The sequence below is a fragment of the Diabrotica virgifera genome, chromosome 7 (genome assembly GCF_917563875.1).
Source record: "Diabrotica virgifera virgifera chromosome 7, PGI_DIABVI_V3a".
In the NCBI taxonomy this organism is placed as follows: domain Eukaryota; kingdom Metazoa; phylum Arthropoda; class Insecta; order Coleoptera; family Chrysomelidae; genus Diabrotica; species Diabrotica virgifera.
In genome coordinates this window covers 59,745,176-59,817,264 of record NC_065449.1, presented here as the reverse complement: position 1 = coordinate 59,817,264, position 72,089 = coordinate 59,745,176, and the positions used below count along the sequence as shown (strand labels likewise).

The 72,089-nt window shown below is 32.9% G+C and overlaps 2 long non-coding RNA genes across 2 annotated transcripts; both read left to right on the top strand.

Moving 5' to 3' along the window:
* The first annotated feature begins 35,432 nt into the window (after positions 1–35,432).
* LOC126888013 (uncharacterized) lies at positions 35,433–37,284 on the top strand. The gene is made up of 2 exons (XR_007699344.1): positions 35,433–35,667; positions 36,203–37,284. It is a non-coding gene; the product is annotated as an uncharacterized LOC126888013 (long non-coding RNA).
* A 6,287-nt stretch (positions 37,285–43,571) lies between these two features.
* On the top strand, positions 43,572–47,451 carry LOC126888014 (uncharacterized). The gene is made up of 2 exons (XR_007699345.1): positions 43,572–45,837; positions 46,373–47,451. It is a non-coding gene; the product is annotated as an uncharacterized LOC126888014 (long non-coding RNA).
* Positions 47,452–72,089: the final 24,638 nt, after the last annotated feature.

The following is a 72,089-nucleotide window of genomic DNA, read 5'->3' as shown; positions in this document are numbered from 1 at the left end:
TACCCTGTTTAAACAATTTTTGTGGCTGCAGGTCAGAGAATTCTTTAACTAAATTTTATGTGTCCTCGCTCATCTGAAAACGATTACCACATTTTTATTTTCCAAAGGTGTGAAAATCCTAGAGCGAGAAATCGCAACTATAACGTGGATACTCTAATATCCTCTATTTTTTCGTTGTAGATTTTTTCACGTCTTTGGCGATACAAAGCAGGGAATTGTCATGTAGAAGGATGACAAGCTTTTCTGGATGTTTTGGTCATCTTCTTCTTCTTCTTTAAGTACCGTGCCCATATTTTTAGACGTGGGTAGCTTCCATAACAATTTGCCGATATCGTTCTCGATCTTGTGCGGCATGTAACAATTGATCTGCTGATAAGCCAATCCATTGACGAAGGTTTCGGAGCCATGAATATTTCTTCCGACCAATTCCTCTTTTTCCGTCGATCTTTCCATTGAGTATTAACTGCATCATCCTGTATCTGCTACCTCTCATTATATGCCCTAGATATTCAAGTTTTTCTCTTTCTTATCATCTTGGTTAAATCACCTTCGCCTGGACCTACTCTGTTTAGGACTTCTCTGTTTGAAATGCGTTGAACCCAAGATATTCTGAGCATTCTACGATATGACCACATCTCAAACGCTTCTAATGTGTTCATCAAGTTAATCTTCATGATCCAGGTTTCACATCCATATAGTAATACAGGATACACATAACATTTTAGGAACTTGATTCCTAGTAGTAAGTTCAGCTGAGAGTTGCTCAGAATAGATCTAAGTTTCGTAAATGCTCCTCCTGCAATTTCTATACGAGTTTTGATTACTTCATCCGGATTTAGTGTCTCGTTTATCCAACAACCTAGGTATTTAAAATGGTTAACTTTTGTTATTGGTTCATCACTGACAATTAGTTGCATAGGCAACTAATCTAGTCTTGTTTACTAACCACAAGTAACTTTGTTGCAGTTATATTAAGTCCGTTATTGGAGCATTCTCTAGTGACTCGATCTATAAGGAATTGAAAATCTTCGATATTTTCAGCCATGATCGCGGTGTCCTCTGCATATCTGATGTTGTTAATAGTTTCTCCCCCGATTCGAACTCCACATTGTCCTTCCAAGGCTTTATTAAAAATTATTTCTGAGTGTACCTTAAAAAAAGTTTAGGATAACACACAACCCTGTCTGACACCTCTTTGAATGCAAATTTTGTCTGTTTCTTTGCCGTCTACCAGAAAAGAAGCTTCTTGATTCCAATATAGATGTTGTAAAAGTCTCAGATCTTTATCACCTATTCCAATCATTTCTAGACATTCAAACAACTTATCATGTTGAACTCTATCAAACGCCTTCTCAAAATCTATAAAGCAGACGTAAATGGGTTTCTGTACTTCCCATGATCGTTAAAGTAATGTTAACATAGAGAACAAAGCTTCCCTTTTTGCCAATCCTTCTCTGAAACCGAATTGTTTGTTTCCCATTGTCTCTTCACATTTTTGCTTGATTCTATTAAGAATTATCTTAAGAAGTAGCTTGAGAGAGTGGGTCATGAGACTAATTAGTCTAAAGTCTTTACATGATGATGTATTAGGTTTTATTGGGAGTGGAATAAATGTATAATCGAATCATATCTGTGACATCATTCCAGTCTCGTATATATGGTTATATATGTTTGTTAGTTGTGAGACATTGTCGTTATCCAGAATTTTGAGCCAGTCTGATGGTATTTGGTCAGGGCCTGGAGATTTCCCATTTTTGCTCTATTTGATTGCTTTCTCTACTTCCGTTTTTAAAATACTAGGACCAGTATTCGTGTACTTTGTGGTGTTAAGTGGTAGAGTCGTATCCAGGAAGAGTTTTTTTATATAGTTAGTCCATTCTTCCTTTTTTTCATCCAAGTCGAGGATTATTTTCTTTAAGCTTTTTATATATATTAAACTCGTCGTGTTTTCTTTGTAGTTCCTCCATTTCACGACATCTTTGTTCCATCCAGTCCTCTTTTGCTCGCTTAACCTCGTTTTGGTCATATTGATTGATAAACCTTGTTTCAAGTTTCCCTACAAAGGCGTTCGTTGATATGCATACTACATTCCGAAAACTCTACAAGCAAGGGTTCATAGTTAAAAAAGCATGTTAACATGACCTTGTCCGCAGAAGGTTGAAATTGGTATGACCGCACGCTGATTATATTTGGACGGATTGTTAACAACAAATGCCAATTTGAAGTCACTGGACTTTAAATAGTAGTCAAATACAAATGGTAGGAACTAATCAGTGTGACGGGTATAAACATAACTAACATTTTAGAACGCCAGTTGAGTGATTACAATTGTTTTCAAGGCTAATCTGGCCAAAGATATGTTTCAGTTGAACAAACATACCTATATTACCTATGAAAATAAAGGTACAACCTAAAACAGAAATAAACATGTTACTGATTTTACCGATATATTATAACGAGAGTATACTGAACTTGCTTGGATGAAATTGGCATTTATCTCAATTAAAATTATTTTCCACTAATCCTCATGTAGAAATTTATCATTGAACCGACGTTTACGTCTCTTGCTATATGTGGTAATCCTCCTATTAAATTCAGATTATATTTCAAACATACGTGGCTGCTTAATTAAATTGTATACGAGTAGATGTCTATCCTATTAGTATCTTGCACTCTCGGAGTGTGTTATGACGATCAAACATTTGAATGTTACTTCAGTAGCCTAATATAGTTTTTATTTAGATTTAACGTATTTATTTTTTACCCAAAGTAATCTTGTTTAGCAATCAAGTTCTGCCACCTTCATCTATATCTACATTTTTATACATTCACTTTTCTATATTACCTTTTTTTACTCTCGGGGGCCACGGCATATCCACGGCAATGAAAGTCAGTCGTACGTATATATCAAAAATGAGCGACGTGGCCCTTGGTAGAACATAAAATATGTGTCTCTTATGAGCGACGTGTCACGCAGTGTGTTAAAAGTTCATTTTTAAGGGTACAAACTTTCCTAATTGCTCAAATGTGCTCAACATTACTTAAAAATTCTTAAGCATTTGATTCGAATGATTTATGTAATAATGGTTAGATATTCTTAATATAATTTTCTGAGTATTTCTTACAAAAAGAATGAAATTTGTTCAGATGTGTACTCTAACTATATTTATTGACTTATTGACATTAGTTTCTTTTTGAACCTATTCTATCATACAATAGCTCAAACAAAAAAAAACCCTTTCTTTTTCACATCACCTATTATTTTTACAGTTTTTCAACCGACATTATTTTGACAATCTTTTTTATGTATCTTTTTATCTAATTAGTTTTCTTATAATCCTCTACATTTCATAGATTTCAAAGTGTCAGACACCAACAATTATATTAATTATATGACATCCCTTAGTCCTTTGACTGGGAACAATACTTTTTTAAAAGTTTTCCTACTTGTCATTTTCCATACTTTGACCTCTGCCCATATCTCAAAACATCTACGAGCAAAGACCTTCACATTAGTACAAGTGTCTACAATAAAGCTATTTTACTTAGCTACAATAAGAACATACCCACTCGAACGTTGTCTTTCTCATTTCTAACACAACATTCTCTGTTTCTCAACACACATCTTCCTTCGGGATTCATTCAAATTTCAAAAGATTTACTATGTATTGACCTACGATACATGTCTGATTGCCCTATACCTCACCTAGATATCCTATTAGCATAAGTTTGACGCATAAACATGTTATCAACGAACTGGCAACGCATCCCTTGTAACGGCATGAAAGTGGATCACAATAATATTACTATTTATTATTTTTTGAATTTGGAAGCATTTGTTTAATTTTTGATTTAATAAGTTTTTTAATAATGTTTGATGGTTTTTAAAAGTTTATACTCGTTCAGCAAATAGTCACTTTGACTTTTATAGACGTCAATTACTGTCATATAAAAACAGCTCCTGAAAATTACTATTTAAATAGTGAAATAATATATTTTGGGCTTGTAAAACTCGATCTATTACATCCTTAATAGTTTTTTATTCCCCGTGACCAAGAAAAACCTAGAAGTTAATTGTATTTGAATTTATTTTACCCCATTTGGGGTTTCCGTTTGGAGACGTCAATAATTGGAAGTGAAAAAGTGTTCAGTTATTAAAAACTTTAAAATTTAATATGGACTATGCAGGGAGACCTCCAGATAAACCTCCAGATATTAACAGGATGGATCAAGATGATAATATAGAGAAAAGTAACATCAATATTAATAACACATGGGACGGTAAATCAAAAAATAAAGGAGAAACTGTAAGTAATAAATCTGATATTTCTACAGACAATATAAGAGAACATTTCCTATATCAAAGCAGTGACGTAGGTCCTTTCCATTTATATATAGAAAACAATACTCCGAACTTTAAAAGTCAGCTTAATGCTATCAAAATTGGCGACATTATACTCTCTAATTTTTCGAATTTAGATAACAAAATTACTAGTATTGATTCAATAGGCAAGAATAGAATTAGAATTAAATTTAAAGATTATCAATCAGCCAATTTTTTAATCAATCAAAAAACTTGCTCATTGTTTACAAACAACAATTTAGACGTTTACGTTCCGAAATTTATACTCCATAGACAGGGTATAATTAGGGACATAGATATAGAATTTTCAGAAGAATACATCAAAAATAAAATTAAACAATACGATATGCACTGTAAGTTCGAAGTAGTTTCGGTTAGAAGAATAAATAGAAAGGTAGAGAAACATATCGAAGATAAAACAATAATAGACAAAGTTCCAACAAAATCATGTATTGTTAATTTTAAAGCACAAACTCTTCCTAAATATATCACAATTAATAAAGTGATCAAAGACGTTGAACCCTATGTTCAAAAAGTTCTATTATGTTTCTCTTGTCTACGTTTTGGACACCTTGGATTTAATTGTAAAGCACGTCCCAGGTGCAACAAATGTCATGATTTCCATAATACAAAAGATTGTACAGTAAATGAATATACTCCAACTTGTTTCAGCTGTCAAGGTAATCATTTGACTACACACCTAATTTCATGTCCTGAATTTTCTAGACAGAAACAAATTAAGAATACGATGTCATCATTAAATCTAAATTTCTTTGATGCATGTAAACAAATTCCGAAAGTTTCATATGCCAATATTGCTGCCAGAAATATTAGTTCTTCCTTGCCAACCAATTCTAATCAGAATGAGCAATCTTATCAAGTAATTCCAAATCAATCAGCTTCATCCGCAAAGAAATTCTCCTCACAAATGTTCTTCAGCAGTAATAACCCAGAAAAAATAAATTTTAAGCGACACCGGCCAAGTTCTCCCAATACTTTGGAATCAGCTAGAAAAGAAATACTTTCTCAAGAAAATATTCCTAGACAAAAAGGTGGTATTTATAATACGTCTAAATATACAGAGCATACACATACAACAAACTTGAAAACACAAGGAGTACCATCCCAATTAAATAATGTAATTTTAGAATTGGTTCTTAATATAATTAGTTCATTAAAACTCACTGAAAATTTAGACAAATCAAAAACAGAGATTATACAACAAATTAATAGATACTTAAGTACGGCAGCGATCTCACAAGAAGACTTACTATCTCAAACATCACGTCAGACACAACTAACCCTTTAAACTTTTTACAATGGAACTGTCGCTCAGCTGTTTCTAATAAACCAAATGTAGAAGCCTTACTTATTCAAAAAAATGTATATGTGGCCATGTTATCAGAAACATGGTTTAAACCAGAAAAATTTTATAACTTCTCAGGATATAATTGCTTTAGATCTGATCGCCCTGATGGGTACGGAGGCACAGCAATTTTAATTAAAAATAAAATAATTACAGAAGAGATAAATTTATTGGATAATTATAATTTTACTTATACTTGCATGGCTGTTAAAATTTCGTGTATCAAGAAACCAATACATATAATATCCGTATATAAAGAACCAGGTATTAGAGTAACGGTTGAAGAATGGGTCAATTTTTTTCAAAACATTCCTTCTCCAGTCATCATTGGAGGGGACTTCAACGCTCAAAACATGGCATGGGGTTGCGAAAATAATGATACTCACGCTAAAGTTTTATTAGAGGCGATAGAACAATGTAATCTATTATACTTAAATGATGGTTCTCCAACTCTTGCACTAATTTCCAGCCCATCAGCAATCGATATAACAATATGTACCCAGGACATTGTATCTAAATTAACTTGGTCTGTTATTCAAGATCCACATGGTTCTGATCATCTTCCATTGATCGTAGCCTTGGAAAACTCGGAACAAGCAATACAACCTGGTGACAATACACACAAAAGATGGAATTTACATAAAGTAGATTGGAATTTGTATTCATCGAACTTTTATTCGGGAAAACAACCACAAACTTATGAAGAATTAGTTACCGAAATAAACCGATGCGCAACCATTTCAATTCCAAAATCATACAACAATAACAAATATCCTACAAACAAGATACCAAAACCATGGTGGGATAATAACTGCGAATCAGCTGCAAATAACCGCAAAACAGCATATAGACATTATAAAACAAATCCTAATCTTCACAATCTAATTGAATACAAAAAAATAGATGCCTTAGCAAAGAAAACTTTTAAAATTAAAAAAAAACAAACTTGGATAAATTACTGCGAAAGCTTAAACTCCAACACTCCAATCAGCGACGTCTGGAAGAAAGTAAATCTCTACAAAAACCGAAAGCAGTCCAATCAACTTCCGATAAACACCGAAGCTGCATGGATAGAAGAGTTCCATTTCAAGATTTCACCTCCTTGGGTTCCAAGTCAGATAAATGAAGCTACAGTTACCGTACCCAGAGAAAACTTCAATCTAGAGAAACCATTTGAATTATGGGAATTAAATCATGGACTCAAGCAAAATAATAGTTCATCTCCAGGGATGGACTGTATATCATATTCTATGCTATATTTTCTACCTACAGAATATAAACTATTATTACTACACATTTTTAACACTATATGGCAAAACAAAAATTTAATTCCCAAAGCATGGAAGGACTATATTGTATTACCTATAAAAAAGCCAGGAAAGCCAGATAACAAAGTTGAATCTTACAGACCTATATCTTTAAGTTCCTGTATACTAAAAACTCTAGAGAGATTAATCAAAAATCGGCTTGAATACTGGCTTGAGTCCGAAGATATCCTTCCCAAATCTCAGTACAGCTTCCGAAAATCCAGGTCTACACAAGATGCTCTCACTTCCCTAGTCTCTTCTTTACAGGTCAATTTTACAAATCAGGCGTCGACAGCTGCAGCATTTATAGATGTAACTTCAGCGTTTGATAACATAAATTTAGATATTCTTTATAAAAAATTAGTTGATCTTGGAATGCCACTTAAAATTTCAAATTTCATTGTATCCTTGTACAAGAATAGATGGACTTACTTAAAAATAAACGAGAACCTTTTACCACCAAGGTTAACGAGTATAGGTATACCACAGGGTAGTATTTTAAGTCCACTTCTCTTTTCATTGTACAATATAGATTTAGAACATATAGTACCTCCACACTCTAATATTTTACAATTTGCAGATGATGTTGTGTTGTACACCTCCCATTCTTCCCTAGACATTTGTAGACGTCAACTTGAATTTACATTAGATTGTGTAAAAAATGATTACCATTCTCTAGGCTTATCCATATCAACCACAAAGACTGAAATTTGTTTTTCTCTAAAAAACGCCAAATTCCTCAAGGCACCTTCAAATTAGGTAGAATAGAATTTCCGATAAAAAATTGTGTTAAATATCTTGGGACGTATTTGGATCGTAAACTGTTATGGAAGGATCAAATTCATTTAATGGTTTTTCAATATATTTTTACTGACGGCTCCAAAATTCAAAATAAAACCGGATGTGCAATATATCACTGGAATTCTGAATACAAAGAATCATGCCGATTGCCTAATGAAGCTTCAATATATACTGCCGAATTATCAGCTTTATTACTTGCGTTAAAATATATAGCCTCTGTTGGTATGGACAATTATATCATTTTCACCGATTGTAGAAGTATTGTGGACAAACTCACTTCTATCCAATCGACAAAAAATCTAAACCACATTGAGATAGAAATTAAGAGTCTATATTATGATTTTACTTCCTCGGGCAGTTCAATTATTATTTGTTGGGTGAAAGGACATTCTGGAATATTAGGAAATGAAGAAGTCGACAAATTAGCTAAATCTGCAGCTTTAACCAAACAAAACATAAGCAACATACTTCTACCAGTAACCGATATAGATAATATCAGTAAAAACCATTGCAAACAAAATTGGCAACGTGTATATAACCAAAGTACAACGGGAATAAATTTTAGAAATTGCCAGCCACTAATTCCCAATGAGAGATGGTTTAAACAAGAATCAAATACGCTATTTATAAAAACAATAAACAGAATGAGGTCAAATCACGCACTAACCCCAGCATACAAACACAGCATAGGTATCAGTGATAACCCATATTGCGCCTGTGGTGGAATGGGAGATCTACAGCACCTCATATTGGAGTGTGGACTGTACAGACAAAATATTAAAGTAATGTATGAAAAGTTAATTGATCTAAATTGTCCTTTACCTGTCAATTTAAACGAAATTCTTTTTCCAAAAAATAAGCAGACGTTACAATGTCTTTACGAATATGTAACGTCCTGTAAATTTAAATTTTAAGTAGGCTTAGATAATAAAATTATAAAATTGTAAAAATATCACACAAAATTGAAAAATGTATCCATTAATATAGTATAACACTCTGTAAATTTAGATAATAAGTAGGCTTAGATATTAACTTAAAATTGTTATTGTAATACCATACAAAAAAACACAAATAGTCTGGCTAATTGGCTCCGTCAAAGCCATTAATAAAAAAAAAAATAGTCATAAACCGCATGTATCCATGTGCGTATACATGCTTATGAGTATCTGTTTCTCATAGGTGTGCATATGTATGTATCAGTTTGTTGTTCTGAAATGTCAGCAGTTGCATACTTTTTTCAAATTTTGGCTTTCTATAGCATTTGTACAACCAGGCATTGTTCTAACTCTGCCTTTCTTTAATTGTAGCATTTAACTACTTGTAACGCCGACCTGAAGATGATCTGAATAGTGTAGAGATCGAAACCAGTTGTCAAAATATTATTAAATGATTGTGAGTAAGTCTGTGTTTCATTACTACATTTAATAATTATATATTCATTTTAGTCGTCCTGCCTAAAATTTACCGGTACACGCATAGACAATTATGTATACGTACTCGTATATATTATATTAGTTAGGTGAAGCAACGAAGCACTAAAAAGCCCAAAACCTAGGAATTTTTCCCCATTCGATTCGAGGGAGTGTCAGACAAGTTTGTGAACTAAATTGATCTCCGGTAAAATTTTTTGTGTATAATTAAATGCATTTTCAAAGTGCATCTCGAAGAGATAGAAAATGGAAAATTTAGAACTTATTAAATATTGACAGAAATAAGTTTGGATTGTTTACGTAAAAAATTTTTATTCTCGAATAAAAAACTTTTATTCTAGGCATTTTTTCGAATTGTGGATAGATGGTGCTATAATCGGAAAAACCATTTATCGTGATACCATATAAAACGGTCCAATATCCCGAAAAATACACTTCTAAAAAATAAAAAACCAAAAAATACGTGTTTAGTGTTTTTCCAGAACTTATCTAATAACATCAAACACGACCCTCCACTCCACTCCTTGGAAGTGGGGCGGGGAGTAACTTTAAAATCAAATAGGAATCCCCATGTTTTATTGCAGGTTTGTATTCCTCATGAAAAAATAAGTAACATTTCACTGATTCCATAGTAAATCACGAAGAAAAACCAGGAAAAAATCTTCTTCATACTAACATTTTTGTTTAATTTTCTAATATTTTGTATTTTGACAACGACGCGACGTCCGATGTGGAAATCGAAACGTTAATACATTTTTCTACGGCAAAAATTGAGTGAGCTATTGACAATTAAACTTGTGTTAACATGCACTAACACGAGAATTTTAGTGTCACCGTTGCATGTGGTTGTCTTTATAAAGATAGATGACATGCTATGATTTTTTGTGATGGATATTCTTGAGTTAAAGTTTATTTCATGTAATCGCATGAACTATCTTTAAATAAAGTCGTCCCAGGAATGCAACTCACAAATATTGGCAATATCATTTTAAAGTAATCTACTTTAAAATGCATAATATATGTCTGAATTGCCGATATAAATGAGTCAGATTAAAATAAATTATTAGAAAAATTTTTTACTAAGCAACAGCATTTTTGTTTAATTTATTAATATTTTGTATTTTGACAACGACGTCATGTCGAAGTCGAAACGTTAATAAAATAATTTTTTCAAGTTAAATTGTGGCTTATTTCCCAACTAGATTAGTTGATTGCAAAAATGACACAATAGCTTCAGAACAATTAAAAATAATAGTAACAAGATGGCGTCGCCCGTGGTCGTCAAGTTTTACTATCCCCTCATAATAGTAGATTATACCACGAGTCAATAATGATGGCTATTATTCCCGAGGAATATTTACGAACCGAGCCGCGTTAGCGGCGAGGGAGTAACATTCCGAGGGAATGAGAGCCATTATTGCGAGTAGTATACTCTACTTTATCTACGACAAATTAATTAATTTAAGATTTTTAATGAACAAATTTATTTGTTAAAAACATTAAAATTAGTAATAGTACAATTAATAAACTGAATTGGTTGAGAATCATCATTAACTTTAGTAGAGTTTTTAATACAAATATTTACATAAGGTATTAAGGTAGATGCTGTTGCTGTAGCTAGTTCTACAATTTCTGGTGGTGTACAATTAAAAGATTCTTCATTTTCGTCCATCTCAACACAAACTGTCAAATATACTATTCGTTTGACAGTGACACTTTTTGAGGTTGATTATTTTGTTTCCGTGGTGAATTTTGTGATTGTTGTGCCAGAGGGATTAATAGCTATTAATCCCGCATTATTAATCCCTAAGGGATTATTATATGGCATTATATTGCAAACACCACAAGTATAATACATATATTATGTATCAGTCGTAGATAAACGGTTTTTATTTTACGGACGTGGCTAAGGGCCTATCTTCTCTTAGCACTTTTGTTGTAATCAACTGATAGTCGAGTAAACGAGTACACGATTTTTTGCCAGTTTTGAGATTATACATTAGCACTACGATTAAAATTGTGTTAATATTAGTTGTTCATTTATGTATTTTAATTATTACACAGTGCAATCAGTTGAGCTAAAATAATTGGCGAACGAAAATTTTAGCATATAATTAAGTAGAAAGCGATGGTAGTGAATCAAAAAACAATAGTATATACTAAAATCAAAATAAAGATGTTTATTACTATAGTAATTAATATAGTTGTTATAATAATTAACAACGAACTAATTGAACAAGTCTCGAGATTCGGATATGTGGGTATCCAAATATTAGGTCTGGATCCCGCGTATGAAAAAAAAGTTGATTAATAGCAAGCTGAAAATTTGTTAATAGCTTAAGGGTGCCTAGTCGAATAAACTTTGATATATGGGAACACTGAAACAGGGGTAGTTTTAATTGTGGAACAGGTTAAAAATTTGGAACGGTCACAGCACGAAAACGGCACATTTATTTTGTCCGACAGAACAGACTTAAACTCTCCGAACAGAGATTAAACTCTCACGAAAAAATCAGACTACTATTTATTACCTGTCATAATTCCTGTCATTTGACATATTCTACATGTTCCACTCATTAAAACGCCCATTTGGTGATAAATAGCAGTCTGATTTTTGCATGAGAGTTTAATCTCTGTTCGAAGAGTTTAAGTCTGTTCTGTCGGACAAAATAAATGTGCCGTTTTCGTGCTGTGACCGTTCCAAATTTTTAACCTGTTCCACAATTAAAACTACCCCTGTTCCAGTGTTCACACATATCAAAGTTTATTCGACTAGACACCCTTAAGCTATTAACAAATTTTCAGCTTGCTATTAATCAACTTTTTTTTCATACGCGGGATCCAGACCTATATGTAGTTATGGAGATGTTAAAAAGAGCGTCCGAAAGCAAACAAATAAAGCCAATTACATGTCAGGATGTCTGATGGATGTCATGTGGAGAAATTATGATATGAGGCTGGAAGGGAAAGTACTCATATATAAATCATGTGTAAGACCGATCATGACGTACGCGATAGAAACAAGATGTGACAAAGCAGAAACCAAGAGGATACTGAGAACATCAGAAATGAGAACGTTGAGGTCAATAACTGGGAAAACACTGAGAGACAGAATACCGAACGACAGAATAAGAGATCTCTGTAATATAGAAGACATAGTACGGTAGGGAAGACAGAGAAACCGAGAGTAGAATTAGCATGTCGTGACGAGAATAGACAGCGAGAGAATAGCCCGTATGGCCAGAGATTCGAAGCCAACAAGCAAGGGGCCAATAGGAAGGCCCTTTATAAGGTGGCGAGTTACCTGGCAGTCAACATCACAGCTACGATATAAGCTTAAAATCGGTTAAGAAAAGGCCAAAAGAGGCCCAAGATAACAAGGGGAAGAGAAAGAACAAAAAAAAAAGATGCGCTAGAAATAAACAAACCAAGACACGTTAAATGTTGCACTTCCTGCACCTTTTTTCGCATTTCTTCTCGCCGCTTCATATTTATTTATATTTTCTTCACTTGGTATATCCATATATTTTAGCCCCAATTGCGTTAACCGCCAAACTACTTTAAATCGACCTTTTACTTATATCCACCGACAATTATTCCCTTAACAATATTTTGATTCATTTTATAATGCTCCATTCTTTTCTTTTTTCTTTCAATCCTTTCCTTTACTTTGTTTTCCTCTTTCCATTCACCCCACTTACATTTAACATTTATTATTTCCTTACTAGTCACCCATTAACACATATTCTAATATACCCTTGGTTTCTTTTCTTTCTCTTTCCATTTTTAACTATCCCACCCTTAACATAGTTTACCTCCTTTCTTTTCCAACCTTCCTTCACACATTTTCCTAAACACAAAGTTAGATTACCATCCATAACAAAGTTTACCTTCTTTCATTTTCAATCCTCTCTCATAACTTTTCCCAATCCATATCGTTACATTGCCATACCTCGTGTCTCTGATTTTTTCGGGTCCCCATGCATTTCTTGATCTGGTTGTTGTTCTTCTATTTTTTCAACACTATTCATTAATTTCCATTGACAGTATATCAAGCTGTTTATTCCATTACCAACTATAAAATTTCAAATTTTCATTTAACCCATTCAATGAATTAGTTCATCAAGATTTTTGCTTCATATTGATAATAACCCCAACTTTCAACCTGTTTTATATAACTATCATTCCAATGTACACTCACACGCTAACTAATTCCTATGGTTGCCTCTTATGTTATAACTCATTAACTTCGATCTTTTCCGTTTCAAAATTACAATTGTTTGACACATAATTCACTTTAAATTTCTGATATTATCATTGAGGTTATTTCCTCTTTGACTGGATTCTTTTAAATCATAATTTTAAATTTTCTCATCAACATCTTTTAGGTCATTATCATTAAATAACTAATATTCTTTCAGTAATTTTAATTAAAATTATAATTTCAACCTATCATATCAGGCAACCACCATCACTCGTTTTCAACTTGATTCTGCTAAACACTTTTCTCTCCTATATAAAAAACTTTACAGAAATATACCTTACTTTCACATCAGTCTGTTTACTCCATTACCTTCTCTAGATTTCAAATTGTTAGTTCACTAATTCAGACAATAAATTAAATTAAAATATTTTCAATTTGTTAATAACCATTACAACCACAATAATAGACAACCAACATTACTCTTGTTATTTTTACAACATTAATATACATCTTATCTTGGTACCTATATAAGTTGTGCACATAGAATTAACTTTCTTCTCTTTTATTTCAAACTAAATCAAATTTTCGTCTTCTTTCTTAAAATTGTCACCAATGACATCATTGACTTTACTATGACTAGTATTTTTATCCACCTAACACTAACAACAGTTCTTTCTGTAACAGAGAGTAGAGAGTTGCTTTTTAGACTTTTACAATAAAATCTAATTTATTATAATTTAAATTTCACTTTTTTACAGTTACTAATATATAATCCAAATTTTAAACAACACTAATAATTTGAAATTCATAACCAAAAATTGACTACCTGTCTTGTCATGTCACTTCGGTCTGATAATTAGATTGTCATCTCCTTCACTTTTGTTGGTCTGTGTCCATTGAACTGGCAAGAACCACAAGTTCTTATTGAGCAGGGAACCATGTTGCCCTTTGAGCATTCCTAACACATTTAATCTTCTAACATCAACTTGGAGTCGCTATAAATATCATACAGTTATCATACAGCATTATGTAAACCATAATTCTCGATATAACCAATTTCAAAAAGTTGCTAGTTTCATGTACTAAGCAGAACGTAAGTATTACCAAATTTTTCTTTAACTAGTCGCAATTTTAACCTTTTGCATTCATTCTAACGTGGAAATACTTCGTTCTAGGCACTGAAAATGCAGCAAAGTTGGCCACCGTGAAGAAAAAGAATAACAAAAAATCCCCCTACTGGTGGACGGATGAGATAGAAGGTCTACGGGAAAGATGCCTCAGAGCTCGAAGGAATTACACGAGAAGCCAGGGCAACCTCGAGCTCAAAGAAATCTACAAAGAACTAAAGAAAACACTGAATAAAAAAATAAAACAAGAAAAAAAGGAAAAGTGGCAGACCCTGATAAAAGCATTGGATGAGGATATATGGGGTGATACCTAAAAAATTACCATGAAGTCATTAAGGATAATGGCCCCATATAAACTGGACGAGGACCAGCGGATGCAATCGGCTGAACTCCTCTTCCCCACTAAGGACATTTAAACTTTTACAAAAATCTTTCCAACGATGGTGGAGGAGTTCACGGAAGAGGAAATAAAAACCGCTGGTCAGGAGATGAAGACGGGGAAAGCTCCCGGCCCCGACGGGCTGCCACCAGAGGCAATTAAGATAATAGCAACGGAGAAACCAGGTTTGATCAGAAGAATATTCAACGACCTACTGCAGAAGCAAGAGTTTCCCAGTGACTTAAAAGAAGCGAACCTTTTTCTGCTCCTAAAGCCTGGGAAACCCCCCGATTCAGCATCCTCTTATCGGCCAATATGCCTCCTGGACTGCCTTGGTAAGTTCTACGAGGGACTTATCAAGAAGAGGCTGGAGGGCGTGTTGGAAAATGAGAGAGTATTATCACAACAAAAATACGGATTTCGAAAAGGTCGATCGACCGTCGATGCCGCGACCTGGATAAGAGACGCGGCTAGAGCAAGCAAAAAAAGATGGGTCCTTGTTCTGTCGGACATAAAAAACGCTTTTAATTCAGCAAACTGGGGTCTCATAGTAGACAGAATCGTCGAATTTGGGGCTCCAGATTATGTGTCCAACATAATAAAGGACTATCTGTCCGAGAGAACCGTATGCATATCAAAAAAAAAGAAGACGGAAATGACCGGGGGAGTACCCCAAGGGTCGGTCCTGGGACTCACACTATGGAACATACTATACAACGGGGTACTAGAAGTAAACAAGATGAAAGGAGTAAGAGCAATTGCATACGCGGACGACCTGGCTCTACTAGTAGAAGACGACATGAATTGGGGTATAAAAGAGAGAGTAAACAAATCAATCAAGACAACCGCGGAATGGATAGAAAGAAATGACCTAAAGCTAGCAGTAGAGAAAACAGAAGCGATAATCTTGAGGGGACCGAGAGATAGAAAAGATATAGTATTTGAGTATAAAGGCTCCGAAATAAGACCCCAGAAGACAGTTAAATATCTAGGAATTACTTTTGATGACAAACGGACATTCGGACCACACGTGCAAGAGGGATGTCGGAAAGCGGAAGAAAGGACCTCCACGTTAACCAAGTTAATGCCAAATATAGGGGGTCCTGGATCTCATACAAGAGCGGTGATGTTGCAGTCAATTTTATCCATCGCACTGTACGGGGCCCCAGTATGGTACGAGGCCCTGGAGAAGAAGAAATATAAAGACATGCTTCTTAGAGTACAGAGAAAACCTCTGATCAGGGTGTGCAGCGCGTACAGAACCGTATCAACTATTGCCTTACAGGTTGTGGCTGGTTCTGTGCCGGTGCACATTCTGGCCAGAGAAAGAGTCCGAATGTATCAGAGGGGTAACGGGGCAATTGGTTCAGGACCTCAAGAGCGAAACAGAAGTTTAGAGATGTGGCAGAGGGAATGGGCAGCCGAGGTCGAAAAGGCAGCCTGGACGAGATCTCTGATTCCGAATGTAGTAAGGTGGTGAGAGTGCAGGCACAGGCGCGTCAATTACTACTTTACACAGTTCTTGACGGGACATGGATCGTTCAGATCATATACCTATCGTATAAAGAAGACCGCGGACGATCTATGCCCCGAGTGTGGAGTGGTGGATGACGCGCAACATGTAGTATTCGTATGCCCGGCATACCGTACGGGGCGTACCGAGCTGCAGCTGGGTCTGGGGTCTCCTCTAGGCGAGCCTCACGAGCTTATGGATAAAGCTATCAGTAGCAAGAGTGACTTCGACCTGGTCATTGCCTTTGTTACAAAAACAATGAAGCACAAAGAGGAAAAAGAGAGGCGACTGCAAGCAGGATGACCCTTATTATTTATTTTATTTATTTTAACGTGTTTGTGTTGTAGAGGGCAGCCAGGGTGGGAGGACCTTTTACATCCAACCTACACTGACTGCTTTACCATGTTATTTTACTTTATTTTATTTATTTGTTTATTTAATTTTATGTATACCAATATTTTATCGATTTTACCTTTTAATTTTATTTATTTTATTTAATATCGTACCATAATTTTATCCATACAAAATTTTTTTATAATCGTTTTTCATTATTTCTCATGGGGAAGTCTATTTACGTAATAATTTATAAGGTATGAGTGTGAGAGTGAGTGTGAGTGAATGAAAATATGAATGATTGGAGTTACTCGTAATTGCCGACTGGTATCTTCTTGCTAGTTTCATGCTGGATGGGGGGCACCCCGGTTTGCCTCACCCACACATGGGCTGCACGGGACGGTCGTCTTCACTGACCGGTCTTTTGCGAGGTGTGTGTGGGGTGGGGCAACTAGGGGGTCACTTAGTCTGCGGAACGCACGCGGAAAGTGCCAGGGGGGAGTTAAGAGTAAGGTCGACGGGTCAGTGTATATACTCGCTAAGTGTGGTCCCGGACTCGTCGGCTGGAGAAAGAGGAGGTGAGTTTAGTTGGTGGGCGATCCGGCACGGTGAAGCGTGGCGGATTGAATCCAACACACCTGGGACACCTTCCCAGACGGTCTTTAGAAGATTCTCACCTCCCAAAAAAAAAAAAAAAAAAGGCACTGAGGATAATCTGATCCAGATTGAAAACGTTTTGCAAATCCTTTTGGATGACTTTTAATGTTTTTTAATAAAACTTTTTTATACCATTATACAAACGAAGTTTTTACTTATGTATGATTTTATTTATTTTAGCCTTATTTGTAAAAATAATCTGTTAAAAATTTGTGTATATAAAATAGAACATATTTGGAAAAAGTTATTGTTAAAAATATAAATATTATTTTCAGTAGAATTGAGTAAACAAAAACCAATATATTTGCTCGGATTGCTTATTAAGTCGGCAATCCAGCTCTGCATGGAAAATTTGAAGATTAACAGCGTGAAATGGTCTTTGTTATATAAAATTCTGCTTTTTTGCGTATTGAAAAGTAAAAGTAAACACGCTTGAAAATTCATTTTAAAAGATAACTCAATTAAGTAGGTGGCCCTGGGGAATTTGTAAAAGTGGCTACAAAAGTAATATTTTTTATTTACTCAAATTAATTTGTACAATCAAAATATTCATCATTTAATAAAAATGTCTGTATAGAGATTGATACGGATGTTTAAAATTGATTATCTCAAAAATGTAAAAAATAAATGTTTGTTTGTAAACAGTTATAATTGCGTATAGGTATGTCTATACAAAAACAATGTGATCATTTTATTTTATATTTTTAATTTTAATATTATTTAGCTTAATTCCTCGACAGCTAATGACCATTGGCATGGCACAGTTGATTTTGCTATCAGGTACCTAGTGTAATATGAAGTGTGTGAGTAAATGTCTTATAACTTCTCAAAGTCGACTTCAATATCTTTACAAGGAGACTCTAATTGTAAAATTGTATACAATATTTTATAATAAGTTTTTAATTAGTTTCAAAAGTTGTTCAGTATGTTAATATTGTAGGTATACAATAAATATACAGTATGTCAAAGCCAAATGGAATAAATTAATTATTTCGTGAATGAACGATTTTGGAAATACATAAATCTCGAGACCGAAATTTAATTTAATTTAAGCGAAAGCAATGTTTAATTTTTTTGTGTTTTCTGTTTTCTGACCGCCGTAAAATTTATTTTGAATTAAATAATTTACACACATTTTTCTTGTCTTGTCAATTAATTTAACTCAAAAACATTTTTTTGGACACTCTGTATAAATAATTATATTATTGTCTATATAACTGAATAGAGAATTGCATTACCTTTCAAATGAGCTATCACACGACACCTATTCTCATTTAAAAAAATCATCGATTACGTGATCACGCCTAGACGGATGACGCCACTAGTGTGATATATTATACGCAAATAATTTTTTATTTAAACAATATAAGTACACCTAATCTACAAGATTATTCAGTTTTTTTTAACCCTGGAAGATCACACCTATTTTTTTTTAAATAAACCGCACACATGGGTGTCAGATACCCAATGATTTTTTGTGAAGAAATAAAAAAAGTAAATATTTTATGATTTCCAGAGACTTTCTAATCACTATTGAATACATACGAATAATTAAATCAATAATTTTATTTTCTCTCTCTCTTAATTGTAGTAGGTAACACAAAAGAAAAAAATATTAAAAATACCTAAAAATGATTAAAAAACATTTTCTAAAAAACCGGAAACACAATTCAAAATATTTTAATTTAATTTTACAACAAAATGGTCTTTCTAACTAAAATATAACACCTTTTGATTATAGAACTCATATTCATTCTTAGCCAGGTATTTCAGTTTCACTCATTTTAGTAACTACATTCATAAGACAGTGTGGATCTATGCTCCAGGCATTATGCTTTATAGCAAGCCGAGCATGCACGCTTTGCTTTTCCATCTTTGCCTTTGTATAAATAACACCTAGTTTGTTTTACTAAATTTGTGGGATATTGTGTTGTTAGGTCATTAACTTAAACGCACCCTTGATGGCAAACCTCACACATGGGTGCTACATACCCTAGCCTGTATTCAATAAATTCTCGTGATTGGGAATATTGCTCAAATGAGACCGTAATTAATTACACACCCGTCCTTGGCAGACTAGAGTTTGAATTTACATAAAGCAGCATTACCATTGAAATGCAGCTGCGCAAGTTACATGCAGTTAAGTGTCGGGATAGGTATCTCACACCCAAGTGTGAGCTTCCAGGGTTAATCTAATTTCTCTAAAAATGTTTGTAAACTAGATGTCACCTGGTCCATCCTAGCTTCTTTTTACATGAAATGCCCACTTATATGTTGTGGCTACACAGCACAGCACTGACTCTGCTTTTCACTAATTGCTCACGTCTTTGTTGTGGCTACAATACAATGCACAACACTAACTAAGCCTGGCACAACTTCACACATTACACGAGCTCGAACGGTTTAGTCCTCTTAAGCCTTCGCATCTGGGGTTCGTTGACAAGAAGCTGAAGTGCTTCATGGTTGGAATGCATATGGAGCCTCTCTTTATGTCTCCTGGCGACTTTTTTAATTTCATTTGGAATAGATTCGATTTTAAGATCTCTAAGCAAATCGTCATTGCGAAGATACCAAGGAGCACTTAAAATATTCCTTAATATTCGGTTTTGAATCGTTTCTAAATTTCGGTAATTGCTTTTTTTGGTACAGCCCCATAATTTTAGGTCATAGGTCACCCCGGTTTTAATATCTGTTGGTAAATTAGTACTTTGTTATGGATGGAAAGTTGAGAGTACGTACCTACTAGCCAATACATATTTTTGTACTTTATCTTCAACTGTTCAGTTTTCTTTTTAACGTGCTTCTTCCATTTTAGTTTGACACCGAGATTTAAACCCAGGTATTTTGCTGTTTTCTTATTAGGAACAACGTTGTTGTTTCTACTTCTAGTCGAGCAGCAAAATAAAACGGACGTGTTTACACTCAGTTTTTCCGTTCTGTAATTAAAGGCTATTAATAAACAATTATAAACAATTAAAAAATATCATTTCCGAACTGTTGAAGTGGGCGATGTTTTTTTATCGTGTTATTAATAATATCGAAAGTGATTAGTGTTAAACTGAGTAAGTAGTTAATTTTTATTTAATAAATATTTGTTAAATAATTATTTATTCTACTGAGAATGATAATCAGAATATTCAAATTGATGTGTACATTCAGCAGCATACCTCGAACGAGGCGCTGCTAGTTCAACAAAACCAAGCTTTATTTAACGAAAATCAAGCCCGCAGTCAAAATGAGCAGGTGTTGTATAATGCTTGGATGAGTGAAAAACAATTAAGAGAAAAATTAGAAGTCACTATTAAACAGCTTTAAATACAAGTTGAGATAATTCAAAATAAAATAGAACCAGTTGAGGAGAACACTAAAAGATACCAAAATGAATATCATACAGATGAAGAAGAACTAAGCAGAGAGACAGAATGGATTAGGGTTCATCATCATCATCATCTTGGTGCTACAGCCCTTAGAGGGCCTCGATCTTCTCAAACTTTCTACGCCATTCTGGTCTGTCCCTTGCTTGCATTTTCCAGTTGCCGACTCCGATCTTCTTGACATCTTGTGTTACCCCGTCCATCCACCTCAGCTTTGGTCTACCCCGTCTTCTCATTCCCACGGGTTGCGCTGTTAGAATCTTTTTTATCATGTTCCATTCAGGGGCCCGGGCTACATGTCCTGCCCACTGCAGGCGGTTTAGCTTAATTATAGTGATAATATCTTTTCCACCAAACGTATGCTTGTAGATATTCTGCAGTTCAAACTTATATATACGCCTCCATATTCCGTTCTCACAGACCGCTCCGAATATCTTACGTAGCACATTTCTCTCAAAAATCGATAGAGCGGATTCATCTGTTTTAGTTAGCGTCCATACCTCTGATCCATATGTGAGAAAGGGCACTATCAATGTTCTATACAGCCTTTACGAGTCTTTGAGACAGACGTTTGTTAGCTAAGTACTTTGATAGACTATGATAACACCTGTTTGCAATTATTATTCGTCTTTTTATTTCCCCTGATGTGTTATTATTGGGGTTAACCGATGTCGCTAGATATATGAACTCTTTGACTGCTTCGAAGTTTTGGTCATTGATGATTAGATCTGGGTCAACATTTCCAGCTCTTGTGTTTGTGTTAGTCGCCATGAATTTGGTTTTATTTCGATTTATATATAACCTTATTCGTTCTGCTGCTGCTGCTAGCTCGGTTAGGATTTCCGCAGTTCTCGCTCTGGTTCTTGTTATAATGTCCACGTCGTCTGTATATGCTAGAATTTGGACAGATCTATTGAATGTTGTTCCCCTGCTATCTATATTAGCGTCTCGTACGACCTTTTCTAATGCTTTATTAAAAAGTTGACACGCCAGCGCATCTCCCTGCCTTAACCCCTATGTATTTCAAATGGGGTTGACGAGTCGTTTTGAATTTTTTTTGCAGATATCATCTTCACCATTGTCATTTTTATCATACATATGAGTTTTTTTTGGAATTTCTAACTCATTCATAGCGTTGTAGAGACTTGGTCTTAAGAAACTGTCATATGCAGCTTTAAAATCGACAAAAATATGGTACATCTCTATGTTAAACTCTTGCGCTTTTTCCAGGATCTGTCGTAGTGTAAAGATCTGGTTAATGGTTGAACGTCCACGCCTGAATCCTACCTGATATTCTCCTAGAAACGTTTCGGTATAAGGCTTCAATCTCTCGTGCAAAATGTTTGACAATATCTTGTATGCTGTATTTAGGAGAGTTATTCCGCGGTTATTATTGCATTCCAGTTGGTTTCCCTTTTTTTTTAAACGGGCATGGATTAGGGTTAGAAACTCAAAAAGAGAAAAGCTAGCAACTCGCCGCAGGTACAATCCCCTGAAACGAATACCAAAAGTAACAAACTGCAACCGGTTAATATAAAACCTTCACCAATTATAATTAATAAAGTACAAAAATATGACAAATTGTCAGATTATCTACATAAAAACAAGATATAATTCCAGGCAACCATGTTGGCTGAAGGGAATATGAAAATCAATGTCACTGACCCAGATGCATACAGGAGTCTAACTGAAGTCTTAAACAATACGGAAATGGAATGGTTTTCATTTGAAAACAAACAGTCAAGACCTGTCAAAGTAGTTGCAAGAAACTTACACCAGTCATGCAAAGCTGAACAAATTTTAAAAGACCTAAAGAACAAAGGCTTCAATATACTGGAGGTAAATCAAATACTAACCGGGAAAGACAAAACGCTACTTCCGCTTTTTACTTTATCCTTCGATAAAGATGAAGATATAAAAAAAATATATGCCATTAATGAAATATTAAACACGAGAGTACAAATAGAGGATTTCAGAAAACCAAAATTGCTGCCCCAATGCAAGCTGTGCCATGAATATGGGCACACACAGAATTACTGCAAAGGGGAAACAAAATGCGTCAAATGCATTGGAAAACATCTAACCCAAGACTGTAAAAAACCCAAAAATATAGTCCCAAAATGTGTTCATTGCGGTTATGACCATCCAGCTAATTATAGAGGATATAGCACTGAAAAAGCTCTGCAAACACTAAGAAATAAAAATATAAACAATAAGGCTCCTGAGAGCAGATTAAATGTAGAAAATATGGAAAATAGACACCGAACTTATATATAATTAATTATATATAATAAGAAGAGCTGTAGTAACTTATGCTCTAGTAACACAACCAGAAACAGAAAATAATACAGATACAGTAACAGGAAATTCCGAAAAACTAATGGAGAAAATGAGCAAACAAGAATAATTTAACAAAAAAGTACTTGAAAGGCTGGACAGACTTGATAATATCAGAAGCCGATCATAATGAGACTGTAATGCCCCCGGACCTTAGAATACTCCAATGGAATACAAATAGACTCTTACAACACCAGCAAGACTTATTAGTAACCCTACAAACACAATAAATAGACATATGCCTAATTGCAGAAACACATCTAACTAGATAATCATTTATTAAGCTGCAAGGTTATCAAATCTATCATACCATATATCCATAAAATTCAGCCAGAGCCGGAGCTGCTGTCGCTTTTAAAAATAATATTCTCCACTGGAAACATGAAAAAAATTAAATATGTCTTGTAACAACTCTTACTTAAATTAGTTGTCTATTTTTTCTTTAGTATTGCTACAATATTAAAAAATAAATTATACAGTATGTCCCTGTAAGTTGTATCCATATGGAAAACTTTTTTATTATTAATTTTACAAAAAAAGTTATTCTTCATACAAAGCTCTGCATGGTCCAAAAACTATGATTCAATCATCAGACATCAAATTTTATGAATATTATACGAGGTATGTCAAAAAGTTTGAATTTCACTCAAGAGTAAAGTAGCTTTATTTTTCACAATATTGAACATTGCTATTATGAAAAGTTGTTCGGAATTAAAAACTATATTCTAATATGCAATTACATCCTTCTAATTGGAAAAATTTTTGTTTTGAAAAATTATGGATAACTAACATTCTTAACTTACATTATTTTCAGTAGTTTTAATCCTAATAACTCTTTTATTATTAATTTTACGAAAAAAGTGATTCTTAATAAAAAGCTCTGCATGGTCTAAAATACTCTAAAACAACCTAAAATACAACCATATTATGTCAATTTTATACGAGGTATGTCAAAAAAGATAAATTTAGATCAAAAGTAAAGTACCTTTATAGCTCAAAATATTTCAATTAGAAGGATGTAATTACATACTGAAACCTGGTTTTTGATTCTTGATAACTTTTCATAATAACAATTTTCGATATTGTGAAAAATAAAGGTATTTACTATAGTATAGTTGATCCAAAAGATGGCATAACTCAGACATAAAAGTGAAAGTTATCCTTCAACACCAAATTTTTCTATATGGTCCACAGAATGTCCAAAAAAAGTCACACCATTTTAAGCGTCGGGTTTGGGGGGATAGGGGGGAGAAATCGGTAAATTCGTAGTTTTTTAGGTTTTTCGTCAATATTTCTAAAACTTTGCGGTTTAGCGTGAACAATCTTCTATACAAAATTGTTCTACATTAAATTTTAAATAAAAAAGGTCCTATGCATAATCTTTCCAAAATGCATAGTTCCAAAGTTACGGAGGTAGTATGGTATAACTGGTCCAAAAAAAGGCCTAACCCAAACATCGAAAGTAAGTTTTCCTCCAACTCCAAATTGTTCCGTATGGTCCACATACCTATTGTTCACTAAAAAGTTACAGCATTTTGAGCGTCCGGTTTGGGAAAAGATGGGGGAGAAGTCGGTAAATTAGTAGTTTTTTTTAAGTTTTTCGTCAATATTTCTAAAACTATGCTTTAGCGTAAACAATGTTATATACAAAACTGTTCTACATGAAATTTAAAACAAAAAATCTTGTATACATAATTGTTATAACATCAACGGTTCCAGAGTTACGAAGGGTGAAAGGCGAGGTTTTCGATACTTTTTATATTTTTTGGGCAATAACTATACCAAAAACCCAGACATCCAAAGTGAAAGTTATCCTCCAACACCAAATTGTTCTATATTGTCCACATAATATTCAGAAAAGTCACACCATTTTGAGCGTCGGGTTTGGGGGGGAGAGGGGGGAGAAATCGGTAAATATAAAAAGTATCGAAAACCTCCACTTTTCACCCTCCGTAACTCTGGAACCGTTGATTTTATCACAATTATGTATAAACCTTTTTTGTTTTAAATTTCATGTAGAACATTTTTCTATAGAACATTCTTTACGCTAAAGCATAGTTTTAAAAATATTGACGAAAAACCTAAAGAAACTACTAATTTACCGACTTCTCTCCCATATTCCCCCCTAAACCGGACGCTCAAAATGGTGTAACTTTCTACTAAACATATGTGGACCATATAGAACAATTTGGTGTTGAAGGAAAACTTTTACTTTGGATGTCTGGGTTAGGCCTATTTTGGACCAATTATACTATACTACCTCCGTAACTTTGGAACCGTTCGTTCATTTTAGAAGGGTTATGCATAGGGCCTTTTTTATTTCAAATTTAATATAGAACAATTTTGTATAAAAGGTTGTTCATACTATACCGCATAGTTTTAGAAATATTAACGAAATACGTAAAAAAACTACGAATTTACAGATTTCTCCCCGCTCTTCACCCCAAACCCGACGTTCAAAATGGTGTGACTTTTTTCTGAACATTATATGGACCATATAGAACAATTTGGTGTTAATTTGGTGTTAGAGGATAACTTTCACTTTGGATGTCTGGGTTTGGGACTAACTATACCATACTAATTTTACTCTTGAGCCAAATTCATATTTTTTGACATACCTTGTATAAAATTGATGAAATTTTACATAAGATGGTTGCATTTTAGGTTTCAGACCATGCAGAACTGTTTATTAAGAATCACTTTTTTTCGTAAAAGTAATAATAAAAGAGTTATCAGAATTGAAATAACTGAAAATAATGTTATGTTATCCATAATTTTTCAAAAAAATATTTTTCAATCAGAAGGATGTAATTGCATATTAGAATATAGTTTTTAATTCCAAACAACTTTTCATAATAGTAATTTTCAATATTTTGAAAAATAAAGCTACTTTACTCTTGAGTGAAATTCAAACTTTTTGACATACCTCGTATAATATTCATAAAATTTTATATCTGATGGTTGAATCTTAGGTTTTAGACCATGCAGAGTTTTTTATGAAGAATAACTTTTTTTCGTAAAATTAATAACAAAAAAGTTTTCCATATGGATACAACTTACAGGGATATACTGTATATAAAATATTTAAGGTACCTACTATTCTTGAAAGCATCTAAATCTTTGATTAATTATTATTTAACCCAGTTACGGTAACACCATTTAAACAAACCGATTACGCATGGGTGCTATATAAAATTATTAAAAGTTATAACCATTATGACAGTTTCACAATAAATAATTAGAAATTATAGCGAATGCTACAGGAAACTCCACAGAGAAATGCTGATAAAGCTCTGGCTCCGCAAGCTGCGTGCAATACGAGTTTTGCCGTAAAATCTGCGATACGTTGTCCTGGCAACGCCGCTTTCAGCATTGAGTTTCGCATTTGTTGAACTAAGTTTTCAGTGGAATGAACCGTCGGCGGTCGATGTGGAACGAACTTGCCCTGCTCTAGGAAAACACACACGACTCGACTGTTTGTTTTGAATTTGGCGGTCACGCGGTACAGCGGTGGAAAGTTTTTCGAAATCAGTGGAAGTTTTCTTGTGAGTTTTGGCTTCTTGGTGATGAGAGAGTTGTAGGGATTGTTATGCAAAATGTATTATTTTATGACAGGTGTCGTACAGAACTGTGAAAATATATTAAGGTGAGGATATTGGATGTCTTGTGAGCATCCTCTAGTTTTTCGAATTTGTTTTTGTTCTTTACTAATTTTTAAATCTCTTAGTAACTTTTGAATCGAAAAAATCTACAAAATAATGTATCAGAGTAACTATTTTGAGCTTTACTTAAAGAATTCATAATAATGTGGCGCAAAAGGTGTATTTAATGTTACATTTAATGAAGTATCCTTTTTCTACTTTTATTTATAAAAATAATTACAGTATACCTATTAACCATATTATGTAGGATTAGCAACATATTGCATATAAGCATTTTCCTGCTTTTTGAACTTGTTGAACTTTTCTGCTTGTTAAATTTGACATAAGAATTGTGTTTAAAAATTATTTATCGCATACTAAAAAGTTCTATTTACTTCTTTTAATTTTATGTACAAATAATTTAAAAAAATAAATTAACAGTTATATATAATATAGCCCTATAATTTAAAAGAAAAAAATATATGCAATATATTATATTTTTTCTACAACCGTGTTAAAAATGCAATTTTGAGCACTCCATACGAGCGTTAAAAATGCTACTTTAAGGCACTAGTGCGTTAAAATATTTTTAAGGCACCGCAATTCGTATTGACCTAATAGATAAATTTGATGTAATATCAAAAAAATATAAAAATGGAATGTCAGTCCCGTTCAAGTAAAAGTTTTGGTAGATATTGTCCTGTAATTACGTTTGTAGAAAAAATATCGTATGATATGCGTGTTAAAAAGTACATTTTTAAGGTACTCATGTGAATTGCAGAACACGCTATCGCTCATTCTGCAAACTTTCACATGCGTGCCTTAAACGTGTACTTTTAACACTTATATCATAAATAACTATTATAGGACGCAATAATTATATTACACAATAATGTTTTTAAAACTCACCGCCATTCATTGATTTGAATCAACCTCGTTATGTAAACACGTCGTTAATTATGTTGAACATTCTATAAAAATTTAAATTTAAAATTATTATATTATATTTTACAACATTTAATGTCTGACTGGTATATTAATTGACAAATAAAGACATGATTTCGAATGCAGTTAAATATGATATAATGCCCTAGGGCGTTATTTTGAAAAATAACGCCTTTGGGCGTTAAAATTAAATAACTAGTTAAATACTGTCAAGTTGACAAATGAAAATCTAAGTAAAACTATTGTTACCGCAATTACGTTACGACTATTGCTGCTAAATGTACTTATTTGAAAACTAATTAATTTAAAATTAATTCAAATTTTTTGCATATATAGAAGAATTTAGTCGGATATTAAGCGTTGAACACACCACGGGTATTATAGATAATAACGCTTTCGGTCAACGTATATACCTCGGGTCATAGGCCCTCGGTATATACACCATTGACCTCATTATCCTTATAATACCCTTGGTACCTTAATAACTATAAGAATGGACCACAGTGTCTATGATTAAATTTACGTTACTTTTTCAGTCCGACAATTATTTTGAAAAAGCCTATTATATTAATGATATAACTTATTACCTGTTTGTTACTTTTAGTCTGGATCTTGATGGCATAAGAAATGTACTCTAATTTCTAGAAACAACATTCTTTAGTCGCGTTACTGTAAGCCTAGACTGATATTCAATTTTGGTCTTTTTGTAATTACTGTTAGAAATTTTTACTGAAAATGAGAAATACTGAAAATATCTGATGTAAGAATGAAACTTGGAGGCGAAATTACCGGCAGCCATTATTTTATGCTCAGCAATAATAAGACCATTATAATAAGGCCAACGTCAATAAAATAGAAATAACCCAAAGAAAAATGGAAAGGTCTACGTTGGGAATAAAACTGTAAAACAAAAAATCAAACAAATGGATAAAAGAGAAAATAAAATTAAAAAATTTAACAAAACAATTACTTATAACAGGGTTAAAGTGGAGATTTGCGGGCCACAATGTGAGACAGGAAGATAAAAGATGCAATGCTGTAATACAAAACTGGAGAGAGCGTGTACAGGAAAAGAGGAAGAGGAAGACCTCAGATATTGTAAAAGCTGCACGAACTCACTGCCAAGGACAGACAAATCTGGAAATATTTGGAGAAGGTCTCTGTCCAAAATTGGATAGAAGTGGGCTAAAGAAGAAGAATAATAAGAGAGAAAATAAAAACAACAAAAGGGAAAGAAAATAAAAGCGGCATAATACAATGGTATAAAACGATAAAATCCTACCGATTAAAAAATAAAATGATACCCAAGGAATATGCTGAAGCAATTATTGGAGAAATAGAAATAAAAGACTAAAAAAAACAAAATGTGCTGAATGTATGGCAAACACTGAAAAACAAAGTATGTACTTAATACTGCAGAAAATGTATATGTAAGGTAAAGAAACAAATTAGCCGTCAAATACAATTAACAAAGGACACTTGAAGAAAATATTTAACCTTTAACTACCCGCGCATCAAGTTATAACATAACTACACGCTTGGCGTACTTTGTACGCCACAAGAAAATAGACTTAAAAACAGCGGATTTGTTTATTTTTTTTTTTTGAAAAAATACACTTAGTTGTTTGTTATAAACCTTATTCGGCATCAGTGAATACTTGTAGTTCCTTTTCAGTAAGCCAATTGGGATTTATAACTGGAATCATGGAATAACTGGATTCCATGATAAATAAAATTACTAATAAAAATTTTTTTAAATGTGATTTTTTACAGGAGAAAAAGTATTGTTTACAAAGAAAAATATATTTTTTGCCATAATGACTAAAAAACAATTAAAATATTTACTTATATTACGACTTATAGTAATATAATCCTGGGGTATATTGTCCACCACCGGAAACAACAAATAATAAAATGTAAATTACGATCTTTCCAGAACGCCGATTATAACGAAACTAAAACCAAATTGTAAAGCACATTCCAGTGATAGGTTAGAAAAATAAGCAAGGTCAAAAATTAAATTTTTAAATATGTTTCTAGTAGAATTCTTATATCTGGCGTACAAAGTACGCCAGCGCGTGTAGTTAAAGGTTAAGTAACAGAATATAAAAAAAAACTATAAGCAATACAAAAGTAAAGAAAATCGGTAAAAAAATTAATATTTTAACAAAACAACGATCCTGGAGAGATTTTGGAGACAAATTAGATGAAAACAACAGGAGCGTCGACAAACTATTATAATAAACTTACAAAAGGTCAAAGATGTAATAAAAGTAAATAAGCATTGTCAATAAAAAACGAGAATGGGGACCTATTAATAGAAAGAAGATAATGCAAATAAGAAAGGATATTGCCAGAAACTTTTACAGGCGGAATCAAAAAACATTACAGATTGGCAAAAAGCAAAGAGCGATAATGAAGAATATGACACTACAGAAAAAATAACATAGTAATACTTAATAGATGCAATAGGAAAACTAAAAAATGGAAAGACACCCGAACATACAATAATAAAAGTATTACAACGGTATTACATTGGCAAAATTTGAATTTGGTGGTTACGCGCTTTTGAATTTGGCGGTTACACCGTGGAGCGGTGGAAAGTTTTTCGAAATGAGTGGAAGTTTTCTTGTGAGTTTGTGTTCTTGGTGATGAGAGATTTGTTGGGATTGTTATGCAAAATGTATTATTTTATGACAGGTGTCGTGCAGAACTGTGAGAATATATTAAGGTTAGATATTTTCGAATTTGTTTTTTTGCTTATTTTGAAATCTGTGAACGACTTAGAAACTTTCTAGACGTATTACAACTGAAGAAATAGAAATAAGAGACTGGAACAAACAAAACGGTATAAACGTATGGCCAACATTGAAAAACACAATACTAAATACAGCCGAAAAAATATGAAGGGCACAGGGAAAAAAGGAGGAATTTCACTTTTGTTGAAATTTTCAGCAGAGTATTGTCAAAGTTATAAGATTAATATTATTGATATGTTGTCATGGTATTATTTTTTCAAAATCATATGTTTGGAAAATTTGCTCTGTGGGCACACACGAAAACAATAAGTGCGTTCGCGGGTGCCTGTCGGCGACTAGTTGGCGACAAATTAGCAGCAAAACGCATGCGCACTTTAAAATGATATCGTTAATAGGTAAATATACAAAGTATATTTACCTCGTATAACTTAATAATTAGTTACTAATATTATTTAAAAGTAAATATACCTTTTATATTTATCTATTAACGTTATTATTTATATTAAGTGAGGTTAGAAATAAAGGTTACCTTAAAAATATAAAAAAAAGGAAATCACGTTTTTCTTAAAACTAAAAGTTGCATTATTTTTTTTCTATAAATCATTTTATTCTTTGTACGCTACATTTTAACACAAAACTTGATTAAAAAGGTAAATTTCAAATTTTGTCACTCAATTTTTTCGATTAAACTTCGAAAGTCAGGAATCTGCAACTTTTATTTTATACAATTCATAGCTTTTATTATAATAAGACAGAAAGATTGAAACAGGTACCATTATTTTCAGAAAGGTAAGAAATATATACTGTAAAATTTCTAAAAAAATATTAAAACGATACAAAGTTACTAAACGCAAAAATGTGATTTCTTTTTTTTATTTTTAGGGTAAAATTGCGATTTTGGTACTTTTCCCCCACGTAAAATTTAAAATAAACTTAATTTTCGTTTTCACCGACATCAAAAACATAAAGTATGACCAAAATTAGCCATTCACCACACCGTGGTCATTACACCACACAGTGTCTTGAGAAATAAGCGTTTTTTGTGGTGTGCCGCTCGTCTGTAAAGTCACATAACTGTTTTCCTATTGCATAGTTTGACTTAAAATTTTCAAGAAAACTTCTTCATAAACTATATTTTTTATTGCTGTCTTGGGTAAAATTATAAGATAAGAAGTTTGTAAATTTACATTTTTACGTACACATGAATTTAACGAGATCTGACGACAAAATGTTTAAAAATTAACAACTCCTCTTTTAATTTACATAAACATTTTTGTACAAATCTCGTTCTTATCTAAATACTTCAAAGATGACACAGTACAATTTTCAAGAGTAAATATTTACAGCGAGCAAAGACACATCCAGGTAAATTTGAAAAATCAACAAAATTGATTTTTCGCATTGCATTTTTGCATACAATTTAATTTTTAAACATGTTCCACCAATTCTAGATAAAAATAAACTTCATATTCGGATTCACCGACCTCTATAATATAAAGAATAACCAAAATTGGTCATTCACCTTAAAGTTGATTTTTGTTATCGGTATAACGTAATTTTAGGGGTTGCTGCCGCTGGCCTATAACGGTCATGATATAATAATTACCTGTTTTTGGTATATATTTTTGTTTGTTCCTCCCATTTATGGGTCTTAACCCTTAAGTACTAACATCTTAAAGTAATGGCGTAAACACTAACTAACCGCCTGACAGACGGGTTCAACATTTTAGTGGTAATTTTTGTTTTTGTTAAATATTTTAATGCAAAAAAATATCTCAATGACTTACTGAAAGTATTGATTATCTAAAAAACACAATAATTAATCTAGTTTTTATGTACTTATTAAAATAAAAAACATTATAACAAGAATGGAAGGATTGTTTGTGTACTTTTTACTCCTGAAAAAAAGTGTGATAAAAATGAAACAAATTAAAGAATCTTAATAAAAATTTATAATCAAGTTAAACAAAGAGTAAGAAAAATGAAAATAAAAAGGATTTTAAAAAATGTCAAAACAAAAAAAAACTGACAGGTACTATAGTTAGCAATGGTAGTAAGTGACAACATTTTCATCACAAATTGATTCCACTTCGCTTAGGTCGTCTTCTACCTCATCAAACCATTTCAAAAGAGTTTCCTCAGGGTCTTTATTCCCTTATTTGATGATTTTTTACGAACTGGGGCACATTATGTGTAATGACAAACTGGGCACAAACACTAACACCCCGTCTATTAGACGGAAATCACACTTTGAGCCTAAATATCTTTCGAATAACAACCTGCAGCCAATTGCCGAATTCAATACTACTAAAGAACAATCCAACTTGAAAAGTCATAAACGGGTGACCTTCAAAATTTTCTAGAAAGGGAAATATCCCACTTTCGACAAGCGATGCCGTCTGAGAGACGGGGTGTTAGTACTTAAGGGTTAAAATTTCATCCTAAAGGCTGTATGACACTATGCATTTTCTTGTATCATTTCTAATATCGTTTCTGATATCGTTTCTTGTATACATTTTCTTGTATCATTTCTTGTACGTACATTTGTGCCCTGTATGACACTATGCAAGTTCTTGTATCGAAAACTGTATGAAATTCGGCACGTGATTGGTCGAAATTTTGTTTGTCACCCTGTCACGTTACATTGGTATGGTACTTATGGTAGTACTGTGTCTACAGCTGATTTTAAGGATTTTATAAAATTTATAAACTTTTAAAAACAAATATTTTAATGTTATAATAACTAGAATTTTTACGTTGACTGTTGATTATTTGTATTTTTTATTTTGTTTTGATATTTGTGCTAAAATATTTGCATTATAATTATCTTCAGTTTGATCCAAATTGGAACTATTGTATTTTCCTCTATTAAAAAATTATGCAGTATGAAACCCAAAGTTATTCTAAATATATGGTTATTAGTAGAACAGTAGTCCATACCAAGCGGTATATTAAGTATCAATAAAATATTTATAAATAATACCTACAAAATACAAATAAATTCATCAAGACATAAATCATATGATCTCATTTTCAGCCGCTATTATGACATTTAGAAGTTTTACCAGCAGGTTTTACGTTTTTGCTCTTTGCGAAGAAATTGGCGCAGTTATTGTACAAGAATCTGTACCTGACACAAATTCTTGTATCGTTTCTGATATCGTTTCTTGTATCTGTGTATGACACTATACATTTTTTTGACATATCAGAAACGATATTAGAAATGATACAAGAAAATGCATAGTCTCATACAGCCTTAATAAAAACTGTCATATTTACAAATCCTAAAAATCCTAAAAACCTAGCCATTCGTTCTTTTTCGTTCATTGTTGGGTTTGTTTTGGATAAAACAGATTTTGTGTTGATCGATTTAAGTGCTTTGTTATGTTACATAATATATACTTTTTATACTTTTGAATTTTGTGATAAGCCTAAAGCCTTCCCTGAATCTGTTTACTTGTAGTATTATTATGTTAACTTATTGTATTTATCTATAATTAAACATGAATTTATTTATGGTAATGAAAATTACATTTTACATTTGTTTTGACGTTTGGATTTCCAATCCGGGCATCTTTCCGAACATATAAATTAATAATTAAGAAGATGTTATCCTGCAGTGTTTGTAATTGATTATTTGTGACAGCCAATTTCACAGTTGACTTGTTTGGCCTCAATCTTAGATAATATGCAAATAACCATGTTTTTTAGTTGAAATTCTGTGCTTGATTTACAGTCGGATCGATATTAAATTATGATTGTTGATTATGTGGTTAATTTTAGATGATGGGCCTCTTACCTTCTATTAACCCATTAATGTTGATGTGTTATTATTGCTGATTTTTTCTTTCAGTGTTGGTAACCAGAGCTTACTGCACTCTTTTGATAGGTTTGATTTTTAATTTTTCATTTGATTTTTTGATTCTTTAAATAATTAAGAAAACTTATAAAACAATAAAACACTAAATAAAGAAAATTTTGTAGCAAACCCAGTAACAGAAAGTGGCAGGCTCAGGTTATCAATACTGAAGGAAGAAGACATCAATACGAATATAGCACAATTAATGGGTCAATAGAAGGTCATAGACACATCATCTACAATTAACTACATAAAAACATTTAAATGAGAATTTGAGATCAATCCACGCGTACATCACCCTTAGAATTTTAACTAAAAAACATGGATATTTGTCTACAAGATCGAGACTGATGATAAACTTCTGCACGAATAACGAACTTCGAATATACAACACCTTTTTGACCACAAAGACCAACACAAATATACATTCAATAATACCCGTGGACAAAGATCTATGATAGATTATGTTGTAACTAACAGAGATAAAATAATTGACGTAAGATGCCTCAACTCAGCAGATGTAGGTAGTGACCACAGCCTAGTTATATGTAAAATTAGAATCACCATGAAATGCTTCACACCTAAGAGAGTGGCACCAACACAAACAAAAATCAAAGTCGAAGATCAGAGGACAAAGAAAAGAGATGAACGAACTAATTAAAACGAAACACATTCAGAAGGAAACTTGGGCAGACAATTTTCGATCCCTGTTTGCTAAAGATAACGATAACGAACCACCAACACCTGAAGTAACAACAAACGAAGAAATAAATATTGAAGAAGCAGAGGTAACAGAAGAGGAAATTAAAAAATAGAAAACCACCACGAGAGGACAGAATATCGAATGAACTCCTAAAGTATTGTGACGTTCCGCCCCTTATAGAATCGATTATTGATGGGAAGATATTATTAATTATCGAAAATATTATTTAATTATTCTCAGAATTATTTTCTTTCAATGTTTATTACAATACAACTAAAACCCATCACAGAATTTTAAAATGCTTGCTGACGTCACATTTAAAACGTGGCAACATTGGTTTCCCCACTTTGACAGCTAGGGATTTTGAGAATTGCCACGAGGTTCTTGGGCCGTTGAACTGAACACGCCATTGTGCTTTGAGGAGTGAGTCTACGTAGATGCGGGGTTATTGAACTAAGATTTACCTATAATTCTAAGTTCCAAAGTTATTAAATAGTTATATTGTAGTCATCCAGGATCAGTGAACAGTGAATTTGAAGAATTGTACCGCATAATGGAGTTCCACCCCGGTAAATAAAAAAAACAATTATTACTTTTATTCAGCCATGTTGAATGTCCTTGACTAATTTGCTAATTAAATTTTATGTAGGCTATTTTCATGGTTCGATCAAACTCATCTTGAGAAAATGATGTATTCTTTGTGGATTTTGCTTTTACTTGGAAAATAGAGCTCATTTAAATTAATTTTTTTATACTCCTTTCAAGTTCAGATCTCCTATCCTTTGAAAAATGATCAAATAAGTATCCATTGCATAGTCATACTATTTCAGCCTAATATAATATGTCTGTATACCTGTATATTAATGAAATATTATTTCACAGTAATTATATCTTGTATTCAAATCGAAAATTACATGTGTTATTTGACCAAGGTCATCCGATAACAACTTGATAAAGAGTCGAACTGTCTAGTCATTCAAGTTTTTGGACTTAATGACCTATTTCTTCTTATTCCCATAGGAATAAAAACACCTCCTCGTATTTCTTGCTTCTTTTTTTTTGGACATTGGTAGATTGGTAGTAACACCATACTGTGTTTTTTAGCATCTACTATGAAATCTTAAAAAACAAAAACCACCTAACACCACCAGGGACAGACCACTCCTCGAGCAACAATCACTGGACAACCAGCCTGGATCATTTCCAGTTGTTCTTCCTTTAAGTACCTCCAGCTGTTTCCACCAGCCTTCCTGTACCTCCAGCAGGACCGCTGCAAGCGAAAGTTAGCACCACTGGGTGCTCATTACATCAGCCAGACGATTTTGTAAAAGGGGTTTGTTTGGGGACATTTGGTGCGTTTTTAGTAAAGACAGACTGTTTTTTGTGATATTCAGGACATATTTTTTTTTTATAGTTTAATTGCACACAAATTTTTCCTGCTTCATATTTATATAGTATTTTTTTTTTAACATAATATTTAATTGATAGCGTTCCCCATACTGCATAATCCCTAAGGTAAAGATCTCTGAGCTCAGATATTTTCCCCTGCAAAAGTTGTTGGTACTCTTATTTTGATTATATTTATGCGGGTTTCTATTTCTATATAACTATTTAAACTTATTTCATTATTTTAGTCTACTTTAAATTAAATTCTTCAAATTAACTTCAAATATTATTCAAAATTTCAATTATTAACTTTATTTAACTTTAACTTATTAAATTCATATACACTTCTGGGCTCTATTCCCTCAGAATAGAGTTTGGTTTCACTTGTTGAGTCATTATTGTAAACTACGAGTTATAAAAAGGATCTGTTATATCCAACCGTAGATTTATTTATTAGGTAAAGGCTTGTGCCTGTCTAACTCACCTTGAGTTACTTATATATTATTTATCGTATCAGGTAATATTTAATTAAGGTCTACGTATTATAAACGTACAATTATTATTTGGTGAAGGTTCTACTAACCTAGGTGTAAGTTGTACTTTCTGTATTAGAGGTACCCTTATTCAGATTTTCTAACCTTATTAAGATTATTCTTAGATCACATTTGTGTGATAATTTTGTAATTGACTTTCACTAGTATCATTTTTTTGTCATGTTAGAGTCACAGACTAGTTACTTGTCTTAACTCGGAGATTGTGAACATCTAGTAGTTAAATTTAATAAATATATATTTATTGTGCATATTTTTTTTTCTCATATTACTCCTTTATATTTGTAGATTTAATATACTTTTATTACAAATTTAATATACTCTATATCAGCGTAGAATACCTGGAAGAGGGTTAACCCAGTTATCCTTCTTCTGGCGCCCAAAAATTTATTCTATTTTCATTATATTATTATATTTACCCTATCTACTTTGTGAACATTGTCTTAATATCTTCTTTTCTAGCCATCATTGTCATTTCCTTTAATTTATTGTCCAGCCAGAAATAGCCGTGCAAATTGGCCGAATCCTTCCTTGAGTGTCAAGTGGCCATTCTCTAGCATATTGAGCTAGCTATTCAAGTTACATCTATCTATTCATAATTTTCATCTTCAGTCCTATATCAATTCTATACTCTTCGTCTTAGCATCTTTCCATACAAGTACTACTGCAAAGTAGTATTTGAGACTTCAGCTTCTTCAACGCAGAAGCCACATTGTTGTTCCTTTGGCTCCATTAAGTAGATCTCCTTTTTCCTACTTCTGTTGGAGTTTACCACTCTCTTTTCATTCACTCCCAACAGAAAATCGTCTTCTTTCTGTTACATCGGCTTCCCAACGTGGTGGCCTTATTTGTGGTCTGAGACAGTATTCATTTAGGTCAATTCTTCTCTTTTTTATCTCAAGTTCTTTGTTATTTCCGTTTGGTATCTCTATACACATCTTGTTACTTATTTATTTTATTTTTAATTTCTGATACATATCAGGTATTCTTATACGCTGTTTTGATTTTTGTTTATATTTTGGGACCTCATTATAGTATAGGTTTGTGCAACTTACATTCTGGGTTAAATTTGAATTTTTATTGGGAACTTATATTTGATATTGCTATTAATAATATAATTCATATAACGTAATTTTATTTCTTCAGTCAATAGTGGTATAGTTGGAGGTACAACTAAGTGTTGATTATTATTATTATATATATATATATATTTTTTCTAGAGTGGTGGTAAGTTACATATAAATAAAAATTTACTTCCAGTATTTAGGTAGTAGGTTTACTTGAGTATACATTATTTATTGGATTATTTATCCATTTATTTGATCTTATATATTTATTTGATCTTATTATTTGATTATATACTGCATTATATATATATATTATTTTTTTTGCTGGCCATTTTGATTTTGTTGGTGTGTTGCTAATATTTTCTTGGTATATATTATATATATTTTGCGTGCAAACTTAGGTATCTTTCATACTTCTGTTCTTTGGACTATTTGTCAATAATTTTGCTCTCATCATGTGTGCTTTTAAAGCTGAACATCTTCTGGTGGATGAATTGGATTATGAATTAAAGATTAGGGACATAATGCCAGAGGAGTCGACAACTGTCGATAAAAAACGTAATCTTCTGAGAGGTGCTTTGAAACAAGAAGCTGGCAACAGGAGTTTTCTCCAAATTTCAGCTGTATCCATTCCTTTTGAGGAACAACAAAAAGGAATCACTGAAACATTGGACAGCTTGTCTAAAAAAATCGAAAAGTTTAGGGGAACTGTAAAGGATACAGAGTATGCGCGATTAACATCTCGTCTAGGCCATATTTCTGCCCGTGTACACTTGTTACACTGTCCTACAGAAGAACAGGAACCTTTCAAGAAATCTGTTTCTCTTAGAATATTAACACTAGAGGGTGAACTTGATTCTAGAGTTAACCCCATAGCTACCTCTACTCCTAATGCTCCAGTCAATGTATCTAGTTTCACTTACTCCAAACCTGTGCAAGTACACAAATGGGGTATTTCATTTTCAGGTGAAAAACAGCACACTGATGTGATGTCATTTTTGGAAAGGGTTGAATGTCTTCGAGTATCTAGAGGTGTTTCTGAAGAGGATTTGTTTGCTGCTTCTGCTGAACTGTTCACCGGGACAGCTTTTACATGGTTTAGGAATAATAGGGGTAATTTTTCGTGTTGGTCTGATCTGATTAAAAAGTTGAAGTCAGATTTTCTTCCGTACTCGTTCCAGGACGACCTACTAGATCAAATTAAGAATCATAAGCAGAAACCGGGGGAATCTGTTACTATGTTTATTAATACTATATTAGGTATGTGTAGTCGTTTAGACACTCCTTTGTCAGATTTAGCTAAAATTAAAATCATCCTTAAATGTCTATTACCCTTTTATCATCAACAATTAGCTCTTATGGACATTCAGAACATTGATGACCTTACTATAAAGTGCAAACGTTTGGAGGAAACTTTATCCTGGTCTTCTCAACCTCCATCCACATCTCGATCCTCTTCTAACTCTTCTTCTCAGCCAACTTCCTTTAGGCAACGTTCTTGGCCAAATAAGGGCCATGATCATAATGTTTCGGTTGTTAGTTCTCTTGTCTGTTGGAATTGTGATCAGCCAGGTCACCCGTTTTACAATTGTGGGATTCCTCAAAGTCGTATTTTCTGCCATGGTTGTGGCCGAGAGAACACCCTTAAAAGGAATTGTTCTAAGTGTTCGGGAAACGAGACTTCGGAGTTCCGTCCCCTGAACGTTTCTCCGTCCAACACTCAATCAGGGAATCCAACCCCATCGTCAAACGAAACTGCTGGACCAAGCACATCCAGCAACCCAAACCCATCTTCACGAAAAGGGAAGGGGGTGTCATTCAAGAAAGCAGCACACACCACAAAACAAAATTAAACCAGAAATTAATTTCTATAGATGATGCGTTAGATTCGCTTGATTCAAATGATCACAGATGGTCATTTACAAATTCTTCTTTGATTAGTAGTGTTCAACGTAACAATAATAATGGTGATAGTGATGTAGTTCCATTATCTATATTAGATTCTAGTTTTGTTAATGATGATGATACGTCTAGGTTAGTTCCATATTACGGTTGTAGACAACCAAATACTTTAGATCTAGATATTAATTCTTTATTAGTTAGGAAACAAAATGATAATAGGCCATATCTTCCTATTCAAATTTTAGGACAATCGTGTTTAGCTTTGTTAGACAGTGGCTCTAATATTTCATTGATAGGGGCACATTCGTTAAATTTATTGAAAAATTCTAGTATTCCCATTATGCCCATTTCATCCTTGCAAGTATCTACTGCAGATGGTACAGTTCAGTCCATTACGGGCAAACTCCAAATTGAAATCACCGTGGCAGATTTATGTAAAGAAATTACATTTTATGTTATTCCTTCCGTGCAGAATTCTATAATTCTAGGTATGGACTTTTTCAATACTTTCAATAGCACCTTAAGTTGTTCTGATTTTTCTTTTTCCATATCTGAATTTAACTTATCTACCCTTAGTGCGATTCATGATTTTTCTAGTTTATCAAGCTCTGAACAAAGGCAATTAGAGAGTATGATCTCTAAATTTACTACTCTTTCTTCAAAAGACAAACTAGGTCGTACGTCATTAATATCTCACACTATCGAAGTGGGAAATCCCACTCCTTTTAGGTTGTATCAGTATCCCATACCTCAAGCCTGGCAGGCAGATTTAGAAAAAGAAGTAGATTCGATGCTTGCTTTAAATATCATAGAACATTCAACGTCGTCCTATTGTTCCCCACTCTGGTTAACGAAGAAGAAGGATGGATCCTTCAGGATCTGCTTTGACGGTCGAAAACTAAACAGTATCACAACGAACAGAGATGCTTATCCTATCCCCAGAATAGATGTGATTTTGAGCAAACTTCAGAATGCCAAATACATCTCTTCTATTGATTTGTCTAAGGCCTTCTTACAGATCCCCCTGAGTGAAGAGAGCAAGAAGTATACTGCTTTTGCTGTCAGTGGTAAAGGACTATTCCAGTTTGTCACCATGCCTTTCGGTCTTGTTTCTGCTCCTCAGACAATGTGTCGTCTGATGGATTTAGTCATTGGTCCACAGTTAGAGCCCTATGTTTTCTATTATTTGGATGATATTTTGGTTGTCACTCCTGATTTTTCCCTTCATATGGAAATTTTAGATAAATTATTTTTACGTCTTAAGGAAGCTAATCTAACGGTCAATCTGGATAAATGTCAGTTTTGTCGTCCTAGTCTTAAGTTCTTGGGTTATGTTGTGGATAACCAGGGGCTAAGGACTGATCCTGAGAAAATAGTTGCTATCAAAAATTTTCCTATACCTAAGACCACCACCCAAGTCCGTAGGATATTGGGAATGTGTGGCTATTATCGCCGGTTTGTACCGTCCTACTCTACCTTGTTGTCACCTCTTACTGATCTTTTGAAGAACAGGAAAAAGGGACAGACCATTACTTGGACTCCTGAGGCCGATGAAGCTTTTAGGCGCGTTAAAGATGCTTTAACGAGCGCTCCGGTCATGATGTCACCTAATTTTGATGAGCACTTTTATCTGATGACAGATTGCTCTAATATCGCTTCTGGTGGCGTATTATTTCAGTTGAAAGATGGCTCTGAACACCCCATAGCGTATACTAGTAAGAAGTTGAATAAGGCCCAGAAAAACTATTCAACTACAGAGAAAGAACTTTTAGCTATCATCCATGGGTTAGAAGCATTCCGTTATTATCTGGAAGGTCGTAATTTCACTATAATTACTGACCATAGTTCCTTGGTATGGCTTCATAGTATGAAAAACCCTTCTCAGAGGCTTTCTCGATGGATATGCAAACTGGCTGCATATTCATATAAGATTGTCCATAGAAAGGCAAACGGGGTAGTGGTCGCAGATGCTCTTTCACGTGTCCATGATATTAATGTTCTAGATCTGTCTTCTTTAACTCCTGATGCGTGGTATCAGAATATGATTGATAGGGTTACTCAAGACCCACAAAAATATCCTGATTTTAAGGTAGAGAATAATGTTCTGTACAAACACATCTTAAGTCCGATAGAGTCCTTATCCAATATGTCGGAGTGGAAAATAGTTGTACCTACGCCAAATAGAGAAAATATTCTGCATATGTTTCATGATGAAGTTACGGCTGGTCATTTTGGTTTTTATAAGACTTATCACCGTATTGCCGAATTATATTATTGGCCTGGTATGCGAAAGTCTATTAAAAGGTACATTTCTAAATGCATGGTTTGTGCTACTTGTAAACCAAGTAACCTACCACAGGCTGGACTTATGGGTTCCTTCAGGAACATAAATTTTCCTTGGCAGATGATCTCAATGGATCTCATTGGACCTTATCCTCGGAGCTACAAGGGTAATACCTATTGCCTGGTAGTTGTGGATTATTTCACTAAATTTCCTTTAGTTTGTCCCCTTCGTCAGGCCACAACTCCAGCAATTTTGAAATATTTGGAGGAACAAGTCTTTTTGGTGTATGGTGTTCCCCAAATTGTGTCATGTGACAATGGTCCTCAGTTTGTATCAAAGGCCTTTAAAGATCTTTTAGCTAAATATAAGGTTCAGAAGACCTTTTATAATGCTGCTTACCATCCACAAGCAAATCATACTGAGAGAGTAAATCGCAGTATTGTCACAGCTTTAAGGTCCTATACATACCCAGATCATAGAGCTTGGGATCAATATATTCATTCCATAGCTCAAGCCATAAGGACTTCTGTCCATGAAGTTACCCAGTGCTCTCCAGCATATCTGAATTTTGGTAGGAATGTTGCTTTATCAGGTGATTATTTTGGTGTAATTTCAGACAATTCCGAAAATCTTCCTCAAATATCTGAGAAACTTCATCGCTTAGATGATCTCCAGATGTTACCTCATATTTTCGCAGACATTAGGAAGAAGTTAAAAACTTCTTACCTAAGGTACCAGCAACACTATAATTTGAGGAAACGAGATCTGCGATTCTTTGTTGGTGATCGAGTATTAAAGCGCAATTTTGTCAAATCCAGTAAGGGTGATGCCATTTCTGCTAAGTTTTGCCAGAAATATATCCCATGTACTGTCTTAAGGGTAATATCTCCTTTGATTTATGAATTAAAGGACAATTCGACTAATAAGCGAATTGGTCAATTTCATATAAAGGATTTACTGCCTGACAATACCATGGACGATGCTGGTTCTTCAACTTCATCGGAAGAAGATTAGCTTAACAGGGTTGTTTGAGCTAATCTCTTCCTGTGTTTGCCTTTAGCTCGATTTTATTATGGTATAGTATTGGTTTTGATTTTTTTTTAATCACCTGATAGTGCAGGTCCTTAGTTCAATTTTCATCCTTCGGCATGGTTTGATGACTTCTAACTTATTAATTACTAGGTACCGAATTATTATGTAATACTGCTTATATGAGTTATAATTTTTTTTGTATAATGAATTTCATTTTAATCATTAGGGATCAATACTCTCAAGTATTAATCCAGCCAGTAGTATTACTAAGTTTGATAAACTTCACTTGTACTTCCAGTTTGCTTACTGAACCTCTTAAAAAAAAGGGTTGTTGATTATTAGACATTTGGATATGTAGGCCCATACAGGTACTCTTGCTAATACAGATGGAACTATGTTACACTGCCATATCTTAGGTTGTCATATTTTCGTTATTTGATTATCTACTTATTATTATTTTTTATATATATCCTTTTATATCATGTTATTGGACTTGCCATATTGGAAAGATGTGGTCGTGAATTTGTTATTGGGTTACTCTATTGACATTTGTCACTGATATCTTAAGTATATTATAATAATTCAGATCCTTTCTTTTCTCCACAGTATAATTCTGGAATTAGTTGGAATTTAGAGGTATATATTATGAATTCTTAAGTCTTTCATATTTCTTCTTAGACACTAGTCTGTTGATGCTCAAAGTAGGTGAATACGTGGGTTCGAAGTTCAGCAGTTGGCCATTGCTATCCGATTTCGCAATCTATGTCTTTCATTGCAGAGTAGACAGATGTTTATCTATCATAATATTTCTGGTAAGGGAATGTCTGCAGCATGTCCGAACCACTCTTGTGTAATTAGTCCAAATATTCCAGGTATACTTCCACATGAGTTTGTTTATTTTATGTCTCTTGGTTAATAGTATATTGATGCTTGGACTCTCCCGATACTTAGAGTCATGAATGTTAGTAATTCACCTGCTTGGACAAATGATTGATTTTTTTTTTGTATATCACCACTTCTAAACTTTGGCATCAGTCGTTGCTTAGATTCAGGAGTATTTCCTGGATAATTCTATGTATGCGAGAATGCATGAATCTGCAGTTTTATTCAAAATTGGTAGCTCGTTCTCGTCATATTTTTTTTCGATCATGGAGTCATAGAACTTATAAGTTCATCCTTTAGTGCAATTATTTAGTTCAGATAGGCTCACATTACCGGATGAGGGTAGATGTAGAGCTAATTTAGTTTATTTACTTAGTATTAGTGAGAATTGGTCCATAAATCTTCCTGATCGTTCTTCTTTGGATATGCTTTTGTGAATCTGGTGTCCATTGATAGTCCGATTTTGGATGGAGTGTCCGATTCTTCACTTATTTATTTATATGATTTAGTATTGATGTGAATTGGTCCATAAATCTTCCTGGTCGTTCTTCATTGGATATGCTTTTGTGAATCTGGTGTCCATTGATAGTCCGACTTTGGATTGAGTGTCTGATTCCACATTTATTTTGGTTAATGTGTTTGCATTCCTTTGGTATGTTCACTATTTATATTATTTGGTATTGGTGAAAATTGTTCCATAAATATTCCTGATTGTTCTTCTCTGGATATGCTATTACGAATCTGGTGTCCATTGCTAGTTCAATTTAGGATTGAGTGTTCGATTCTTCACTTATTATAGTTATTGATTTCATTGGTGACTTTAGTATATTTACTTGCGTTATGGTATGAATTGGCTCCCACCTTTGCCTGGTTGTTCGTCCTTGGATATATCCCTTATAAATCTGATGTCCTTGGATAGTTCAACTTTGGATTTGGTGCCAATTCGACACTTATTTGTCATTACAAATTATGTCTCATCTTTAGGTTGTTTGGCTTTTAAGAAAAAAAAAACCAGTCACTTTTACTAGGACTTCGGGTCACATTTTGCAATTTCTGTTATTTGCTGCAGTGACCATCCTACTTTCTCTTGATTATTAGTTGTGATTATTTGTAATCTTGCGAATCAACCGGGAATGATACACTAAGCACTACTACTCTAGTTTAATATTTGAAAAAAAAAAAAATTTTAAATAAATTTTTTTTTTTCTCGTGGTTAAAAGGGAATGTGACGTTCCGCCCCTTATAGAATCGATTATTGATGGGAAGATATTATTAATTATCGAAAATATTATTTAATTATTCTCAGAATTATTTTCTTTCAATGTTTATTACAATACAACTAAAACCCATCACATAATTTTAAAATGCTTGCTGACGTCACATTTAAAACGTGGCAACATTGGTTTCCCCACTTTGACAGCTAGGGATTTTGAGAATTGCCACGAGGTTCTTGGGCCGTTGAACTGAACACGCCATTGTGCTTTGAGGAGTGAGTCTACGTAGATGCGGGGTTATTGAACTAAGATTTACCTATAATTCTAAGTTCCAAAGTTATTAAATAGTTATATTGTAGTCATCCAGGATCAGTGAACAGTGAATTTGAAGAATTGTACCGCATAATGGAGTTCCACCCCGGTAAATAAAAAAAACAATTATTACTTTTATTCAGCCATGTTGAATGTCCTTGACTAATTTGCTAATTAAATTTTATGTAGGCTATTTTCATGGTTCGATCAAACTCACCTTGAGAAAATGATGTATTCTTTGTGGATTTTGCTTTTACTTGGAAAATAGAGCTCATTTAAATTAATTTTTTTATATTCCTTTCAAGTTCAGATCTCCTATCCTTTGAAAAATGATCAAATAAGTATCCATTGCATAGTCATACTATTTCAGCCTAATATAATATGTCTGTATACCTGTATATTAATGAAATATTATTTCACAGTAATTATATCTTGTATTCAAATCGAAAATTACATGTGTTATTTGACCAAGGTCATCCGATAACAACTTGATAAAGAGTCGAACTGTCTAGTCATTCAAGTTTTTGGACTTAATGACCTATTTCTTCTTATTCCCATAGGAATAAAAACACCTCCTCGTATTTCTTGCTTCTTTTTTTTTGGACATTGGTAGATTGGTAGTAACACCATACTGTGTTTTTTAGCATCTACTATGAAATCTTAAAAAACAAAAACCACCTAACACCACCAGGGACAGACCACTCCTCGAGCAACAATCACTGGACAACCAGCCTAGATCATTTCCAGTTGTTCTTCCTTTAAGTACCTCCAGCTGTTTCCACCAGCCTTCCTGTACCTCCAGCAGGACCGCTGCAAGCGAAAGTTAGCACCACTGGGTGCTCATTACATCAGCCAGACGATTTTGTAAAAGGGGTTTGTTTGGGGACATTTGGTGCGTTTTTAGTAAAGACAGACTGTTTTTTGTGATATTCAGGACATATTTTTTTTTATAGTTTAATTGCACACAAATTTTTCCTGCTTTATATTTTTATAGTATTTTTTTTAACATAATATTTAATTGATAGCGTTCCCCATACTGCATAATCCCTAAGGTAAAGATCTCTGAGCTCAGATATTTTCCCCTGCAAAAGTTGTTGGTACTCTTATTTTGATTATATTTATGCGGGTTTCTATTTCTATATAACTATTTAAACTTATTTCATTATTTTAGTCTACTTTAAATTAAATTCTTCAAATTAACTTCAAATATTATTCAAAATTTCAATTATTAACTTTATTTAACTTTAACTTATTAAATTCATATACACTTCTGGGCTCTATTCCCTCAGAATAGAGTTTGGTTTCACTTGTTGAGTCATTATTGTAAACTACGAGTTATAAAAAGGATCTGTTATATCCAACCGTAGATTTATTTATTAGGTAAAGGCTTGTGCCTGTCTAACTCACCTTGAGTTACTTATATATTATTTATCGTATCAGGTAATATTTAATTAAGGTCTACGTATTATAAACGTACAATTATTATTTGGTGAAGGTTCTACTAACCTAGGTGTAAGTTGTACTTTCTGTATTAGAGGTACCCTTATTCAGATTTTCTAACCTTATTAAGATTATTCTTAGATCACATTTGTGTGATAATTTTGTAATTGACTTTCACTAGTATCATTTTTTTGTCATGTTAGAGTCACAGACTAGTTACTTGTCTTAACTCGGAGATTGTGAACATCTAGTAGTTAAATTTAATAAATATATATTTATTGTGCATATTTTTTTTTCTCATATTACTCCTTTATATTTGTAGATTGAATATACTTTTATTACAAATTTAATATACTCTATATCAGCGTAGAATACCTGGAAGAGGGTTAACCCAGTTATCCTTCTTCTGGCGCCCAAAAATTTATTCTATTTTCATTATATTATTATATTTACCCTATCTACTTTGTGAACATTGTCTTAATATCTTCTTTTCTAGCCATCATTGTCATTTCCTTTAATTTATTGTCCAGCCAGAAATAGCCGTGCAAATTGGCCGAATCCTTCCTTGAGTGTCAAGTGGCCATTCTCTAGCATATTGAGCTAGCTATTCAAGTTACATCTATCTATTCATAATTTTCATCTTCAGTCCTATATCAATTCTATACTCTTCGTCTTAGCATCTTTCCATACAAGTACTACTGCAAAGTAGTATTTGAGACTTCAGCTTCTTCAACGCAGAAGCCACATTGTTGTTCCTTTGGCTCCATTAAGTAGATCTCCTTTTTCCTACTTCTGTTGGAGTTTACCACTCTCTTTTCATTCACTCCCAACAGAAAATCGTCTTCTTTCTGTTACAGTATGGAGGACAAGACCTGACCAAACAATTATAGTCTTAAAATGCATTCCTGTTATAACCTTGCATTTAGTCTTAAAAAAGACTAAATGCATGGTTATAACAGCAGATCTAATAAGGTGTAAATTAGAGCTGGAGGGTCAAATAATAGAACAAGTAATGGAGTTTAAATATCTAGGCATCACACTATGCAGCTACGGAAAGCTTGAAACAGAAGTGGAAGATCAGGTGAATAAAGCAAACAGAGTCACAGGTTGCCTGAATGAAACAATATGGAGAAATAAAAACGTCGGAAAAGAAGTGAAAGGCAGAATTTACAAAACAGTCATCAGACCAATAATGACATAAGCGGCAGAAACACGACCTGATACAGAAAGGACAAAAAGAATGCTAGAAACAGCAGAGATGAAAACATTGCGAAAAATCGATGGTAAGACGCTGTGGGATAGAGCTAGAAGTGCAGATATACGAAGGAGATGAAAGGTTGACAACATTACTAACTGGGTGAAAAGCAGAAGAGGAGAATGGAACGAATGGAACATAAGCCGAATGACAACAAATAGAGTAGTAAGGACGGCGAAAGATGGTTCCCCAATAGGAAGACGATCAGTGGGAAGACCACGAAAAAGATGGAATGACAACTTACTGGAGGCACATTGAAAAACAGACAGAGTAATGTCTATATAAAAAGAAGAAGAAGAAGAACCAGAAGATCGAGACCAAGTAAGATTAAGTGAAAATATGAGATAGGAATTGCAGTTATGTCATTAACTATAGATTCTGCATTGCATAAACACAGCACACATATAAGCACACATATACGCACAAACACGAAATGCACTTATTATGTACCTCTACAGTATGGTGCAAATGAAAGGAACAAATTCGTTATTTCTTAAATCGTCGACAATAAGGAAAAATCCCGAAACAGGTCGATTTTTATTTTTAGAATATGATATTTTAGCGTATATATTACACGCGTGACGTCATCTATCTAGGCGTGATGACGTAATCGGTAATTCTTTTAAATGAGGATAGGGGTAGTGTGCTAGCTTATTTGAAACGTTATTTAATTTTCTATTCAGTAATGTAAACATTAACATAATTGTTTATAGAGCGTGTCCAAAAATAATTTTTTAAATTAAATTAATTGACAAAAAAAAAGAACAATGTATGTAATTTATTTAATACAAAATACCTTTTACTGTTATCAGAAAACAGAAAAAAAATGTTTATTTAAAAAATAAACATTGCTTTTCGCTTAAATTCAATGTTCAAGCCAGTTCCCGCTAGGCACCTGCTTTTTGGAAGTTTGAACAATTAATTTAAGCGAAAAGCAATGTTACTTTTTCGAATAAACATTTTTTTCCTGTTTTCTGACAGTAGTAAATGTATTTTGAATCAAATAAATTACATACGTTCTTCTTTTTTTGTCAATTAATTTAATATAAAAAAATTGTTTTTGGACACCCTCTATAAATAACGATCTTAATGTTTATATTACTGAATAGAAAATTAAATAACCTTTCAAATGAGCTAACACGACCCCTATTCTCATTAAAAAAAATCATCGATTACGTCATCACTCCCAGATGGATGACGTCACTTGTGTGATATATATTATGGCAAAATATCATAATTTAAAAATAAAAATCGACCTATTTCGGGATTTTTCCGTGAAATGGGCGGTTTACGAAATAACGAATTTATTTCTTTCATTTGCACCATACTGTATGTATTCCTACACCATTTTATACGCAATATTTAAATGACGAGAACTACAACACAACTAATAATTTTAACTATTAATAATACTATATCATTGATGTTGCAACTATTGTACTCTTTATTTAGAGTTTTAAGACCATCATACCAAGGAGGCGCATATTCATTGGATGCTCTGTCGTGCCTGACTGAATTACATCCCAACAAAAGATTAAATATATGGGCTAGTAGTCGACTCAGAATAAGTAACTCGTCTGACTATAAACAAAAATATAATAAAAATGAACAGAGAGATACTCCATCTCTCTTTGCCCTACATAATCAGCAAAACATAATCCAGGCGTATACTCGTAGTGCTGATATGATACCAGAAAGCTAATCGAGGAGCTAAACGTAGATATCGTAAAAAACATCCAATCGATGCAACAGCTACAAGATATAGCTACAAGATATAGTAATTATTTTAAAATAAATATACCAGGCGGGAAGACTGGAAGGAAGGTGCAGCCATAGAAGCAAAAGCTACACTGAACCAAGAAAGTACGTAAATACAATGAAAAAAACATTGATTCAAAAACAGAGAGCATTAATTTTCGTCCAAAGATCAGTAGCATTGGTCCAATGTAATAGTATAAGAGCTGTGAGACATTTTGGAGTAGGTATTTTAGGCAACCTGAAAATTTTTCAGGTGACTTTTCCATGATAGCCTAATACAAAAATGCCGGTCTGGCTGGAGGGTAGCGGTTATTTTCCCCAAAAATCCCCCCCAAAGTTAAAAAAGGGTAAGAATTGTTATTACAAAAAATATCATTGACGTGACTTTAAAGTAAATTTAAATATTCAAATATAAAGAAAATAAACAGGCCAGGCGATTTGAGGGCGATTTTAACTCTGCAAGATACTTGCATGGGCGTCCCAGCATTATTTTCATGGGATGCATCTGAACTTCAGAAGATTTCATCTGAATCTGTACATACTATTAACGAGTATAAAATATACAACTATACATGCATAGCTATGTACATTCCTTCCGGACAGGGAGGTGCAATTGTTATTTTGACAGGGTATTTTTTAATATTAAAAATAAATATTCTAAAAAAGACAGTTTTTTTGGTGAAATTTTCCAACTGCCATGTGATCAAACAAATCACGCGTGCATATAAATAAAAAGCGCTATAGTTAAGCACCAGTGTGAGAAAGATCGTATACCGATAGCTGTTTGGGTCCTCTGTTGTAACTGAGCGAGTCCGTTCGCTCGAGAAAAATCACGTGACCTGGCGATACCCATGTTGTTGTAAGTAACTTTTTTTTATTAAAGGAAAATAATACGGACTATACAATAAATTTTGCAAATATGATAGAAAAAGACAAATTTATTATTATAAATATATAGGTAGAAAAGTATAAAACTATAAACTAAATTAATTCTGTGTCCGAATCTTGTACTTCTTTTTCAAACTCCTCATCTGAGCTTAAATATTCATTCTCTTTTTCTTTGTCAGACTCCACTCGAGACTTAGATTCCTCTTCTACCTGATCTGTAAATAGTTGTAATATGTATTTAGAGTTAATTAATTAGTGATTAATTAATTGAGTTGCTACGTATTCTTACTTATATAACCAATACTTAATACTTTTCCTTATATAACCAATCACATCAGGTTTTTTATTTCTTAGTATAAGACCAAAGTAGCCCATTTTTTTCCTTCATAGTGTTGAGTATTTCTTTTTCCTTCTTCATCTTTCTTAATGTTTCCGTGTTTGCTATGTGTTGTGTCCATGATATTTTTTACATTATTCGATAACACCACATCTCACCAATGGCAAGTCTTTCTTCAGATGCGCCCGTGATTGTGCAGGCTTCGACTGACGAGTCTGACAAAGAAGAAGAGAATGAATATTTAAGCTCAGATGAGGGGTTTGAAGAAGATGTACAAGATTCGGACACCGAATTTATTTAGCTTATCCTTTTATACTTTTCTACCTATATATTTATAATAATAAATTTGTCTTTTTCTATCATATTTGCAAAATCTATTGTATAGTACGTATTATTTTCCTTTAATTAACAAAAAGTTACTTAAAAAACTATAATATATAATAATTACTCTAACGTTTCGAGGCACAACAACATGGGTATCGCCAGGTCACGTGATTTTTCTCGAGCGAACCGACTCGCTCCGCTAGAACAGAGGACACAAACAGCTATCGGTATACGCCCTTTCTCACACTGCTGCTTACCTATAGCGCTTTTCATTTATATGCACGCGTAATTTGTTTGATGACATGGCAGTTGGAAAATTTCACCAAAAACCTGTCTTTAGAATATTTATTTTTAATATTAAAAAATACCCTGTCAAAATAACAATTGCATCGCCCTGTCCGGATAGAATATACATAGCTATGTATGTATATTTGTATATTTTATACTCGTTAATAGTATGTACAGATTCAGATGAAATCTCCTGAAGTTCAGATGCATCCCCTGAAAATAATCCTGGGACGCCCATGCAAGTATCTTGCAGAGTTAAAATCGCCCTCAAATCGCCTGGCTTGTTTATTTTCTTTATATTTGAATACTTAAATGTACTTTAAAGTCACGTCAATGATATTTTTTGTAATAACAATTTTTGCCCTTTTTTTAACTTTGGGGGGGATTTTTGGGGAAAATAACCGCTACCCTCCAGCCAGACCGGCATTTTTGTATTAGGCTATCATGGAAGAGTCACCTGAAAAATTTTCAGGTTGCCTAAAATACCTACTCAAAAATGTCTCACAGCTCTTGGACCATAAGTAGATACATTAACTAATGCCCAAAAACATTAATTTTTATGAATTAGTACGTTCATTCAATGTACTTTCTAGTTAAGAATCAATGTATCGGTACATTGAATCAATGGATCGGTACATTAATTCTTAACTAGAAAGTACATTCAACCAACGTACTAATTCATAAAAATTAATGTTTTTGAGCATTAGTTAATGTATCTACTTACATTGGACCAACGATACTGATCATTGGATGAAAATTAATGCTCCCCGTTTTTGAATCAATGTTTTTTTCATTATATTTACGTACTTTTTTGGTTCAGTGAATGGCATCTTCATGTATATTTGTATATAACATACAAATAGTTTATAATTAAACAAAATGACGACTTAATATCTACATAAATATTTCAAATATAGGTTGAAGCAACGGTTTTCTTGCCGATTCTCAAACTAATGTTAAGTATTATCTATAAGTTTAAAGAAAAAAAACATATATTTTTAATTAACACAAACAACTTTTTATAATGTAATTTTGAAAAAACTGAATAACTAAATATAACAGAAATTGATTCTTCTTATAAAATATATAAAAATATATATATATATATTTATATTATATAAAAAAGGTATACCTGATATCGTGAAAATAAATACATCTACAATAACATCTCCATAAATACAGCATCTCTCTGGGATTAATTATCACCACCCATACAAAAAGCAAATGGTTGAATGGCATTTTTATTTTATTTCAAAAATCTAATATGATCTTCGATTTTTGCTGGGTCTTCCCGATGTAAGAATGATTACTGAAAATCTCTGATGGTATATTTTATTAGTTCGTACAAAATATCGATGTAGAACCCTAAGAATAACTGCATTTTAGCCATCTACAATTTATTATAATAATTATTATAAAAAAAATAAATCTAAATAGTGAACACAATTTTATTTTTGGGTATCACTTTTTTTTATAGAAATATTTTAATTTATCCTGAAAAAAATTGCTAGATGTTATGTTTATTTTTACTTTGATAGATACTACCGACTGCAAGAGTTAATAATATTTTTCAATTATTTACGGTTTAATCACCTAAAGATTTAATTTATTAATATTTTATAAGATTACACCATTTAGAAATATTTTCAAATGGTTCCTATTTTCTTTTGCCTATGTGTCGAATTATCTTTTGAAAACATTTACAGAGAACAAAAATTAATTAATACTGGATATGCAGGATTGAATAATGAAATAGGTACTTACACTCCGTAATGTCTTCAAGGGTAATCTTTTCAAATAAAAATTTATTTGTTTTATCCTTGATATGACTTTCACACTGAAGAAAGGAGATAATTCTTTCGAAATTGCTGTCCCATCCATCAATAAGTCCATTTCCATTTCCAAACGCCAGTCCAAAGTCCATATCAATCTGCAAAAGTGGAAATAGAAGTACAACTTTTTTTTATAGAAACCCAACAAAATAATTTATAAATACAGTTAAAAATATATGTAAATACATACCTTAGAAAAATCAACCAAATCACTAGTGTCAAACACCGCTCCTCAGAGTCTGCAGGGTGACTGTCTGCTAGGAGGCTGCAACTGTTGTCACGTGATTTTTTTACACCAATAAAAACACTTATAGAGTTTTAATAAATGTATCAGTTTATGTACAAGATCATTGCTACAATGAATTGATCATTGATTCAGGTATATTACATTAATACAATGATTGCGTTACATCAAAACAATGTATCGAGTTATTAATCAAAGTCGAAAACATTGATTTAATGTTACCAAAACATTGATTCAATAAACGAGTTCGTAATTTAAAGAACACTGTACATTAGTGCAACGTTTTATATTCATTAATTTAACCGCATAATCCTGATGTATAATTTCATATATACAATGAACAAATTATTAGTATTCTGAAAAAAGTCATTGGATAGATAAAAAGATTCATTGGATTAATGATTCTATTCATTATTTTTTAATGAATAGAATTACATTGTAATAATGAAAATGGTCATTACTTAATGACTACGTGTTTATAGTATTAACGAAATTTTCATTGAATCAATGTAAAAAAAGTCAGTGATTGGGGTTCATTGGTACTATGTACAAAATTTTTTCAGTGTACCTGGTACACTCTTGACTCAAAAACGTCGGAGGGTATAGGAAAAAGTATATATAGGACAAGGTAACGGTAAAGGACAAAGCGATATACATATTTTCCGGTAAGTGTATCTAAAGATGTCATAATTTACACACGAAAAAAACAGTAATACATCAATGCGTGGAAGAAATAGAGAGGCAGAAAACAATGCACCGTTTAATTGCCATCTTCACAATACCCAGACAGTACTTAAGGCACTCAATTCTGTGGTGGTCAATTCTAAGCTAGTATGGAATTGTGGGGATGCCCAAATAAACGAGGAGACCGTAACAAGGTTACAGGAGCCTCGTACCAGGGCACGAGGGTCATAAGAGCAATAACAAAGCAGATGAAATGGACAAACAAGGTTCATAAATGCCATTTTTTTGCGACGTTGAAAAGGCAGTAGCAAGAAGAGCTACAAGAAAGTGGGTAGCATACAAATCTCTGAAATGGTGGAAGAATTTAACAGGACAAAGACAGGTGAAACAGATCAGTGTTGAACATTCGCCAAAATTTACAGGAGACCTGATAATCATAGACAGGAACACAGTCAAAGCTATAGTAGGTCTGTTAACAGGGTAAGCTGAATAAGCAGTTGAAGCTAATGGAATAGGCAGATGATTATCTATTCAGATTCTGTCACGTAGAGGAAGGAACAGCAGGGTATATTTTGTGTCAGTGCGACAGCTTATGTTTAAGCCAGCTCAACTTGGCAGAGGTATGTATTTTTTCAATACAATTCTTTCTTTCACAATAAAACACTGAAAAACGTTTGTTTTCTATACTTCCACAAAATTTATTACAACTATGTTATTACTACAGCTGTTTCGGCAAAGTGCCTTTCTCAAGTGATATATTTTACAATGGGTTTGCCTTTTTAAGTCTTTAACTGAAGAGGTTGAGGAGTGGGGAGCTGTTTGTCTCGAGTTGGTCATTCAGAATTATATCTGTATTTTTCAATTTATTAATTTCCATTGATTCTAAAAGTGATAGCTTAAGGCCTTTATTTTGAGTATGTAAAATTTGAAACTCTTCATTGAAAGAATGATTATGATCTAGAAGGTGAAGTGCGTATATAGAAGTGTCTGTTTTTCTATTGTTGAAAGCCCTTTTGTGTTCTGCTATCCGTTTGTCAAAAGTTCTGCCAGTTTGACCTATGTAAGTTTTCGGACAGTCACCACAAGTTAGTTTGTACACACCACTCTGTAGTTGCTTTTTCTTTCGGCTTTTATTGTTTTTAATATGTTTGCTTAAGTTGTTGTTAGTTCTGAAAGCTGGTGTTATTCCTTTCTTTTTTATGTATCTGGCTATTTTTGTTGTTATTTTGCCAGTATATGTGAGAGAGCAGAAGGTACTGGGTTCTTTCTGTGGTGGTGGATACACTAATTTCAAGGCTTTCTTATGGAGTTTTTGGTTTAAAATGTTGTTAACTGTTTGTTCGTTATAGCCATTGTTTACTGCTATTTGTCTAATGATATTTAGTTCTGTCTCGAATTTATTTTTTGTCATAGGAATTTCTGTCAGTCTATTTATCATGCTATGATAGGCTGCTAATTTGTGTTGTGTAGGATGGATGATGAATTGTGTATAGTTGTGTCAGTATGGGTAGGTTTATGATATACGGAGAACTCATGTTTGTTGTGTAGTCTGGTAATCGTTACATCTAGAAAGTTTATGGAATTATTCTGTTCTGTTTCTCTTGTGAACTCAATATTACTATGAGGATGCTCCTTTTACTACTTTTAAACCAAAAACTCCATAAGAAAGCCTTGAAATTAGTGTATCCACCACCACAGAAAGAACCCAGTACCTTCTGCTCTCTCACATATACTGGCAAAATAACAACAAAAATAGCCAGATACATAAAAAAGAAAGGAATAACACCAGCTTTCAGAACTAACAACAACTTAAGCAAACATATTAAAAACAATAAAAGCCGAAAGAAAAAGCAACTACAGAGTGGTGTGTACAAACTAACTTGTGGTGACTGTCCGAAAACTTACATAGGTCAAACTGGCAGAACTTTTGACAAACGGATAGCAGAACACAAAAGGGCTTTCAACAATAGAAAAACAGACACTTCTACATACGCACTTCACCTTCTAGATCATAATCATTCTTTCAATGAAGAGTTTCAAATTCTACATAATCAAAATAAAGGCCTTAATCTATCACTTTTAGAATCAATGGAAATTAATAAATTGAAAAATACAGATATAATTCTGAATGACCAACTCGAGACAAACAGCTCCCCACTCCTCAACCTCTTCAGTTAAAGACTTAAAAAGGCAAACCCATTGTAAAATATATCACTTGAGAAAGGCACTTTGCCGAAACAGCTGCAGTAATAACATAGTTGTAATAAATTTTGTGAAAGTATAGAAAACAAACGTTTTTCAGTGTTTTATTGTGAGATAAAATGAACTTCCATCAAGTAACGGTCGAATCCATAAATTTTTTCTTTGCTAATATTTTTTGAAAACGATTTCCAGAGTGAAAATCTTTTTCTTTTTCTCGTTGTCCTTATGCCCTATAAGAGCGTCGGACTTTGGTATCACCTGTCCATCTTTTACCCATTTCTTCCACGCCTTCCGGTCTCCTGCCATTTCCTTCATCTGTTGCACTGTTTTCAATCTCTTTGTCCCGATTTTCTCAATCTGCTCCATCCACGCCTTTCTAGGTCTGCCCCTTCTTCTTTTCCCCTGTCTTTTGGCATCTGTTACCTTCTTTACTAGTCTGTTCTCGTTGATCTTAGTTATATGTCCAAACCAATTCAGTTTTTTTTTCAATTTTTATCTCTATTGGTTCCTGACTTAGCACGTTTCTGATCTTTTCGTTCCTTTCCCTCTCCATCTTCGTCTTTCCAGCTATTTTTCTCAGCTGCTTCATTTCTGCTGCATTTATGGCACTTTCATATCTTTTATTTGTGACCCATGTCTCGATTGCATATAGAAGAGTTGGTACTGTGATTGTATTATATACATGTATTTTGGTTTCCTGGCATAATATATTTTCGTAGCTTTCTTTATCCTATCTGCAATTTATAGGTCTAGCTTTCTGTAATTCGATATTATCGGGCCCAGGTACTCGTAGGCCGTCACCCATTCTAATTCTTGTCCTTTACAGAACACTCGTATTTCGCCTTCAATATCCTGCTCCTGCTGACCTATTTTCATCGTCTTGCATTTGGTGATGTTTATTTCTAATTTCATTTTCTCTATTTCCTCAGTCCAGACATCAGTTAGTCGCTGCACCTTTCTCGGGTTGTCTGCTAAGGGAACGACGTCGTTCGCATACAGTAATCCTTCTATCATAACTGGTGTTAGGTGCGTGTAGCCTATTATTGTTTTTAAGTGGTTTGTTCTTCTTTTTACATTTTTAAATAATTTATCCATAATTATGAAGAATAGGAGTGGGCTTAGGATATCTGCCTGTTTAATCCCCTTGTTCATCCTATTCAATTCTAGTGATCTGCTACCTACCGTTTGTACTTTTCCCACCACTCTGCTGTACGTACTTGTAATTATCTCCTATAGTTTCCTCGTTATTCCCAGCTCCTCCATAGTATTCCACAATACTTTCCGGTCTACTAGTCGATCGCTGCTTTAAGGTCTATGAAGGGCATATATTATATGTTTGTTCCCCGATCATTATTTTTTTCTACTATATTTGGATACACCTAAGGGAGGCCTGATGTTGAATTCTCAGTGATAGATTATTTAGTGGAAAATTCTACACAATTTATTTTGAATTACTTGATTATCCAAAAAAGTTTTCGCCTTTTATCAGAAGATCTTAGTCAGCTTCAATGAACTAGTTAGTTATCAGATGATCTTAGTCAGCTTCAATGAACTTCAATGAACTAGTTACCAGTCATGCTAATTGGACCATGCAGGTTTCTAAAATTAACGATTGTGAATTAGTCAATGCCATTTTTTGGTAAAATATTCAAAAAATATTCGCACAACATAAATATTAGACACCCAAACTAGGAAAAAATTGAACTATCTACCGATAAACAATCGTCGTATGTGCGCGCGCAAGTCCCAGTTAGCTAACACTGATTAAACTGTCGGGCGATAGTTGGCCGACAAATTGGTTTGAAGGCATTTGAGAAGCCCATCAAACTTTTTTATCGGCCGATACTGAATCCGTGTAATGTGCGTATATGCATACCTATCTGTACTGATTAAGAAGTAAACCAAACTATCGGCCGATAAAAAGTTTGCAGTATGCGGGGGCTCTTGTCAAATAAACATTTTTACTGTTTTCTGATAGCAGTAAAAAGTATTTTGAAATAAATAAATTATATACATTTTTCTTTTTGTCCCAATTAATTTATTCCAATTTTTTTGGACCCCCTGTATAAAAAATTATGTTAATGTTAACCCATTAACCGCCAAGCAAAGGAATACTGCAATGATATGTAATATATTTGATTAACTAGAGTAAAATAAACTTAAACATTCGTAAAAAAATTGTTTTACACTTTGATAATGGCAGGTGTCACAACAACAAAATGGTTCGTTTTCGAACCTTTGATGGAAATGAGATATAAAAATTGAAATACACAATTTTTTTTGTGAAAAGTTTCAAAACACTTAGAGTGTAAATGGACCTGGAAGTTTTGATAAACAAAAATAGTATGGTAAGAACATTGCCTACACCTTCTTCAGCTTCTTTCCCAAAAACGAAGTCGAACGGCCCTCTATCTTTTTTAGAAATTATTTTAGATATTTCCAGTTTACACTTTCCAATCCTGTATCTTGCACTGTGCCAGTTGCATAAATTCGACAAATCGACATATTGTCTACAACACTACACAACCTCCCTTATGTAGCCCCCCCCCCCCCCACCCTAGATTATAACAAAACTGAATACCAGAATACCCGTCTTTCTAAAGGTACGTATCCACTACATTCGTAATATTGGACCATCGAGGCACTGCCGCACGGTCGTTGGCGCACTGTTGCACGGTCCGGGAGCGTGAACTATCCACTATGTTCACGAACCTCTTGCACTCCGCGCTCCCTGCAACTGCTCCAATTGATACGGTATGCGCTCCTCTACATATAAACCGTCACCTATTGGACCGCCGAGGCGAAGCGCGCACTTTTGCACGGTCCGGGAGCGCCAACCATCCACTATGTTCACAAACCTATTGCGCTCCGCTCTCCCTGCAACTGCTCCCATCTACATGCATGCGTTCCTCTACATATAAACCGCCACCTATTGGACCGTTGAGGTGGAGCGCACACCGTTGTATGGTCCGAGAGCGCCAACCATCCACTATTTTCACGAACTTCTTGCGCTCCGCGCTCCCTGCAACTGCTCCAATCGATACGGTGTGCGCTCCCTTACATATAAACCACCACAGATTGGAGCGCCGAGGCAGAGTTCGCACAATTGCACAGTCCGGGAGCGTCAAACGTGTCCACTATGTGGAGCAGTTGCAGGAGCTCGGAGCGCAAGCATAGTGGATACGTGTTTTTATACATAATAAAGAAATATCCCAACTAATTACTGCCTGTGCATCACCTTGAACTTATTCCTGATCAGACAGGATTATATGTCGACTTCCGCCAATGGTTCTTTATCGAACCATTATTTTCAAACACGAGATTTGATGACTCAGAAAATTTTTTTTGTATTTTTATAATAATTGGTGTACAAATAGGTTAAAAAAATAATGTTTTAATTTATTTGACCACAAAAGTGTTATGCCAATAAAATTACTACAGTAAAAATAAAGTTGTTTCGACGGATTGAAAATGTCGGACATTTAGAAAATATTTTTGTGATAAAAGCATGAATTTGGAAATTAAACAAAATTAAATTTAGTTACACTTATATCTTCTCGTTGCTTAAAAAATACAAAGATTTAAAAAAAATAACGAATTGTCAACAAAAAATTCTACAAAAAAATGGTGCGTTTTGGCGCTAAATGGGTTAATATTGCTTCATTGAACAACCTTTCAAATGAGCTATCACACGACCCATATTCTCATTTAAAAATGATCGATACGTACATCACGCCCAGATGAATGACGTCACTATGATGACATTATGCCAGAAAGTCATAATTTAAAAATAGAAATCGACATATTTGGGGATTTATTTCCAAATTCGCCCATTCACCAAAAAATGAATTTATTCCAACGTTTACGTGCTCACTGTATAAAGATATCGGACAGGCTATTTATACGGATAAACATGTAAATAATAAATATTTGTAGTTACCAAATTCTCTAATGAAATTAATTTTTAAATAGTTTTCGATACTCCTGATAGTCGTTTCGTTTTCGGTTAATGCATAATTAATGCACAAATTGATTTTCCTCCTGAATTATAATGTTATTATTGTCACTAAATGTTTGAAGGCTGTTCCTAATTTTATTGACTGATTTAATAATTTAAACCAAACTTTCCTTTTGAATTAATTTAACTTATTTATTAGACTTCAGGAAAATCAGCCGAAAAGTTATATACTCAAACTTTTTATATTAGATTGAGTATTTTTGTTCTTTAAGAGAAATTGACATTATGATCCGTGAAGTTACGTAAAAAATTATTTAACTGATTTTTATTATGTGGGTCATGATGGTTATCATAAATTATGAAAAAATCCACAAGGAAAGAGATTTCCTGTAGCTGGCTATTATAACATTTATCATAAAAATTTTATTGAAAAGTTTTTATAAAAGGAATATAATTTTACTAAAATCCCTTCAAGCGCTACATCAAATCACGGAATGTTTTCGATATAAAAATATCATCATCAGTGCTAGTACCTAAAATTTTGTATATAAACCTTTTAGTGAATACAAACGTTAAAAATTAAAATTTTGACCAAGATTTAAATGCAAAGTTGTTTATACTTAACCTTGTACCGCGCTAGAGTGACATCTTGCAGGTATCGGACTCGACGATCGCTCCCTCGTTTTTGTCCGATAAAAAGAATTTATTTTATTATCATCGCGCTAGAGCTACAGGTATTATAGGTGTTGTGCGTGTGGAAACGCGTCCAAGCTGCACTCTGAAAACATTCAGAAATTGGTAAACTCGCTCAAACAAAGCAGTTTAAATCATTTTAAACACTTTTATAATCATTTTGAAACTAATAGAAATTAGTTTCAGAAATGGAAAATAGAAATGGAAATAATAGAGAGTCCTCAATATACAAGATGATAGCAATACATAAGATGAAAAATATGGAAATGAGGAAGTTATACCAAAGAGAGACAGATAAAATACTGGAACAGCATGAAAACAATGAACAAATATGGAATATGAATGAGAGATGAAAAGAATTGAGAGACACGTTATGGAACAATGCAAAACAAGTATGTGGAATAAGAAAGAGAGGGAAAAATAATAAAAGAACTGGATGGTGGGACAAGGAAATAAAGCAAGCAGTAAAAAGAAGAAAGGAATGTGGAAGCGATAGATAAACACAAATGAAGAGCAAGACAGAGACGAATACAGAAGACAGAGAAATATAGTGAAAGAACTAGTAAAAGATGCGAAGAAGAAGAGCTGGAAGGAATTCGTTGAAGAATTGAAGCAAACAAAAAGGAAACAAATACGAGGAATTAGAAATGAGCGAAATGAATTGAAAACAAACATACAAGACATACTAACCATATGGAATAATCACTATAAAGAAAAATTAGAGGCAAGCAACCAACAAAATGAGGAGAGAGGACAGCAGGCAAAAGAAGAGGATAGGGACAATCGAGTAGACGAAATTCATATCAAAGATATTGAAGAAGGATTGGCAAGAATAAAGACTGGAAAATCGGGAGGTGCCGATGACATAGATCCGGAGATGATAAAGTACGTGGGAGAAAGAGGCAAGCTTTGGCTACTGTAAATAATGAGAGAAGCATGGAGAACAGAAAAAATACCGAAATACTGGGAAGAAAATTTATTGATACCAATACACAAAAGGAGATGAAGCGGAATATGATAACTATAGGGCTATATGGTTATCATCAGTGGCATATAAAGTCTACACCGGGATAATAGAAAGGAAGCTCAGGAAAGAATTGGAAGGAAAACTAGAAAAAAACAAACGACTTTTAGTAAGGAAAGAGAAACAACAGATAATATATACGTATTGAGAAATATAATTAAAAGGAAAAACGAAATAGGAGAAGACATATATTACGTTTATAGATATTAAAGCTGCTTTTGATTCAATAAATAGAGAAGTAATATGGTCATTAATGGAAGATATGCAAATCCCGCAAAAGATAGTAAGCGTGGTAAAAAGTGCCCATAGACGGCGGGTGTAATTTCCTCACCAAAATAATCTTTTGCCTGCGTTTATAAGGGTATGTCATAATCCCTATTACGGTTGAAAATTTAGTAGTAACGTTTGTTGAGTTTTGGTTGTTTATAAACGATTATTTTGTCCTTGGAGGATGTATAATTTGTATGTTTGGATGTATATGCTTTTTGTGTGAGTCAGTGAGAGAAGATTCTTGTTGTAGAGTTTTTTGTTTTTGAACGCCTTGTTAGCAAATCAGCAACGTTCATTCTTTTTTTTTTCAATAAACATTTTTGAGAAAGCACTTGAAGCCTGGTCGGCGATTTGGATTCCCAGTTTTTTTAATTGAAATGGTACTTTTTCAATCCTTTGGTGGGATGTACTGGGAATTCTCTTATTGAGGTATCCGTTGGTGTGCTGGAAATTTGGGGCACGTAAAGATTTGTTTTGGAAAATCCTCTAGAGATTAATTGGATGTTTATTAATGGCCAGGCTGAGAGTCCTGTAATAGACCCTTTTGTATGTTAAAGGGTGTTCCGGTATTCAGTAATTGTATGTATTTATCGATGCTGAGGCTTTAAAGAAGTAATAGAAGTACATTTATTTACCAGATTTACATTTATTCAGTATATTGGAAATAATACATTTGGCAGATTTATTTAGAAGTTCGATATTTGACGTTTAACCTTTTGACATTTTGACAAAATTTAAGGAAGATTGCAGTGTGTTTATCCAGGCAAATGATTTTTTTTATTGAAGGAAATGAGGACGGTAATAGATTTTATTTTATTTTATGGGAGAAAACAAGAAAGAACAAGGTACAATTTAGATTGGGTAAAGGCGTCTAAAAAGGGGACTAAAATACAATGATTTTTATATTTATGTGAAAAACAGCTGGTTCTGGTTTATTTTTTTTAATTAATTACTTACTTTTGTTCTCATAAACTATTGAAATCAAAATTAATATTTGTATGTAAAAAGGGACTTAAAATTTTGTTGACATTATATTCTCTATAGTTATCTAGTGTTTTATTTGAACTGTCATGTCTCATGCTCATCTAAATCAAACCAACTAATAATATAAAAATAATTCCGACTGAGAAATAGCTGTGGTATCCCACAGGTATTTTCCTCACCAAGACCAAAATGGTTATTTCAGCTATTTCAGGTAGCTTTTACTAAAAGGCATTCAATTGAATTATTTATCTATTAAATTACAGTAGGTACCTATAATTATAACAATTAATTAATTAATTATAGTACTTTATTTTTAGTCACAATTGCAATTTTGACAAAAATGGCATGTTTAATAGAAAGTGATCGCGGTAAACCTTACGCGGTATTGGAATTTGAAAATTTTATTTTTTATAAAGTGACAGTTTTAAAAAGTGAAGAAATGTTCTGGAGGATAAAACAACTTGTAGTGCAAAATTTTTTACTATTGGTGCAATTTTTACAATATCTAGAAGTAGCCGACAACATAATCATGAACCAGATTGTCAGAAGTTAGAACGAAAAATTGTTTCTAACTATTGTAAACGTAAAGCAGAAGAGAATTGAAAAACCAGCAAAAATCATACGCCAAGCACTTGCAGCTAATTTGTCTGAAACAATTACTACGATTGTTGTCAATTACATAAGAAAAGATATATAGTTATCGACTAAAAATGATGCCTGGTCGACTTCCTTCCAATATTGATGAGGTTCAAGAATTTGTGACGGGGTGTGCTTAAAAAACAACCAAGAGGGAAAATTTTCTCTTTATAAACTGTGTCAAAAGTAGGATAATTGTATTTAGTTGTGAAACAAATATAAGACTTTTAGCCACTTTGAATTTTATTATATGGTTGGCACATTGCAATTGTTCATTATTCATGGGCTAATTCATGGGCATTATATTTCTTTATTATACTGTTTACTGCCAAACAAATAAACAGAAATTTACAACAATATTTTTTATTTGTTAAAATCAGAAATTTTTAAAGCTCTCAAAATTGAGTTTAGGGTTAGTAAAATTTTTGAAGATTTCGAAAAAGAATGCAATCATTAAAATGAGTCCGAACACTAAAATACATCATTGTAAATTTCACCTGCACTAAGCTTGGTATAGAAATATCTTGGTCTCTTGATTTAATATCAGAATATAAAAATGATTCTGAAAGAGGCAAGTGGCTCAAACATACTTTTGGCCTTACATATAAAACCAGAAGACGTATCAGATTGTTTTGTGTTTGATTTAATGTCATGCAAACCAGGAAATGAAATTTAAGATAGATATGTTGATTATTTAGTTGAAATTTATATAGACGAAAATGCCATATTCTCCCCATATTTGTGAACAGAAGCAAATTCTTCTGTTATTATACGTATTACGAATGCTTGCGAATCTTTTCATTCGCATTTTAATTTACCGTTTTGTAATACGCATCCATCCATATATTTATTTTCTTTGAAAAAATTAAAGAATTTCAGGTAGTTACGTATGTTAAAATTTAAAGTTTGCATATTGCAAAACCTATCAAAGATAAACAAGTTAAACTAAAATTGAAAAATGTAAATTTATTAATAAGATATCAGTCTAATCAAATGACTAGAATGGATTTTGTAAAGTGTCTGTCTTATTATAGTAAATATTAAATAATAATTTATACGTCTTGCATATTATCTATATTATAAACTATTATTATAATGTAAGGAAATTAATGTCTTGTATTTGGATTGCGGATGCTTTCATAATAGACGTTCTTAAATTAAATCTATATTTTTCTTTTATTACCTGAGTGAGTTGGTGAGGAAAATACCTACCGGATTAATAGGAACCTTTAAATTTGGTGAGGAAAATACCTGTCGGATTATATGTTTTTACTGGTTGGTGAGGAATTTACCTCCGCCCCATATAGAAACGTACTTTTTTTTTCCTGGAAGCCGTCTGTTGTGAACCGGTTGTACTGCAGCCACTTGGCTTATTGTACATTAGAAACGTACTTGCTAAAGTACAAATAAACGGAAACAGATTGCCAGTAATAAACCTAAGGAGAGGAATAAAACAAGGGGACAGTCTCAGCCCAGTTTTGTTTATATTAGTAATGGATAGAGTAATGAAGAGCGCTAAAAGAAGGTCAAGACAATTAGAGTCAACAATATGGTACAGGAATTTGGTACCAGTGAGAATGGAGGGATAACTATATGCAGATGAATTAGTAATAATAGCAGACAATAAAGAAAAAATGCAAAAATTAATCGACATCGGGATGGAGGAAATAGAAAATTTGAAAATGGAGGTAAATGTAAAGAAAACGAAGACCATGATAGAAACCCAAAAGAAAAGGGAGAAATAAACCAAACGATATTCATGTACAAAAACGGAATAATAGAAGCCGTCTCGACGATTGAATACCTTGGAGTAATAATATCAGAGGATGGAAAGATAGATCAAGAAATCTCATACAGGGCTAAAAATGCAAATAAAATCTACTATGCACTAAATAAAACAATATTTGGAAAGGAAGAAATAGATAAAGAAATAAAACTGAAGGCATACAACGCAATCTCTGTACCAACTTTAATATATGCAAGTGAGACATGGGTAAACAATGCAAAAATAGACATTACAATAAACGCAGCGGAGATGAAGCAGCTAAGAAAAATAGCAGGAAACACGAAATTGGACAGAACAGGAAATGAAGATATTAGACAAAGACTGAAACAGGAATCGATAATGACCAAGATACAAAAAAGAAAATTAAAATGGTATGGACACATTAACAGAATGGGCCAGGGAAGACTACCAAAGCTGGTGATGGACCCAAAAAGATATGGTAAAAGAAGAAAAGGGACGCCAAGGAAGAGATGGATCGATCAGATTATAGAAATTGGACAGGAAAAACGAAAACACATCAAGAAATGAAAGAGTTGGAAAAGGACCTCAAGAAATGGAAGATATGTATAGAGGACGAATAAAACCTCCGACGCCCCCGAAGTGCATAAGGAGTTTCGAGAAAGAAGAAGAAGATAATCATTTTTCAAAGAGGACGGTGTACTGGGGACTAATACGACACACATTCCCGTTAATGCCCAATAACGCACGTCTTTATGTCGCTAGAACAGTAAATACTTATGTTGTTGTTAAATTAAAAAAATTTTATTGACCACCATAGGCCATAATATCATATTTCAATCTGATCGATCAAGCATTTACATGACACTTTAAAATATCGCATCCGGAAAATTTCTATGATACATCCAATTTCTATTAGTTCAGAGAAATAAGGAAAAAAATATCATGTTGGTGACACATCCCCCTCCAGGCCGAAACCAAATTTTTTGAGTAATAGGGACATCTATAATAATAACCTATATGTTTCCTGCAGCCGATTTTGATGATATACATAGTTATAAACAAATGAAGATAAAAAAATCATAAATTTTCGCTTTTTTCGTCTATAACCAAAGAGTTAAGTATTATAAACAAATTTGAGAGTGAGAAACTCATATATCGTATAAAAAAATTCAATATGGCGTTTGCTGAATATGTCTATCCTTATTGGTTGCTTAGAAAATTGCAAAATTAATAAATTTTGAGTTTTTATAAATATTCATAACTTTGTAAAAATTAACTTAGAACGTTCTTATTACACAAATTGCTGAGACTGATTTATTCTGGTGCTTAAATTATATTTTAAATTTCAAAGCAATTGGTCAAATAGTTTAAAAGTTATTTTGTTTGTTTATCCCAAATTAATTTTTTTGCAACGCTATAAGTCAGAAAATGGTGAAGTTACACTAATACTTTGGATAGTTTATGAAAGAAGAAGGTTTAGACTATTAATTTAATTAAAAAAAATGACAAAAAATAATTCTAAATATTGCAAAATTATTTTGCAAATACATGTGAATTAAAAAAGGGGGGGGGGGCTAACTTCGTCCCCAATTGTCCTAGGTCAATTATTTTTCTTTCTAAATGTGTATAAAAATTCAGTCTTTCCAAATCTAAAAACATAATTTTTCTACGGGTAACGGTTATAAAGTTATTCTAATTGTTTATAAGTAAGCAAAAAATCGACGTGTTTTTGCAAAAAAATTTTTCACTGTTTAAAATTACTTTTCGTCATTTTTTTTTAATTAAGTCAATAGTATAAATTTTCTTCTCCCATAAACTGTCCGAAGTCTTACTGTAACCTCATAATTTTCTGACTTATAGTATTGCAAAACAATGAATTTGGGATAAACAAATCAAATAACTTTTAAACTATTTGACAAATTGCTCTCAAATTTGAAATATAATTTAAGCAGCACAAGTCTCAGCAATTCGTGTAGTAAGAAGGTTCTAAGTTAATTTTTACATAAGTTATGAATATTTATAAAAACTCAAAATTTATGATTTATTTTGCAATTTTCTAAGCAATCAATAAGGATAGACATATTCAGCGAACGCCATATTGAAATGTTTTAGACGATTTATGACTTTATTACTCTCAAATTTTTGGTTATAGACGAAAAAAGCAAAAATTTACCGTTTTATGATCTTTATTTGTTTATAACTATGTATATCATCAAAATCGGCTGCAGGAAACATAAAGGTTATTAATATAGATGTCCATACTACTCAAAAAATTTGATTTCGGCCTGGAGGGGGATGTGTCACGAGAAAAATCTTATTTCTCTGGACTATATGATAAAATTTTTATTTCACGTGATAATTTCAAATAATGCAATATTTTTTTCCATGAGTATTTATTGAATATTTAGTAGATTATTTCATTTATTAAGATTCTGACCAATGAAATCTACATAAATAAAAATTACAACGATTATTTTTTAATGATTTTAACTTCCAATGGTATAGTAAGATATTTGATCACGTGTTTAATTCTGTCCAATCAGATTAAAATTATACTGATTATTTCATTCATAAGAGACTCTTACCAATAGGAAGCTACAGAAATCTAAATTAAATTGATAATTTTTTATAGTTTCCCGTCGTCAAGTATATTACGTCAGATGCCCTTCGTTGCTACGAAAAAACACATTTAGTGACATTAATAACAATTAATATTTTAAAAATTATAAAAGTGATGACTTTCAACCGTCAATATTTATAACAACTGTGTGTTTAATTGTACTAATTTGTACTTACATAAATAAGTTACAATAAAATTTTGGTTTTGAACAGTTTTATTCATGAAATAATCGCAACAAATTGCACTCGATCTCTAAAATTAATATAGAATTTTAGAGCTCTTGTGCAATTACTACTGAGAATTATCTACTGTAGAAAATTACCGATATAATTTTTTTAAGTCGATTGTTTCTGTTTAATGGCAACCAGTTTCGTAGTTTTGACAACTGTCACATTTAAGAAAATATCCATCATGTACGTATTAAAAAATAATTTTACGAATATCACACGACAGTAAGAATAAATAAGAAAATAATACTTCATTTTTACTCAAATTTGTTGTCATTGGGCAATAGCCACTCGAGCCCTGCGGGCTCTCGTGTCTATTGCCAGACAACAAATGTTCGAAAAACTGTCGCATTATTTTCAATTTATTCTCACTCTCTTGTGATATTATACCAGATTATTTTTTAATGATTTTAACTTCCAATCGTATAGTAAGATATTTGATCACGTGTTTAATTCTGTCCAATCAGATTCAAATTATACTGAGAATTATCTACTGTAGAAAATGACCGATATAATTTTTTTAAGTAGTTTGTTTCTGTTTAATGGCAACCAGTTTCCTAGTTTTGACAACTGTCACATTTAAGAAAATATCCATAATATACTAAATAAGAAAATAATGCTTCATTTTTACTCAAATTTGTTGTCATTCGGCAATAGCCACTCGAGCCCTGCGGGCTCTCATGTCTATTGCCAGACAACCAATTTTAAAAAAACTGTCGCATTATTTTCAATTTATTCTCACTCTCTTGTGATATTATACCCGATTATTTTTTAATGATTTTAACTTCCAATCGTATAGTAAGATATTTGATCACGTGTTTAATTCTGTCCAATCAGATTAAAATTATACTGAGAATAATTAACTACTGTAGAAAATAACCTATAACATTTTTTAAGTAGATTGTTTTTGTTTAATGGCAACTAGTTTCCTAGTTTTGACAACTGTCACATTTAAGAAAATATCCATAATATACGTAATAAAAAATAATCTTACGAATATCATACGACAGTAAAGATAAATAAGAAAATAATGCTTCATTTTTACTCAAATTTGTTGTCATTGGGCAATAGCCACTCGAGCCCTGCGGGCTCACGTGTCTATTGCCAGACAACAAATTTTCGAAAAACTGTCGCATTATTTTCAATTTATTCTCACTCTCTTGTGATATTATACCCGATAATTTTTGATAATTTCCCGTCATAAACTATTACGTCAGATGCCCTTGGTTGCTATGAGAAAAAGAACATTCAGTGACATTACTGAAAATTCATATTTTACAACTTGTCAAAGAGAACACCAGGAACAGATTTAGCAAATATTCAGGCGAAGATATCAATAGATTAGTTAAAATAATAATTAGTTAAAATAATTTAAACAACAGTTTTATTCAAAAAACAATCTTCTCAAATTACACTCGTAACTCTTAAAAATTATCGATCTATTTTGCCCTCGTGACACTTTGACATAATTTCACCTCCGCCTACTGCGTCGGTCTGTTCCCAAACAACAAGCTTTTGAAACCTGTTATTAAATTTTTTCATACCATTATCAATATCATCGGGTTATTACTACTGATAACATAACAACATACCTCTACCTTTTCAGTTATTCACGATAGTAAAAAAATATCATCCAAATTTTTTGCCAATTTCGATTAATCGAAAAATTTTAATTAAAATTGTTTGCACTTTATTTTGAGTCCTCCTAAAAAATCAATCACCTGGAATTTTTTTAAAGGTCAAATAAAAATAACTTAAACAGCAAAAGTTGGATGTGTACCTTCCCAGTTATTTAAATATTCATAATATAATCCTCGTGTCTTAACAAAAGAACAAATAGGAAATTCTAATATTCTTTTCTAGATTTAATTATACTTATCGTATACTAATTGTATGTTTTTATTTTAGGTAAGTTTCCTGGAATACAATCAAGTAGATGGTAAGAGAATTATAGCAAAGTTAGACATTTTATAAATAAACAAGCTGAAAATGCGAGCATTGTAATAACGAAAACTTTGTATATTTACGTATTTTAATTCATAATATGAAAAATTTCTATTATGAAAAGTAGTTTAGAATTAATAATTATGTTTTAATGTGCAATTATATCATTCTAATTTAAATGTTATGAGCTATAAAGGTAGTTTACTTTTGATCTAAATTCATATTTTTTATATACCTCGTATAAAATTAATAAAATTTTATACAAGGTGTCCCAAAAGTAGTGGAACGGTCGAATATTTCGCGAACTGAACATCGGATCGAAAAACTGAAAAATACGTGTTCAATCATTTTCAAAAATCTATCCAATGACACCAAACACCAACCTCCACTACACCCCCTGGAGGTGGGATGGGGGGTAAGTTTAAAATCTCAAATGGAAACCCCTAGATTTTCTTGCCGATTTGGATTCGTTACGTAAAAGTAAGCAACTTTTATTCAAGACATTTTTTCGAACTGTGGATAGATGGCGCTATAATTGGGAAAAATGATTTATCCTGATACCATGGGTAAATTATAGAAACGGTCTAATATCTCGAGAAATACACTTCCAAATGAGAAACCAAACAAATGTTTTTAATACTTTTCGAAAACCTATCGAATAATACTAAACATGACCCTCCAACCCACCCCCCTGGAGGTGGGGTGGGGAGTAACTTTAAAATATTAAATAGCAATCCTCACTTTTTATTACAGATTCGGATTTGTCATGAAAAACTAAGCAACATTTATTCGAAACATTTTTTAGAAGTGTTGATAGATGGCGCTTTAATTGGAAAAACACGATTTATTAGCGCCATCTATCAGCATTTTGAAAAATTTTTCGAATAAATGTTGCTTAATTTTTCATGACGAATTCGAATCTGCAATAAAAAGTGGGGGTTGCTATTTAAGATTTTAAAGTTACCCCCCACCCCACCTCCAGGGGGTGGGTTGGAGGGTCATGTTT